At 42.4% G+C, this 57,867-nt stretch overlaps 1 protein-coding gene and 1 non-coding gene across 4 annotated transcripts; both read left to right on the top strand.

Annotated features, from left to right (window-relative positions):
* The first annotated feature begins 11,785 nt into the window (after positions 1 to 11,785).
* TRNAT-AGU lies at positions 11,786 to 11,859 on the top strand. Its single transcript has one exon. It is a non-coding gene; the product is annotated as a tRNA-Thr (tRNA).
* Positions 11,860 to 28,819: 16,960 nt separating this feature from the next.
* LRP3 (LDL receptor related protein 3) lies at positions 28,820 to 52,629 on the top strand. Of its 3 annotated transcripts, XM_017826939.1 has the most exons (8): positions 28,879 to 28,907; positions 30,304 to 30,366; positions 33,780 to 33,827; positions 39,466 to 39,604; positions 48,011 to 48,219; positions 48,502 to 49,588; positions 50,732 to 50,864; positions 51,799 to 52,629. In XM_017826939.1, exons 2-8 carry the CDS (start codon positions 30,360 to 30,362, stop codon positions 52,600 to 52,602), a joined length of 2,427 nt encoding a protein of 808 aa, XP_017682428.1. In that variant the 5' UTR covers positions 28,879 to 28,907; positions 30,304 to 30,359; the 3' UTR covers positions 52,603 to 52,629. The 3 variants fall into 3 exon arrangements, with proteins under 3 accessions (XP_017682426.1, XP_017682428.1, XP_017682429.1); XM_017826937.1 differs by lacking the exon at positions 30,304 to 30,366 and having other exon boundaries at positions 28,820 to 28,907; XM_017826940.1 differs by lacking the exon at positions 28,879 to 28,907 and having other exon boundaries at positions 30,304 to 30,382.
* Positions 52,630 to 57,867: the final 5,238 nt, after the last annotated feature.

Here is a 57,867-nt window from a genome sequence, read left to right as displayed (position 1 = left end):
GATCCTCGAGGATCCCTTCCGACTCAGCACATTCTGGGATTCTGTGAACTCAGAACTGGAACTTTAATTTTTCTGCCTTTAGCAAAATGCCATTCAGCTTGTCTTGCATGTAAGTGAGCTGAAATCAAGACCTGAAAATAAGAAGATAATCCATTAATTTTTTTTTTTAAGTACAATAAATCCATGAATGTTCATTTTGCTGGAAAGGCTATAGTGTACCACTTGCCTGAAGTGTCTAATTTCTGTTTAAGGAATTTTTGTAATCTTCATCTAAGAAAGGTTTCTTCAACACTTGTTGAGCAATGCTTATTTTTCAGAATCTATCTAAAAGTATTTGCCTGAGTATTGGGGACTTTATGATAGCAAGAATTATGTAAGATGTATTAAGACATTAATTTCCTCCCCTGCAGAAAGAGCTGAAGTCATTTTAGAATTCTGGAGAGTATGGTGGCCTTGATCTCAGGTGGCTGGGCCAGCCCTGAGAATTTCACTTTGGGGTTCTCTTTTTTCCCCTTTGAAAGAGTGGATATCAAATGACTGAGTGCACTGAGAAAGTATTTGAAGTTCCTCTTGACAACAAACAGCATCTCTGTGGACTGACAGTCCACATATCTTTGGGAAAACAAAGATTAATAGCACATGCAGCAGACAAAGCCTGGGTAAGTCTAGAAGGGCAGTTTTGACTGCAAGACTTTTTTGACTCATAAAATATAGAACAAGAACACACAGTAGCTTTGATCTGTTGGTTTTTTTTTTTCTTTTATCTTAGAGTCATTCCTAATGATTCTGGTGTCAGTTAGTGCATTGATACACACTGAGAAAATAAGTGAAAAAGTGAAAAATGAATTTACTTTCAAGTTTTGTCTGTTATTAGAAGCTACCAAGTGAGCAGGAGAACTTGCAATGAAAGTCCTGGTGAGGAAGCAGCTCTAGATCTGAGCCTTGATGTCGAGAAGGGCAGTAGTGGTCAGAAGTACAAGGTTTTATTCTCATATTGAAGACACATGAAAGAACACATAATAAAGGGAGTTTAAGCTTTCAGACAGATTCTGAAACCTCTTGGTACTTACACAAACAAAAATCTGATTGAAATAATTGGGTTAATCATGGAAATAGAAGATGGTTTATCTAGAGGAAGGTAGGATGACTGATCTCGTGATACTTTGAGATGTGAGTTACTCTGATGAATTAAACAGGAATCTTTCTGGCATCTTAAATGCATGTTGGAATACTTGGATAGATTATAGCCTCTTTTAGGGCAAAGGACTTTTTAAATTCTGCTTCTGAGTTACACAGGCCTGGAAGTCTCTCTTTGCCATATGTTCTAAAGGAGATATATAAATATATATCACTTGTATAAAAGAACAACATTGAATTAGCCAAAGTTCGGGGGTTGGTTTGTCAGTGAGATTTATGCCTTCAGAAAAGTTCTCTTCTGTCTGTGTTTCAGTATTCTGTGGCCTTTCCACTGAGCCTCTCTCATCAAATAAAAAGAAATGCATCTTGATCCAGTGTCAATCTGTGGACACAATAATTAAAATAACTGCAGCATATATTAACATTCGGTTAAGTGGGTCATGCAGTGCCTCCAGGGATACTATTTCTTCCATATTTTGTCACTAAGTCATAGATTAAATCAATTTTCATCAGACTGTAGTCTCAACTGATTCATTTTTTGATCACTGAGTAGTACACATGCTACACTGCCCATTGCAACTGTGTTTATTTTGAAAAATTGCTGAACAGCAAGTAAAATACCTTTGTCAACAGCCCTGGAAACAACTTTCCAATCAAAAATGCTGCCAGTTCATAAACTTTGTGTGGTCTTTTGCTTTAAGCGTTTCTGTTCAGGAGCAGAGATTGTGTTGGTTACAGAATTTACACGCATATGGAGAAAATAAGAAGTTTTTAGTAATATAGTTGTGTTTTTAGTTGTTAGAATGTTAAGGCATCAAATTTCTCAGATGAAATATATAAAAGTGATGGTTCATGAACTTCCTAAAAGTAAGAAGCCAAAATGCCACTAAAATGTTTCTCACATCTAGTGACTTTCAGTATAAATATTACTTTAGATATTTGGGAATATTTTAATAAAACCACGGGAGGGAAAAAATTTTGAGCCCCCATTTAGTGGAAACCTGCCAGTTTTAGTAAACTTTATTGAATAGCTTTGATGTCTAATGGAGCTTTGTGTTTGTGCAGAGCAGGGTTTGTGGTAGAGGGTTACCCAGCAACATAACCACTAAAAATCAAAAAGAACCCACTGACAAGAGCCCATTCATTAAAGAAAAGACATCATAAAGGCTTTAGATTTATTCTAATGTTAGAAGTAATTAAATGTATTGTGATGATGTAATTGACTGCTTGCACTGCAAGTTGTGTACATGACATTTTTATTATTACTTTCTCACTGAAACATAAATAATCCCTTTTTCAGCTAAGCTGTGCAGTAATTTTTGCTGTAGCCCCTAAGAATCTGTTCTTAATTAGGGGGTGTGAGAATGTCAAATCATCGTCAGAATTAGATGTTGTCGTTTATTTTTTAAATATCTTCTTGTAAGTGAAAACATCGATTTGCTGCTTTCATTCATGTAATTTTTAGAGTGGCAACATCAACCCCTGATAACACTGTCAGGGCCTGGGGTATGGCAACGGGAAAAATACTTGTATGTATCCTTTTGAATGCGTCTTGCAGAAGGTACAACTGCAAAGTTCTTATTTATTGCTTTGTTATTGGTAAACAAGAAAACACAACCTTCTTTGTTAGCACAGTAAAATATAATTAGGGTAAGTTGGTTTGATTTTAGTCCTAGTTTTGCTGCTGCTAATTGCTTGAGCTCAGGTGAGTCTGAACATATCACCCTTTTTTTTGGGTACAAATGGGTATGATAATAATAACCAGTCTCAGAAGAGACATTTAAGATTGATTAAATTAAGATTATAAGATTTGAACAGGGTGGCCTTATCTAATTCTAAGTTTATTACTAACACAAAAATAGAAAAATTGTGTATAAAGACATCCATCAGCTTTTACCAAAACGAAGGACTGAGGCATTCTTTCTGAATCTGCTTATAGGTTATAGAAAATCTGCTGTAAAACTCTCTCAAACCCTCAAGCATGTTTTTAAAACCTTTTATTTTCTCTTCAGTGGACAGTAAAACATGGATGCATTGTAACTTCACGTAACATTTCTTGTGATGGGAGGTGTGGGGTATCTGGTTCAGACAAAGAGAATAGCAGGAATGTTTTTGATGCAATCTGTGCAACAATAGTGGCACATCTCCAAGGTAAGACTTACGACTTTTGCATCTTGTTCATGCAGCTCTTATTATTATTTTTTTTTTAATTTCTTACAAAAAATTTGAGGAAATTAATTAATTCAGCTTGAATATCCTTACCTGAGGAAGGCAAAAGGGACTCATCTGTAAGACATTACACCCAGTGTTCCTCAGCAGAGGCTTACAAAAAAGAGATAATGGGCCTAAATTAGACCAAGAGTGATATTTTTTTTTTAACAATGATTTCCCTTTTAAGGTAATTTTGCTACCGAGACCTCAGTTTTGTGAAGCTTCCACTCAGGTCAGGGAGTTTGGCATTCCTTAAGAACTGGCCTCCAAATATTTGAGCAGTCCTATAAATGTCAAGTTAGCTACAGCCAGTCAGAGCCTGGTGATCAAGTCAGTTAGATTTAAAAATAAGAAGAGCAACAAATGGATTGCAATGATTAGAACTGTCTCTGTCAGGTGACGCCATCCGGAGATCAGAGAGTGTTTTTCCAGCTCCTTTTTCCTAGAGAAGGTCATGTCCAGTGCCAGAAGCTTTGCTCAGTACCATCTCCTGAGCCTTCACCTGATAAACTCTCTCTGAAGTCAGCAGTTCAGGAAGAGCAGTATGTCAGTTCAGGGCATTGGTACCATTTGAAGTTTGCAACAGCAGAGATGTCAAATGTTAAAGGTAAACTCCACCAATTCAGCTCTGCATTCTTAAAGCAGAGAGAGTCTGCCTTTAGACACTGGAGTGAAATTGTCTTTGAGGAATCAGGAATTACTTTGGAGGGGAAATTCAATCTGGAACATTGTAATGTTTCCTGTAAGAGATGCTCATAATCTTTCCCTCTCTCTAGATTTCAGGAAGCACTGGAGTCCTCACCCAGATTTCTTTTCTGACTGCTTCCAAATTTAGACTTTGATCTAGAAATGTTTAATCATTTTCCTCTGAACCTTTGAGTTGAAATTTATGCACAGAGATAGGTGGATGCTTTTTATTTAATGAAAAAACGGCTGCCTTTTGTTTATTTGTAATTTATTAAAATGTGAGAGTTTGTTGTAGCTGCTGAACAATTTCTTATTTAAGCTAAATTCAACAAAAAAAAACCCCACCTGGTCATTTATCCCATAACAGCTTGGATTCAGTCCTGTGAAATTACCTCATCCAATAAGGGATTTAATCCTGTGCTGGCTGTGAGGTTTTAAGCAGCTCCAGGCAGTTCACAGAATCGTTAGTGTGGTTAAAATTCAGAATATGCTCGTGATGCTTTGCTGGCTGGAGACAGGGATCTCTAAGTCGCAGGTTTTGTAACCATTAGGTTACCAAAGCTCACTCTCCCCGTGTTCCTCATCCGTGTTTCAGGGGCAGCAGTGACATCTCAGGGTGCTGCTTTGTTGCTGATGGTCATTACTTGTGCACAGCATCCTTAAGATCAAGCTTAAAATATGGGATATAAAGACAGGAGAACTTCAGCATCATGAACCTGCTCCCTTGAACCAAGGACATGAGGATTCTGTTGGTTCCTGTCTTTTTAGCCAAGAAGGTGAGTTATCTTAATATTAGAGGCTTCCCTCAGCAGAGCCTGAGATGCCCCGTCCCACAAAGTCATTTATCCACGGCACAGTAAAACAAAACCACCTCAGGCGGTGCCTCCGCGGAGGGACCCAAACAAAGGGCCCCTGGGCTTTTACAGCCTGTGAGTCTCAGCTCTTCTCCCCAGCCCCGGGCTCCGGTTGTGTCCCAGGGTCCCTCACCCGGCTGTGCCACCGCTCTTCGTGCCCTTTGTCATGCAAAGGTTTTGTCATGCAAAGGTTCCCGGGCTCTCGTGTCTCTGGGGTCCCACCCAGGGCTCAGCCTGCACCAGATGTGTTCCTCAGCCTGCACCAGATGTGTTCCTCAGCCTGCACCAGATGTGTTCCTCAGCATTAATGGAGCTTTTTTTGCTTTCTGCATGTGCTAGTCAAGGCTTAGTTAAACACTCATGGACATTGCCACCTGGAAGAGCTCAGAAAAGACCACTTTCCTTCGAAACCTTGGGCTTAAAACCAGCTTTCAACTGCTGTCACGTGTAAAATCTCATTTTTATGTAGGAGAGCCGATAAGCCTGTGCCTCACACCTTAAAGGTAAGCTCACCTACCCTCCAGAGTCTAATACTGCTACTCCAAATTTCCATCCACAGCAATCCTTGTAGCTAACTTGAGTTCCCATAAAAAAAGAAGGCATCTGTTTAAATGTTGATATCTTTGTAACTATGGAGAATTCCAGTTTAGTATCTGTGCTTTGGTATAATTATATTCTGGGCTCCTAACTAAATTTAAAAACATGTTTTAAAGATTCTGCTGCAAAACCCATGTCATATGTGTGCGTGTTTGATTACTCTGTGCTGGAAAAATATATGTTCCTCTTGTTATTGTATTTCTCAGGTGTGGCATTTGCCTATCAAAATGACACTGTGCCTTCCTAAACTGCAGGAATTTTATCTGTTAATACCATTCACATTTGGGTAGCCTCCCAGTTGGAGTAAATAATTAATTTTGTATTTTAACTTGTTCCTGTTCTTAAGCCAACTGAATGCTGTTAACCTCAAACCAGCTGTGCTGCTGTTGTCAGAATGAGGGTATCCAGCACAGTTGCTTGGCTTGGTCTGCTTCCAGAATGGGGTTCTTTCCCTTAAAATGGGGGGAAGCCACTGTCTGTTCCCACAGCTCTTCCCTCCATTCTCACACAATCGACAGCCCCAAGATTTTTTTTTTCAGGTACCGATCCAACTCTCTCTTAACATTTCCTCATTAAATTGTTAAAAAGGTAGAAAATACCTATGTTTAAATGGAGCTTAAACCCAGAGGAGGTGTGTGGCTGTTGTTCTGTGTGCTGCTTACCAGGGATGGGAACAGCTGATCCTTTCAGGGAAGTATGAACTTCACAGCAGCAATTTAACTTGAGTGGATATGAAGCAGTCAGGTAAGAATTTTCTGACTGCTTTTCATGATGGATGTATGGTACAAATAGTTGCTTTTATTATACTAAAAATAATAAAGGTCTTTTTCCTGGTGATAAAGTTAAGTTTTGCTTTAATGTAGGGTCAGTGGGGCTGGGTGACAGATGCTGTGATGAGGAAAAACAAGAAATGGAGAGAAACAATTTATGAGAGCATGTGGGACAGGAGAAGGGGGAATGCCTTCAAATGAAAGAGAGTAGGTTTAGATTAGATATTAGGAAGAAAAATTGTTCCCTGTGAGGGTGGTGAGGCCCTGGCACAGGTTGCCCAGAGAAGCTGTGGCTGCCCCATCCCTGGGAGTGTCCAAGGCCAGGTTGGAGGGAGCTCTGAGCAACCTGAGCTGGTGGAAGGTGACCCTGCCCATGGCAGGGTCGTGGAATTCAATGGTCTTTAAGGTCCCTTTCAATGATTTCTAGGACTCTATGAAGATAATCATGAATTCCTGATGTGGTTTCAGGATCCAACTTCTAAATGGAAGTGAAAATGTCATCCCTAATTTTCAGCTTTTTTTTTTTTTTTAATGAAATTAAACAATGGTCAAGTTGCTCATAAAAGTGCTAAGTTGTAATCAGCATTTACCTCCAATAAATACAGAAAACTTTTAAAAGAATTTTCTAAGTACGTTTATTTGTTTCTTTTAAAACATGTGGGCAGTTTCAGATTGCTACAGATTGTTTCCAAAGACGTGATATGTAATTGTGAGAGAGTTTAGCTCTCATATTGGAGGTGCTCATCTGAGATAAGATTTCATCCTTATGGAAATAATGTCAATCCCTCTTCTGGTAACATGCAGTATGACACCTTTTTCTCAGGATTCTACTTTAAGATTGTGGAATGTTGAAAAGATGGATCATATTCCTTCAGTGACAGAAACCAGAAAAGCAAGAGGCTCAAAAATTGCTCAGTTCTATCACTTTGTTGTTTAATCACACGTCATAGTTTATGCAGAAAGGGAACATCAGTGTTAAAGGAAAGCTGGCAGGTTTCTAGTCTCAAAACACAGATTGGTGGTGTTTTTCTCTCTGCAAAAATTGTCAAATACTTTTTTGGAAGTGGAATGTAGTAGCAACAGTTCTTTTTAAACAGTGCTTTTGGCAAGGACATCAGTTTTCATGTGCAGGTGCATTTTTGTTTTCAGGAAGCACAGCCACCTGTGTACTTCTAAAAATACACATATTTTGGTTTTCTACACCTGATGCTCCTGCAGAGTAACAGGCCACTTCTACAGGAGCATTACTAAACCAGGGCAGGTAATTGTCATGTTCTCCTGGACAGAAATCAGCTTATAAGAATTCTGAGGAGTGTTTTGAAGCTGAGATTATGTATTCTGATTTTTAAAACACAAATTCTGAAGAGGTGTCAGGAAGGAAAGAATATTAAGCTTAATGCTATTGAAACATGCTTTTCATTACAGTCCCTCAATTTGTTTGGGTATGGGATTTCAGAGATCTTTTGTCTATTTTCCTCCTTGTCAGTAACCATTAAGTGAAACTGCAGGAAAAAGAACTTATTTTTCTTATATTTCTCTAATATTTTTATCAGACTTTCTTGTTGAATAGCAGGTATTAAAAGCAGTGAGCAGCTTTTTAAGTTTTTAGATAAGTCTTATAAATGTGTCAGCAGTGAAAATGTGTACATTCCTGAAAGCATCAATAAACAGAAATTTGAGAATATGTTTAAAATTGGTACAGGAGTTGTTTGGTTGCATTTTGGTAATTCTTAAAGTATAGCAATTAGAAAAATGTCTAATTGTTTTCTGTAAATAATTTCATGAATAGTAAATTACAAATCAAATTATGTTGACTCTGATAGAAGTGGGTTAATATTTAATCTAATATTATTTTTATGTATCCTTCTGAGGGTTTTTTTTTTTGTTTTGGTTTTTTTTGTTGGTTTTTTGTTGTTGTTGTTTTGTTTTGTTTGTGTGGAGGGGGGGTTGTTTTTTTTTTTTTTAATTTTTCTTTCTGTGTGCCTCCTTTAGTCAGATAATGGTCAGGTAAAAAAGAGTAAACATGAAAAGCCCCAAACCACCAAGACAGAACAGCTCAAAACTGGACACCAATCAAGCCATCCAAAAAGTAAAGTACGATACTGTACTGGTTGAAAAAATAAAATCAGAATTCACACAAAATATGGTTTTATTCAGGAAAAAGACTGAACCATTCACCACAGAAATTAATTTATTATTAATTAAATATCAGGTGATGTGTGTGAGTGCACAAAGCTGTGCCTGCACGAGTGAAATAATGCACATCAGGTACAGTGACTGACTGACAGGCCATTCTTTGTTACATTTACACCAGAGTGTAAGAAACATTTCTTATGCCTGCAATAAAGTGACTCTGAAGCAGTATCCAACTGCTCCTTCTGTCATCTGGCTTCTCCAGTGAGAAAAAATTTGCCATTTCCACCTTCTGTTTCTCCTGATCTTTGAATTAATCTGGTAGTCTTGGGACTGCACAGCTGTATATAATAGACACAGAAAGCTAAAACTTTGCCCTAACCTTGCTCTACCCACAGTGTTCTGCATGAAGAATAATAAAACACATTGCACTAATCCATTTAATAGCTGTGATGTATCAGGTGAAGAATAAAATCCCCAGGAGTAGAAATATTACTTATGCTGCATGGTGCTAAGGAATTGAATTGCTTACTTGTCCTTTGGGAAACTTTGAACAATCTTAAATGAATACACTATTTCAATCTTGCCAAAGAAAATACATTTCTATGCAAATGATTGACAGGTTTCCTTTTGTTCTTTGGATGACCCATTCCTCTCTACAACACAAACAAGAATCTTTGCTGTCAGTGGACACCAGGAGGAGTTTTTTTTGAGTAAAACAGTGAATAAGACCATGAACTTTTGCCCAACTTGTTGTCATACCCCTTACAAAAATCTGGTAAAGGAGCTTTCAGGCACTGAGGGTAAGTTCATGTCTGGCATTCATTCACAAATGAATTCTGTGTAATAAAGGCTCCCTCCAACAAGGAGTGTGAGCAGAAGTCCTTTAGTAGGATCAGCCCTATTCAGTACACATGCCAATTAATAAAAAATTTAATGTCTCAAAATATTTGGAAGCCTTATTCCTAAAAGTAGGGGTTTCAACCTTTTCATATTTTCTTTCTAAAAGGAACTTAAACTGGAGAAAATATTTGGGACTGGGCATGTGACAGCCTGGAATGCAGTTAAGCTGTGGAATACAAAGAAATCTTAGTAGCTAGGTTTTTTTTTTCCACCCTTGTTTAAATTATGTGAAGGTTAAATGAAAATTATTTCTGGGGCATACTATTTTTGTACAGATTTATGGCTTTGAATAAGTATTAGGTGGTAAATTGTGTTATTTTCCAGCAATCTTTCCCCTCTTTGCTGCTTAATTAATTTTTTTTTTTACAGAGGCTAAAAGAAAATGCTTTGTCTGCGCTCCTCATGTTTTGGTTTTTTTTAAACAGATCTCATAAAATATGCATATTTTATAGATGAATTAATTTGGCTTTAATGTAGTTAGTAATACAGAAGTAACTTCTGTATTCTAGAAAAGATTAGTCCTAGAATAATTAATCTTCTATTAGAATTGAAAATGTTCTTTCTTTCTTTCTTTCTTTCTTTCTCCTTTCAGCTGGAAAATCAAAGCTCCAATTTTTCCCACTGAAACAGGAAAAGAAAAGCAGTAGCTTTGTAGAGGCTTGCTTCATTTCACATCAGTGGTGTGAGCAGGTAGAGAGTTTTCTTTTGAATTAATACTTTATTTCCCAAATTGAGAAAAATAAGGAAAAATTAATTCCTACATTCTGGTTTTAATAAAAGCAGCAAGTTTTGCTTATTGCTGGTTTCTGTCCATTACCTGTTTAGTGCCATGTGAGTCAGCTTGTTTCCAGCCCTGCACTGCTCTCACCTGCAGCAGTAGGTTCACATCTGTGTGCAGGGTAGGTTTGGGGGAGAGTGTGGTAATTATGGACAATTCATAAGCAGGAGATTTATCTGCCTTTTTTTCTGGCTTTTGTGCCACTGTAGTTTGAGTAATTATCCCAGTCCCCATTCTTAGGTAGCTGATGAGAAAGCTGAAAGGCTATTTTGGACTAAGCCAAGGGTGTCTGCTCTCCTCTGGGAGTTATTTGGAGACTAACACCTGTAATTTGGCTGTAAATATGCCTTGGGTGCCTGTAAAATTGCCACAGCAATTTCTCTGCTTTGCAGGTTCTGATTACACTCCAGGTGAGTAATTACAGAATCACAGAATGGCCTGTGTTGGAAGGGACTCTAAAGCCCATCTCGTTCCACCCCCTGCCATGGGCAGGGACACCTTCCACTATCTCAGGTTGCTCCAAGCCCCGTCCAAGCTGGCCTTGGACACTTCCAGGGCTGGGGCAGCCACAGCTTCTCTGGGCAACCTGTGCCAGGGCCTCACCTCCCTCAGAGTAAAGAATTTCTTCCTGATATCTAATCTAAACCTACTCTCTTTCATTTTGAAGCCATTCCCCCTTGTCCTATCACTCTTGTAAATACTCTCTCCATTTTTATTGAAGGCTCCCTTCAAGTGCTGGAAGGCCCCTGCTGGGGGACCTGATGGGATCCTTCCCAATGACCTTGGGTTAGGGGCTGGCTCTAAGGTTGGGGGTTTAGAAATGTAACAAGAACTGATGGTATTTACAACATAGAAACTAGAGAAAACTAGAGATAGCTGTAAGTGATTTAAAGATAAAACAGTGAGGAGGGAACTGAGGCAGCCAGCCAGGAAACACCCAGTTACTTGTTAACCAGGGGCATTGTCCTGAAGAAGTTCACAAGAGGTTACTTAGAACTTTGGGGGAGCTTCAGACAGAAGGACCACTGAAGACCCCTGATGAAGACCCTCAGAGACCTTATAAGGACGTGCATATATGTTGGGAAATATCAGGAATATGTAACAGCAATGTGGGGAACGAAAAATGAATAATCATGTGATGTGACACACGAGCTGTAGCAAAAACACCCCGGCGTGCACCTTGGTGAAACGATAGCCAGTGCTCAGGTGCTGATTAAAGAGTGCCTGACTTCTAAACCTCACAAACTCAGCCTCCGAGGTTTAAGTGCCGCTTCCAGGCAGCATCTCGTGTGCGGTGCTGACCCGACCTCCCCGCACTGCTCGGTGCGGGCTGTCCCGTTCGCCCGGCGGGGCTTCACTGGGAGCAGCATCGCTTCCGCGAGGTGTGAACCGTTCTCACCAGCTCCCTAAAAACCACCCAAACCGCTTTTCCCGGTTATTTAGCCCGTACGAACACGCGCTCGTCCCGACCCTGCGGCCGGGAGTGTGTGTGTGTGCGGATCACAGAGCACGCAGCAGGGCGGGGCGTGTGCGCACTGCGGCTCCATTTCCGCAGCCCAAAGGCCGACATTTATGTATCTTTTCCCTGCGGTCGTTACGCGTTTTGTGCCGCACCAAAGGCGGGCGGTCGCTCCGTCCCGGGCCGTTCTTCCCCCGCTCGCAGAGGGCGGCGGCGGAGCCGTGTTGGGGCTGCGCCGGCGCCTCGTTCACCGCCCGGCGCCGTGGCTTAGTTGGTTAAAGCGCCTGTCTAGTAAACAGGAGATCCTGGGTTCGAATCCCAGCGGTGCCTGCGCGGTGGTAGCCGCTGTTTTTTTTTCTTCCACCCTGCACTTGTTTTACCCGGGCGGGAAGGGGCTGTCCCACAGTTTCAGAGCTGTGATGAATCTCTGGAATCGCGTCAAGGCGGAACCAAACAAAAATTTAATTGCCGGTAGCGAGTGCGTTGTTGTTTGCTTCTGAAAATTCGCGATAAAGTCAACGGTATAAGATCTTGAGCAGTAACTGTTTGGGTTCTCTGTATGGATATTACACGTAGGTAATTCAACCATGATTTTCTTGAATGGTTCCTAAAATGCACGGTGTTTTTCAATCGTTATTCGTATTTCCCTTAATTTTCCAGCTCATGTGGGCAAGGAGGAAATACATGAGACATGAATTCCCAAAGAATTCAGGAGGCTCTGGATTGTTCATGCATAGTCTGCAACCGGATCCCCAGGTCAGTCATACAGTGCGGTCTCGAGCTCAGCAAAAAGAGTTTCAGCTTAGAAAAGCAGAGTTTTTATAACTGAACATGTTGCATTTAGTATGTTGTACATGAATACATGTTGTATTCAGTGGCTGTTCTTATGATACCTACCTTTGACTTGCTCTTGTGTGGTCTAAATGCAAAACATGGAAAATACAAGCCAAGAGAACTTGCTCAGGCGACTCCAGCTCTGGCCAGAACATGCTTACTGGTTCTCATGTGACATTCTCAGTTGTTATGAGTTGAAAGTGAAGTCTTGTCTTGAATTAGTCTAATAAAACACTTTCCATCTGGAATAGAAAAGATCATAGTACCGGGCTTTTATGAAAGACTTAAAAATTAACTTGGGATGAACAAGTAACATATTTTTTATGTATGTAATTGGAAGAGAGATTTGTGTTCTAGCAGCTTTTCATGCTTTATCCTAATAATAGTGAATTTATTGACGTGAAAAAGAGAGAAACAACGAATCTGCCTGCCTGTATATTCAAAAATAAAATATGTTTCCTCTTGTTGACTAACAGCAGTTGCATCAGTGGAAAATATGTTCTAATGGGAATATTCATTTTTTCATTAGGAGACAAAATTGTTGAAATAACACTGTTTTATAGAACCCTGATTGAGCGAAGTGACTTTTAAAGACCAGAAATTAAATTTTGAGAGGTGTCAGCTTAGATTTTAGCTTTGTTCTCAGCTGCTGCTGCTGCTACAGCTTTTCTCTTTTGCTGTCTAACTGACATGCTGTGAACATTTAATAAATGAGTTGCATGTGTAAGGTGGTCAAAAAAGATGATATATTGCCACACTTTATTTGACTTAATCACAGCAGACACAATACCTCTGAGGAGCTGTAGGGTAATAAATTTAAGTTGTCCTAGTAGGTATATTTTTAATAAGCTTTTACCCTAGACAGTTGCCAAAACTCCAGGATCTGTACCTGTTATTGATTTATAGCTGAATTAGGAGCACAAAACTAACCTGTTCTTGAGAATCAGCTGCTGAGATTCTATCAAGGTGCTACGGAAGAACAGCATGTGAAGCAATATCTCAACAGCTTAGCATTTATAGAAATATAAATGGTGAAATAAAAAGTGGTGAAATATAAGTGGTGAAATAAAAAGCCGATGTCTGGCATTTTAAGAAATTCTCAAAGTGCCACAATTGCTCCAGAGGATCTTTAACTCCTGTGCCAGTGTGACTAATAATTTTCTCAGGAGTTTCATTATCATGAAATTGGATCCAGAGCTTATCACAATAATGGCTAAATATTACTTAACTTAAGAAAGTACCTAGAGTCAAAGTGAATCAGACTGAAGCCGTATGTGGCCCAGTGTGCTCTCTGTAACCATGGCCAACAGCACACACCCAGGGCAGAACGTGAACACGGGGCAACTGTGGGGTGATGTTTTGCCAGAATATCCCACTGGCCTCTGGGGATTTCCAGCTCGGGGTCTGCAACTCTCACGTGCACACCTGATCGAGTTTGATTTTTCATCTCTCCGTGTCTGTGAAGAGGAAAAAGCGAAGTGACTCCTGCAGGCAGATCGTGCATATTGGAGACATCTTTTATCACAAGGGCAGTCGCCTGAAGAAGGGAAGTATTAGAGGCTGTCAAATATTTAGTAGCTCTTTATTGCGACAGTGGCTACAGGCTCAGGGGGAGACATCTCCAGTTTGCCTGGGAGCTGGCATTGCTGCCTGCATGTTATTCACAAGGATCTGGGTGAAATCATTTGATAAAAACATCAAGTGAAGCCACACCGCCTGTTAACCCCAGTTTGTAGGGCTGCTCTCCCCACACGCTCTCCTGTGATGTCTCATGCTTCGACAGGCATGTCCAGCTACATGTGTCATGCCTGTATAATGTGATGGATGTGTCATGAAAGGATTTGCCAGAGTGTGACATGTCAGCTCTGAACTTTGAGGAGTAGGGGAACTGTTTGGGATACTGCAGTCAGCAGTAAACAAAGACATTTCCCAGTTATTCCTTTGCTGCTTGTAGAAAATACTGATAGGAGTGGTTTAATTTGTAAGTAATTTGCAGAAATGATACCTGCTGCTTGCAGGCTTGTTGGAAGGTTTTCATTATCTGTTCTTACAAAGTAAGCAGTGACATCAGAGTGTCTGACTGAGAAGACAGTGACTTGCAGAGAAGTCCCTTGTACATTCTGCTGTTGATATTTGCAGCCTGGACTTCTACAGAAGTAAAACTGGCCTGTGAACTTGGAGACAGATATCTCATAGTGTCATTTAAAAGGCAGAAACCACAACAGAGGGCAGCAGCAGAGAGAGGAAGAGAGGGACACTAAGCAATTTAGATTCCTCTTGCTTAGGGCCTGTGCTGCTCCATTCTCCAGGCAGCCCAGCTCATAAGTACACCTGAACAGAAAAAAAACTTGTTGAAAGCTTGACTGTATTTTAGGTCAGAATGAAACCCCAGTTTCTTCAAGCAGGGAGATAGTTGGTTAGAAAATTGCAGGCAGTGTGCCTTCCTGCAGGAAAAGGGAGAATTTTTTGCCTAAAAGGCTGAAATCCACAGCGACAAAACACGGGGTTCTGTGGGACTGATAGGAGAAGTGGGGCAGTTTTGGAGGTGTTCTTTGAGCACTCTCAAAAATGTTGTTTCATTAGCTATGCTTGGCTCATGTGTAGAATTTTACCTTTGTACGAGTGTTTTCACTTCTCGTGTTTTAAATGTACAGCAGCCTGTCTTGGCAATCTGTGTCTGGTTGTTTTAGCCATTACAATTCAGTTTATTTTCAGTTTACCCTTCTACTTTTGTTCCAGTAGGGAAGTACTCTTTAAAGATTCAAAAAACAATCAGTCCCCTCTAGATCCAGATGAGGGCCAGTGTACACAACCCATGGGGTGAAAGTTTCTACAGAGCATGCCATTGTCGTACACCAACTCATTGGCAGTGATGTCATGGAAAAAAGGAGAGCAAAGAGTGGATAACTGGGTTCCCCAACTCAGGCAAGATCAAGAAAGTCTCTCTTCCTTCCTACATGCCCGTGTCTCAGCCATGAAAAGCCTGTCTAAGGATTTCCAGCAATCTAAAGAGGAAAAGTCCCATGTCCCGCCAGTACAAACCAAAGTGTCCCCCTGCTCAAGAGAGAGGGGACACACCACGAGGTAACCTGTGGTTTTACCTGCATGACCAAGGAGAGGACACGAGGAAATGGGATGGAAAACACACCTCTGTCCCAGCAGCCTGGGTACATGAGTTGAGAAGAGGAAGAACCACCACTGGAAATTCTTCAGGGCTAAATGTGGCTCTGGTTTCCAGTGGGCAAGTCCTTGGGCAGAATAGGAGGGCTGATGGTACTTCCTGTCCTCTTGAAAGGACCTTCAGTTCATATTTACAAGAAGTGAGCAACGAGTACTATGAGCAGGACTAGAGGGGCCCTGCCTCCAGCCCGGTGGGGGAAAGGGACGTTCGGGGTCCTTGAAGTTCGTGAATCCGATGGCACAACAGACCCACGAGAGAACAAGACTTTAGCTGACACCAGCACACAGTGTACCCTGATGCCATCAAGGTATGTAGGGGCAGAATCCACCTCTATTTCTGGGATGACAGGGGGATCCCAACAGCTGACTGTACTGGAAGCTGAAGTGAGCCTGCCTGGGAACAAATGGCAAAGCCACGCCACTGTGACTGGCCCAGAGGCCCTGCGTATCCCTGCCATGGTTACCTCAGGAGAGGGTGTTTCAGGGATTCAAAACGGTTGGGCTTTTGGGATAGCTGCTGTGGAGACATAAGAAAGCAGACAGTTTAATACCTTGCCTGGTCTCTCAGAGGACCCCTCTGCTGTGAGGCTGCTGAGGGTTGAAGAACAACGGGTACCACAGCAGTGCAACGTCGGCAACAGCGCACGGACCAGGAGGGACGCCGTGACCCCCAGCCAGGAGATGATCCGTGGATGATTCAGCAAGACTCACTCCCACCTTAATGGCCCTATATGGCCAGAGTGTAAGTTCAATGGAGAGGAGAGACTGACAGTGGATTCTCGTGGCCTGAATGAAGACACCCCACCCCTGATGCCCCTGATGCAGGGACTGAGCCGGAGCTGGAGTCCAAGGCAGCCCAGTGGTGCCACCATCGGCACTGCGACTGAGTTCTGCTCCATCCCTTCGGCAGCAGAGTGCAGGCCACAGTCTGCTTGCACCTGGAGGGGCATCCAGTACACCTGGAACCAACACACCAGGGCTGGAAACACAGCCCTACGGTTTGCCATGGACTGACCCAGACTGCACTGGAAACGGGTGAGGCTCCAGAACACTTGGAATGCATTGATGGCATCATTGTGTCGGGCAACACAGCAGGGGACGTTTTTGAGAGAAGGGAGAAGATAATCCAGATCCTCCTGAAGGCTGGTTTTGACATAAAGCAAAGTAAGGTCAAAGGACCTGCCCAGGAAATTCAGTTTTCAGGAATAAAATGGCAGGATAAAATAGCTGCTCTGTCCTCACCAATCTGCAAGAAGGAAACACAGGCTTTCCTAGGTGCTGTGGGTTTTTGGAGGGTGAATATGCCAGATTACAGTCAGATTGTGAGCCCTCTGTCACATAACAGACATTTTGGAGGGACAGCCATGGACTAAGGGAATCATACCTGTGCTTGTGTGTGTGTGTGTATATACTATATATATATACACATCTATTTATCTATCTATCTATCTATCTGTCTGTCTGTCTGTCTGTCTGTCTGTCTATCTATACTGTCTCTATATATAACACTATATATAACTGTATATATAAAAAACTATATATATATATAAAACTATATATAAAAAACCCTATATATATATAAAGCTGTATAGATATATATATATATATATATATATATATAAAACTCTCTCTCTCTAAAAAACATACCATTCCTAAACCACAACATGAGGCCTCCTACATGTAGAATTCCTTTTTGGCCAAAGAACCTTTCAATCCTCAAATGAGTTGAAACTTAGTATATTTTGAAGATATTTGTTAATGGCTGTGGTGTCTCTGCAGTCTCTGTACATCTCTCATTGTGATTTAAGTTGTGAGGTGCAGATGTTGCACCTGCAGCATAATTCCTGCAGGTAACTGCTTTTTTTTCTAATTCTGGAGATGTTAGATTGCACAGGTTCAAATGCACGAGGATATTTTCAATATTACTTGGTGAGGTAATCAAGCCGTGACCTCACTGATGTCAAAACTCCCACTGACTGTGCCGTAGTGAGCTTTTCATTCAAAAAAAGGTAATAAAGAATCTGACTCATAACAAAGGGAGGAAGGGATGAATCAGCCCAAGCTGTGTGGGTAGAGTTTTTCCTGTGTCATTAACTGTGCAGTGCCATCAAAACAACAAGGTCTGTCCTTATCTGCTGCAGTATTTATGGTTATTCTTTACTTACAAATGACTAATCACAATTAGTCCTTACATTATTCTTGCCACTGTGTGTGTTGGGCTCTTTGTTGTCAATGGAAACTGTTGAGTGATGACTTTTTCTGAAAATCTCTTGGTAATATTTTAACACAAGAAATATTTTGAAACTGTCTGAATTACAGCATTTTTAATGATGTAAATGTTGACCTGCTATTGTTTTCAGATGATTTGTTTTTTAAAACAAAGTTTCAGAAATCTTTCTCTCTTTTTCTCCTCTGAGAAAATGTAATAATTAAAACTATCAAAAATACAAAGAATATGACCATTCCTATCTATTATTTAGTTTGACATATCTCACTGAAGGAACATGCTACAACCTCACAGCCTAGAATTTATTACAGTGTCCCTAATTATTATGAATATGGCTTAATATTTGAAAAAAAGTCTGATATAAACTATTCTTTTAACTCTGCATATTTATTTCTGATGAATTATATTACAACTAGTACTTTTCTGTTAGAATAAATATTTCCTGTCAGTAGCAGAAATTGTCAAATAAGATGCTAAGTCAGGTCTCCTTGGCCAGCCCTAAGTGGCTATTATTTTCAGTACTAGAGTCTAATTTTTTTTTTTAAATTAACATTTTATTTTGCATGCCATTTTCAGGCAAAACAGAACCACTCAGTTTTTTCCCTGTTATGGGTTATGCTCTTTTATTATGTGTTTCTCAAGGCAATTTATCTTTGTATAATAAATATGTATTGATGCCATTTCTTAATTGAGCAGGGTACCAATATCCCACTATTTCCCTACCTTTAAAGCAAATCAAACCCAACCCCTGTACAGTATTATCTATACTGCCTTGGTTGCCATGGCCAAAAGCTGCCCCTGTTCCAGGATGGCAAGAACAGGGTGAACTTCATGTGCTCCTAAACATTGTTTCCCATGAGGTTAATTGTGATTTCTTCTGGTGTTCTCTCTGGCTGTGGTCTGTGGAAACAGAACCTGGAAGATGAGGGGAGAATTAATGATTTAGCAGTTGCAAACACAAGTTTGGAATTGTTAGAGGCCAAGGCTGTTATGAGGTACCACATTTCCCCAAAAAAGGTGCTGGTAAGACCCTTAACACTGTCATTTACATACTGCAATCCAAATTTAGTGTTTCATGACTAGAAATAAGAGAAGCATTCAGTCAGTTCTTTTGATACCATTTTGTTGAATCTCTGACAATAATTTCAAAACAATTTCACATAAATTGATTATGCAGCTGCTGCTGGCTTCTGTATTTCAGCAGTTCTGAATGCAGGGCCCTCAGGAGAGCATGAAAATAGATTTGGGGCTGTCTTGGCACCACTGGCTTTGGGCCTGCCTGGCAGTGATCATAAGTAATGTGGCCACAGAGCTCTTGGTTGGTACTGTGTAATCTGAAATTCATCCAGATCTTTGCTCTGCATCTGTTCTTCCCCGTGAAGAACTTCAGGAAGAACATTCCTGACCGCTGGAGTGAAAATTGCCTGTGAGGAAGAAGAGCATACTTCATGCAGCAAACACAAATATTTTTGAAACAAAGGTATATTTTGGTAATATTAAAACTGTGAATGCCTGCACGTCCAGATTTACGTGTCACTGATGTGTTTTGAGTTAACCTTTTGTTTTGAATTAGCCCAGGAGTGTGTGTGGAGCTTTGCAGGGATCTCTCCAAGCCCTTCTGTGGCGGGATGCAGGGAGTGAAGTGCCAGCAAACACAGCGGGAGTGGAGCCGAGCTGAAGGTGGGCACTGCGGGGAGTGAGGCAGCTGTTTCCAGCTGGGATCACTGTGCTTTCAGTAAACCTGCAGACAGGGGAGGAAACATTAAAAATTGCTTGGCAGTTAAACGTTTGCCAGCGGGCCTTGCTTTTGAGAGCTTGGCAGCCTCTGTGACTCCTCCCTCTGTGCCACTGCCGTCCACGGGCACTGCCGTGAAGTTCAGAGAATGTAGCAGGTTAACTCAGCAGAACACAACAGTTCCCTGCAATAGCAGAGACAAGGAGAGCTGAATTTGTGATTCTTAGTCCCGTGCCTGTGGAAATGGATCAATGAAAAAATGGTATTAACTATCTCTTTGAATCGTTATCTTTGTTCAAGCTAGTACAAAATCATTTTTATGGGCATACCTACCACAGTTTTTTGGCAGTTAGAGCAGAAGAGCATGGCATAGGTAAGATTAAAAAATAACAATTGTTGTAATTATTGCCATTTATGAAAGCTGACAAGTTACAAGTGACTATAGTAAAGGGATATTTTAAAAGGTATAGGTTTTCCTAAGTTACATGATAATTGTATGTGAGCTGCCATATTTTTAGTACTCGGCAATGCAAATGAATACAAATACTTTTGTTCATTTGTACCAAGATGGTCTGTGAATAATTACAGATTCATAAAAGCTAATTACAGCAAACTCCCAAAACAACTGGTTGGGTGAGTTAGTAACTGAAAAATCTATAAATGTCTGAAGAGTCTGTAAGTGATTCTGACACTCTGCATACAAATTTAAGTACAAATAAATCTTGTTCTTTTATTCAAATAGGTTTTAAAGCTGTTTTAATCTTTCCAGCACCTCCCTTGACATGGAAAAACCAAATAATGTACTGCCATGGGACAAAAGTGCTCTAATGAAGGATATTTGAACACCGATAGCTGTGGATGCACATGCCAGTATGGGGATCACGGGAATTTCTGTGCTATGTATGTTGCATTACCCTGGACTCCCCTCAATTCTGTACAAGATCAAAGAACTTTTCTATTAGCTACTTCTAATTTAGAACCTGTGACCCTGCTGGTTCTGTCTACCAGCTTGATTGCTTTCTGTTTATAAGAATTCATAAACGTGTAATGAATATACATGTATAAATTGGGGTTTTTTTATTATTGTTGCAGGATTCTCCCCTAGGTCCTCGGGAATATCTGATTGATCTGAGATTTCCCAGAGTGAGAACTCTGTACAGAAATTATTTATTCAGGAAGGTTGAAGTTACCTTCATGTAATTCTGATTTTAAGTAGGTACCATTTTGTAACACTCCCGTTCATCTGCCTCCTACTCCGGATACTGGTGGAGATTATCTTAAGTGGTTCTATTGCAGGTTTTTTTTTTTTTCAATTTTATTTCCTTTAAAATAATATTTTTCATTAATTTAGTTGGCTTCTCTATCTGGCACCTTCATCTGCCACTCAGCCGAGGGAATCAGTGGGCTGTTCCCAGTGGCACAAACGCCCTGGGAAGGGCTGCCCTCTCGGGGCAGCAGCGCGAGCAGCACCGATGCCCTCGAGGATAAATAACCCTCCCAGGGGAACGCCATCCATCCCCTGTGAGGGCTTGATGCCCAGGAAAGAGGAGCTCAGACGACTCAACCTTCAAAAAAAAAGGGGAGGTGCAAGGGCAGAAATTGTCTCACATTTTTCTTGGCTTTGTCTGTCGGTTTTTGACAAACCTCTTGCTGCCTGTCAGGCATCGTATTTCCACGGGACGTTGTGTCATAACAATATGAACGGTCAAAGCTTTGGAAAACAAGTACCAGTGCTCTCCTAGAACAGTTTTGATCCTCTAAATCACTGGAGATCCTCATGCTCACTGTCTTTTTTTCCTTTTTGTCTTCTCTCTAGACACACAGCCTACGTGTGTACGAATCCACGGGGCTGCTGCTCTGGCTCATTCATTGTTCAGTTGTTGCAATGATTTTCCCTTCACCTTCCTCAGCCCACTTACCACAGACTGTCCTTTTATTTTCATGCTTTGGTTAGAACACACAACTAGGATCTGCCCTGCTGCTCAGACTGTGTCATAATTACAGGGTACATCAGATCAGGGGCTTTTCTTTATGCAAAAGAAAATCTGACTATTCATGGTTTTAAGCTCTACTGAAGGTTGAAACAGCTTTGATTCTTCTGCAAATCTCTCACAGTCATTTTGTTCCACGGTCTATGCTTATCCTCTTTTTTTTTGTTTATTTATTTGTTTGTTTTCTTCATCTCTTTCAGTAATATGGTCTGAATTAGCACGCTCATCTGTCGAACTGGGTTTCATATCAATCAGAGTTCACTTGCATCCTTCCGACAACTTTTACTTTTTAGAAATTTTATACACTATATAATAATAAAAACATTCTAAGCAGCAAGGAACAGAGATGAAAACATTACACCTTCAGGGCAGGGATAATTTCTTATCCCTAGTTGCCAGACCACCATCCCTGATGACATGCTACCAGATTTTGGTTGGGACACTGTTTACACAAAAAATACCCATTATTGTGTGAGCCCAAAAATAACTGTACTATGAATTTGTATTGAGAACTTTGAGAAAAAAAAAATTTGGAAGAATTGTAAGTAATAATGATTTTAACTGATTTCAAGGATACTCTCATACTACTGTAAAACCATGAGGACTTTTAAAACTATTTAGGGTATTGCAGTGAATAAGAAGTGCAATGCTTTGTGCAGAATGGGTTTAATGGGCATTTATACTCACAGACATACCACTAGAACTTTAAAAACATAACTGTAGTAAACAAACAAGGGAAACAAAGGCATAAATCAGTCTTAGTGACAACCCCTGGGACAGATGGAACACAAGCTGCATTCTCTAGGACCAAATAAAACCTTTGAGGAAGGTTTTTTGGGCCTAATTTTTATGAAGAATGGCCATGGAGGCTATGTTTTAGGTATTGGTAACACAGCAAGTAGCAGGAAAAGAAGGAAAAAATATTGAGAGAAGCCTGGTTATTCTTACTCTCTGTTGTGCTTTTCCTGCTGAACTGGTAATTGGATGCAAGTAAAATGCAGTCTATAATAAATATACTGGATAATAGTCTATAATAAATATACTGGATAGTACAGGCTATAACTGTTATTCAGTTTATGGTGGAATTGTTGCAGTGCTCAGAGTCTAGTTCAGAACTGGACTAAACTGAACTCATTTCAAGGTGTCTGTTCAGTCCTAATTATATGTTTTGCTTTTCCATGCATGTTCAATTTTAGATAAGCTTGATTGCATGCAACGTCTCAACTAATTTCTATTTGTTTCTCTTTTTTTCTTTTTTTTTTTTTTTTTTTTTAACAGGATTGAAGGCTGGAAACACATTGCTGAGCAACCTCAGGTGGCTATTTTCATCTGCTCTGATAACAACGTGCGTTCTGAGCAAGGAAAATGTTTGTTCTTTCCCTAGGAGATAGTTTTAATGCACATTCCCTGTGTTCATCCTGTGACTTAGAGGAGCTTTCATGGTTCTAATTACAATCTGTTTGATCTTCTACTTCAGTCCTAAAATAAGTCTGTAGTAATTCATGCAGCTAGTGTATGTTGACTGAGAATGTATTGATAGCTTGTTCCATTTTCTTCTGTTAGAAAAAAAGTAAAGTAATAAAGACAGCAAAGCCTATTATTTCCCATGATTTCTGTATGTGAAGGGGAATCTGCAAACACATTAATTCACCTGACATGCAATCCAGCCATATTTTGGCATTGCTCTTCTATCATTCACAAGCACAAGAGACTTATTTCTGAGTTACTTTAGTCCTTATTTACCAAAGATCTTGTATGTCAAGGAGAATAGTAAATCCTTTATGACTCCAGCTACCAGAGTGAGTAAGCCCCTAATACAACCAAGGCACAAAAGGATTTACCATAAACTAAATTAAATCATCCAGACTCATCTCATTAATAGATATGAAGGAATGGGCAGAAGAGAGAAATCAGTTTAGCATCTTGGTAGATCAGAACCAGAGTTGAGGGACGTCCTGCAGGTAACAAGGTGTGTGTGTGTGGGCCTGGGATGGAGCAGAGCCTCCTGAAACAGGTGACATAACTGCTGACACAAAGCAGATTATACTTTGAAAACCAAATCATGCTGAAAATATTTATAGGCAAAAAGAGAAGAAAAATAAAACAGTGCTGCTCTCGGTCTGGCTTTTTCTTTCAGGTGTCTAGAAGGACTTGCTGTCCAGTGGGGCTTATTGATAAAGTGCAGCTTAACGACTTTGATAAGGAACCCTGATAAACTTCCTCCAATTATTTCTGTGAGGATTTGAAATGAAAGACAATTCTAATCCTATTCTGTAATTATGATGCATGTTTCAAAACCCCGATCTCAATAACACCATTAAATAAAAACAAGACACAATTTACTTAATGGAGAAGGTTGTGTGGACCTTCAGTTTTGTTGAGAGAGCTAAGTTACAAGTATAAAAAAATTAATATGCAATTAATGCTGCCTCGATAGTAGTTACAAAGACAACTAAACCCTTTCAACAGAGAATGACTTTTTTTTTATTTTTCAAGCAGTTACTCTAATGTAATTGCTACTTGTAGTCTGGTCTGCTTGATACAAATTCAGGATTTCATTGAACCTTCAAAGTGTCACAGAGGAATATCACAGCTTTGCACTCTCTTTGGAAAAATGCCTATACATCAGTGATCTTATTATAGTATTTCTCCATCAAACAATTTGGATTCACCTTCCTGTAATACCAAATTGCTTATATTTATTCCCATCACATTTCATAAAATGAATTAAACTACAACAGGTTTTTTTTTCAGCTCTACATAGAATTCATGAACAAAAAATAAAAAAATAGGAAGGAAAATCACTGTGAGGTTTAGTAATGATCTATAATGGATCAAGGCAGGAATAGTGTTCAAGCTGATGCAGCAAAGTACTCTGAGAATTTTCTTCCCTTTAGGGGAGAGTGTAGTTGTCATTAAATGTAAACCTTATCCAGCAGTGGTGCAATAAAACTAGAGGTAAACAATGTGAGGCTGAGACAAATAACGCATGTTCCCACACTTAATATTTTCTAACCAACTTTAATGCCAAGTTTCAAAAGAGAACAATAGTGATTAAAATACATGTGACTGCAGGCTTGGTTATCTGCACAACTCTGTACAGGTACTGAAAGTGATACACAGTGAAAAAGAGATAAATGCACAGAAAGAACTTGTGCAACCAGTAAAATTATAGTCTTAGTTTAAAGAAATCTCAACGAAATTAATCCATAGATAGAGATGCTCATAGAAGAAACATAAGTTTTTCTGAGTTACAAAAACTAGATGCAGGGGGAAGTGACGTAGAAAACATAATAAAATTACATGTAATCTGACTAAGGTGTTATACACACGGACAGGATAAGGTTCCAAGCTATTTTAAAATTTTTAGCCGTATTATTTTATGTCTTCATCTCTTTACTACATATTTAAAAAAATTAATTGTGACATCCTTAGATTACACTCGGTAAAACTTTATCAGAACTTTATTTTGGTGGTGTTACATCATTATTTTGTGATCTGGTTCTGTCAAAAGCATCACAATGAATGAACACGCCTATAGTTCCAGCATATATATAGTTTTCTAATATGCACATATATTTCTGTGAAAAAAACCCCTTGTGTGACTGAAAATCAGGTCTCAGAATTTTAAGTTAGTCCTACATGAACACAAAAGTATAATTCTAAACTGAGTGGGCTTTATCTTACAAACAAGTTAGTGGCATGGACAGAGTCTGCTAAAAAGAATGTGCACTTTGCTTTCAGTCCTATACAGTCTACTGTTTCAGTGAGATGCAAGTGTGTTATTTAATGGAAATGAAAGATGCACTTTATTCATAATGATAATAAAAAGGGTGAATGTACAGTGTAGAGGTGACTAGATACATTTGTTTTTATTACAGCGATAGACTCATTGAGGAAAACCTCTTTTATGACACATTCCATTATTGCTGTTACAGACCCATAATTTGAAGATTACTGTTCAAAACCCCAGATGCAATGACTTTGCAATCACGGGCCCGTTAAAGGTTTAAGAATTGTCTGGCTAGATTAGGAAGAACTTAGTTGTGAAAAATGCTGTGTGGTTTATTGTGCTACTTAAAATTGCACAGACACATGGCAGGCAGGCTGTGTCTGCAGAACAGTCAGGTCACCACTGTGCTGAGTGTGGGGTCTTCTCACCTACGGGCAAACTTTGTTTCTATCGACCCACTTATTATTTCTGCATCTTTAGCATAGCAGAAGTATTTATTTTAACACCTGGTTCTCTCACCCCATGTAGACAGGACGTGATACTATTGATCCTCAGGCCAATCATCCATTAGGCATCCATTAAGATCCAGAGTGATAGGCAAATGTGAATTACAATTATAATAATTCCATCAAAGGGCTGCTAAGATAAGGCACAAGTCTGTAGCTCAGTGAGGGTAAGGATCTCCTGAACCCCTGACATCCCACTGTAGCCACACTTTATATATATTGTTGGAATAAAAAGGCGCAAAGCAGTATCTCTGTGAGCTGTGAGATGTCCTTTGATGAACTGTGGTGTTTCCAGGCATCCAGTAAAGCCCTCAGCCCTCTGTTTCACCACTCTGCCAGACATTCTTGCTATCAAGTAAGAATCAGCAAAAGGGAACCCGAGTCTGCTTTAATGCACCTTCTACATCCAACATGATCTGCTTCCCGTAGGTGCTCCAGAAAGCATCTGTCATCACTGCTGCCCTAAAATAGTTTCAGCCTGGCCTGGTATTTTCTTATCCATTTCTGCCTTTTCTTTCTTATCTGGTGTTTCCTTTCCCACATTATAATTTGGTCTTTTTCTCCATTTCCCTGGCTGAATCTGACTCTGAAACTGTCTGCTGATTTCTGCTAATTTTAAACAATATGATGCCACGAGCACAGGTGTGTGGTTTTATTGTAGACATGTCTGAAAGTATTTAACTGAGCTGTGTGTTTAGTATTACACTCATGAGCTTATGGACACATGAGGATCATAGTTTAATTAGTATTTTCAAATTGCATGGCACCCCAGGCAAATGAAGTGTGCTTTGCTCAATATTTTTAAGTGCACGAACTGACGCTTAGAATTGCACAGCTGTTTTCCTTGATGGGGCACACAGAACTAACAAATATATGAAATATATCTGCCCCAATGTGCACCTGGGTGTGCCTCAAATGGACCTTTGGCATGAGAGGCCTAATGATGTACACAGCTGATGTACCTGTCATGGGCTTGAGAAACGAGCTCCCTTCACAGCCACTCACTTCCCTTCCTGCACCCACTTCTGCTACTACACCAGGGTATGAGCATTCTTGCTCTCGCTTATTTAACCTTGCTTATTTAAATTAGCTCTTGCTAATTTATTTGGGCAGCACCTGATCTAAACCTGACTCTCAGATGACAATCCAAAGTTTGAAACAGCACAAAGCTTTCAAAATAGTATAGAAACTGTAATTTATGCTGCTGCATCTCTTTAGTGAGAATCGTAACTCATGGTGTGTGTGCTGCTTAAAGGTCAGCAAACGCCTCAGCTTTACCTCAGCATCCCAATTCCTCTTACTGCTGTCTCTTGCTTTTCTCATTCTTCCCCAGGAATGCTGCCCTTTCAATACAGATCACTCCACCAGGCCCAGCCAGAGCTGAACCTGGGCCTGCTGATGACAGAGTAACTGTTCTCATAACTGAATCACACCTCGCCCTGCAGGCCGTGCCAGTGTCTGTGAGTCTGTGTGTGTGTCACTGGCACAGCCAGACCTTAATGTCAGATGGAAGCCCCTTACATACGAATTCTACTTGGGAACTGCATCTCTTTAATGAGAAACTGAGTACAGTAATGTGATTTTTTTATGATGTTCATTTTACTAATTAATGTTTAATCCGGTGATCCAACAAGTTCAGTTGTAAATACCCACAGACTGCATGTCTCTGCGATACAGCCACAGAATGTAAAGATGCAATTTTTTTAGAGCACGTAGGGAAGATTTTCTGTGTTCACAGTGAAATGCGTAAGACCTCATCTTTGCCCTGGAGGATTAAACGATGCCCAGTAGCACAGGCCTCATTTGTGTGGTTTAAGAACTGGTGCTGTCACCGAGTTTTCCATCGCTGTTGGTATCCAAATGAAAGAGCTGGTCAGTGGGCTGCAGCACTCCTGCCAGAGCCGTGCAGCAGTGCCATCGGGGGCTGCTCCTCGACGGACAGCTGTGCCAACCACAGCAGAGCCGACACTGGTTCTCGGGGGAGGATGTGAGCACCTGCAAACGGAAAACAAGGAAAAGTTCAGAAACATGTGAGGCAGAGCTGGTTCATTGTAGCTGTTCATTACCTGAACAGGGGTACCCGTCATCTCCCGCTGCTTTGAGATTCTGCTCATGAAGTTCCCACTTAACTTTTGCAGTCCTGCTGCTTGTAAACACACGAGGCTTTGTCCATTTTCAGCGGGACAGGATGGGTTTAGGTCATTTATATTGTTCCAACTTGAATTGCCTTGCTATGGGTACGTCACCCTGCTCGGTGACCTGTTTCACGCTCGGCAGGGCCCGGAACGGTCCCGGTCCCCATCCTTAGGCCGGGTGAAGGGAGCGGGGGAGCTCCGGGCGCAGCCGGGTTGCTGGGGAGGCTCATCCCCGGTGACAGCCGATCACCGCCTTCACTCCCACGAGCCGCAGCGGAGCCAACTCCGGCAGCCGCCTCCCGCAGCTCCGGGGGGAGCTCTGAGGGAAGGGGCCCCCCGGCAGGGGGGGCCGGCGGGCCCGGGCGGCGCTGGGCGCGGCCTCCCGCCATGGGCCCGCGGCTCCCGCAGCGCCCGGCCCCGCTGGGCCCGCGGGGCTCTGCTGCTGCTGCTGCTTCTGCTCGTCCTGTCCCGTCCCGTCCCGTCCCGCCCCGCCCGGTGCGGGGCCGGGCCCGCCATGGCCGCGGGGCGCCCGGAGCCTCACAGGAAGCCCGGGCAGGGCTCGGCCCTCGCCTTCCTTCCCGCCCCGGGCCGCGCTCCGCCCGCCCGCTGGCGGCGGCCCCGCAGGTTTGCGGTGCGCGGAGCTCCAGAGCGGGGCGGCGCTGCCTCCCCTCGCCGCCTCCCGCGCCCTCCGGCCCGGCCGCCGCAGCCGCTCGGCGGGGCTGTCACGTGGGGAGCGGCGGCGCTGGCGCTGCGCTCCGTCCTCTGCCACCTGCCCCGGAGCGGCGGCGCGGCCATGGGGCCGGGGCTGGGGCTGGGGCTGCTGCCGCGCCGGGCACCGCCGGCCGCGCTGCCGGCCCCGCTCCCGGCGCGGGCTCCGGGGGCCGCCCGCGGCTCGGCGTGATCCCGGCCCGGCGGGCGCGGAGCCGCCGCGCTCCCCCCCGCGCTGAAGGGCAGGCGGCGGCGACCCGCCATGGAGAAGGCAGCGGCCGCGGAGCTCCGGCAGGGCGCGCTGGCGCCGCTCACCGCCATCTGCCTGGGTGAGTGAGGGACGGAGGGAGGGAGGCAGCGCGGCCCGGCCGCTCCCGCCGCCGGGGCAGGTCCGGGCACCCCGGGGGGCTGCGGGGCCCCTCCTGCCCTCGGGCAGTGCCCGGCGCGGGGTCACGGCACGGCGGAGCCCCCTCCCCGCTCCGCTCCGGGTCCCCGGGGCAGCCCCGGCGCTGCGGAGCCCAGCGCCCTGCCCTTGGCTCCGGAGCCGCTGCCGTAACCCCGCACGGCGCTGAAAAAAACCCCAACAAAGTTGATGCCTGTGGCTCCCCGGGCCGTGAGTCCCCGCGGGACTCGCCGAGGGACTGCCCGGCGCTGCTCTGGAGAAACACTTTCTCCCCTTCCGTCTCCCTGCCATGTTCTGCTCGCCCCCCTCCTCCTGCTCGGAGCGATGCTCTCCGCGCTGCCTCGCAGCAGGTGTTAAGTTATGGCAGCGCGATGGAGCGCGATGCTGGTTCCCAGTCTGTCAGCCCGGTCTGTCGGGGGATGTTTTTTGTCGGGGAGGAGCGCTGGCACCTCTGACTGCAACGAGACAGGCCCCGCGTGTGTTGACAGGGACACGGAGAAATTAGGAGTTATTAAAGCTGCCCCCTTCCTGAGCCCTGCCCAAGGGTTCTGGTGGGTCAGCTGGGGCTGCACCGAGCCCTCTCACACTTACAGGGCAAGCTGGCATAGCTCCTTCATCCAGAACGTGCTAAACCCACATCTACTTGCTAATAACGTGGATTAGAGTTCATTTTTAATAATCCTCAGAGGCAGTTACTATTTGTTACATAAACGATCAGAAGTGGGTATGTCCGTGGCCAGGCTGCTTCTTCTCTTTTTGTAGAAGTGTTTCCGTAACATCAGTGCTTGCCTAGAGAAATGTAGGAAGTTGAAGTTTAAAAGTTGCTCTGGTTACTTCAAATCTATCTATTTTAATTAGCATAAGTACGATGTTAAAAGCTAGCAAAATTCCAAAACAGTTTCAACATCCTTTGTAGCTAGTACTTTTTTTTTTTTTGAAGAGTCTTAAAGGGATTTCAGAGATGTGCACAGCGTGAGGATAACGTCTGCTGCATTGTTTATTTAAAATTAGAAAAAGATACAAATTTTCACCAAATTTCCACCAAATTTCTTGGGGTTTTTCTGGGTCTTGTTTTGTGGGGTTTTGTTTTGTTTTGGTTTTTTTTGTTGCTCAGTCAGACCTTCGTTAAAGCTTTCGTTATTTAACAGAAATAGCACAGTTCTTACTAAAATGACTAATAAGATAATAAAAGATTATGTAAACTCCAGAGTTGAAATGAGAACACTTCTTGTAGTTAGAGGTGGGTGATGCCAGGTTGAAAGTTTAGTAGATTTCTGCTTTCTATGACTTCTAGAATTTCACTGTCTGGCTCTTCTTTTCAGCTGGAATGTTTTATTCCTATTCCTTGCACAACTGACAGTAGTGGAAGTTGAGAAACATGAGAGGTGGGAAGCTTGTAAGGTATTCTGCTTCAGTGAACCCATAAGAATATAATGCCGCTACTTTAACTATTTTTGTGTTTTACTTCCTACTTGTGTGTCCTTTCCTTTCATGTTTGCTTTTGGTTCTTGCTTTTTGCCGTTCTTTTCTTTTACTTTTTGTTTCCCCATGGCCTGTGTGTGTGTGTTTGGTGTCTGTATCAACGCACTGCCACTGACCATTGCTGCGTGACCTTGTCTGGAAACTGCTGCTCCCAAGGCTGGAGTTGGGCTTGTTTCAGCTCTTCTGTTGTGAAGCCATTTTGTTTATCATTCTTGAGAAATTCTGGAGGACATAGAAAGTTTCCTTCACAGGAAGGAATCCGATCAGCAAAGCTGATGTCTGTCCTTCTGGCTGTGGGAAAAGCCTGGTAGCTGTCATTTGGTTCAGAGGTGCCAAGATGTAAATTTTCCCTTTTGATCCAAATAAACCTCTTTCCCAGCTGAAAACCTCACCCTGAGAATTACTTAGCAATCCAAATGATTGGCACAGGAAGTTTCCTACAGGGAATTCAAGCCAACTGAACCACTTCTGGGTTTTTTTCTGACTTTCCCATAGCTTCCCAACAGTTAAGAAAAAAAGCATTTATGAAACTTTCTAATAGACCTTAGTCTCTCACCTGTTTTTATTTTGACAGGGTCTTGTTTTGACAAGAGACAAGAAAACCAGCAGGGAATGGCTGTTCTTTCTTTTGAGCCTCTGACAGTTTTGAGAGCTGAGTGCTTCAGAAAACGCTGGTTTACAGTGCTCTTGTGGTTTGATTTGATGGTCTAGAGTGACTGAGAGTGAGCAAAACACATACTGCAAACTGTAAGCTTATTCAGTAGCTGGGGAAGGTACCTGATTTAAAATGTAGAGAACTGTTCTTGACTGCTGACTTCTTAGTATGAAAGGGTTTGAAAATGAGAGCAAAGAACTTGCAACTCAGCCAATAGAAGTTTTGTGTTTGCAGAGGTAAAAGAGTATTTTTTTGGGCTTGTCCTTCGTAGGTATCTGCCAGGTCTGGTGTACAAAGCTGCCTATAACTGTATTTCTGGTAGTAAACTAGGGCTCTCTGTTTCCCAGTTCCCAGGAACATAGCTCTGAGTTGGGTAACTCCACTTTGTCATGTCCCATGTCTTTATCCTACATATTTCCATTTAAAGGGCATAAGGGCCCCTCATCAGCTGTGCCAGGGAACCTCTGCTTCAGAGCCCATGTCCTCTTATGGTTTTTGGGAGGATTCAGGTATAAAACATGAAGAAAGACTGTAGGATGGTAGTACAGACCCGGACTTTTCTATACAATGTACCTTCAGACACTCCTTTCACTTGTGGTGATAATGGTTATGCAGAGTATATTCGTGTACTTTCTTTGGAGCAAGACAAAATATTTTAATTCTCATGAATATAATTTTGTGTCTTAATCACTGATTAATTTCTTCTCAGTCCTTATGACTGTATTACTATGGTTACCCGAATAGCCCTGCTTTAAAACCACGTGAGGAAATGTTGTGCTGCTGTTGTTGCTGTGATCCAGGGCTTGTCACAAACGGATGTGCTGCTCCACAGAGCAGGAGTTAGCAGAGCCCTGCTGTTTCCTGGGGCAGGATGGCAGTGCTGCTCCTAGGTAGGCTTCCTGACCTGAGGGAGCAAACTAGTGCTGTGAAACACAGGAAATAATTACATGGTCATTATCAGAGAACAAATGTTATGGGCATTAATTATGTCATAAAATCAGGGCTGTTAAGGTCCTCTGAACGTCACCTTAATGCTTTAAACACAAATCCCTGGCTCAGGTGTGTTTCTTCTCAGGCCATAGCATATGTGTGCTGCCATTTAGTTGCCCTCCTCTGTGTGTTCCTGAAAGCTCTTAGGACCACGACCACTTAGAAGGAGGGAGAGGTTGCTGTCCTTGCCCCTGTGGCAGAGCCCCGAAGACTTCTGTGGCAAGTAACACCAGTCATTCTCTCTTTCTGCTGGGCCTGGCCTCAGCCTGAGGTCCGTAGCAGTTTGTGCACCTCCCAGAATCGCTGTCTGCAAAAAGCTCTGGCTTCAGGAAGGAGAAAATCCAGGCTGTGGACAGCCAGGTGTAAGTCAGGGGAGGACAGCTGTGGGCACCTGGACTGCTGCAGTGTGGTGGTAGTTCAAATCCACCACAAACTGAAAACCAGAACTGGCAAGCTAAGGGATCGTTTTTAGCTTTTTTATTTCCACTTCTTTAGAGGTCCGTACTTTTCTTCCTCTTGTGCTGGTGTAAGTTACTCCAGAAGGTGGTGGGGCAAGGCTCATTGTTTTGTGATGTGTTTGGACAGTGGAGCAGACAATGGGGGCCCACTCTGAGGCGTAAATAGTGTTAATTGTCATCTGCTTCCGAAGTGACTGTTGGGAACACAGACAGCTTCTCTTCCTCTCTTCTGTTGTTGATTTTTACTAAATGCTTGCAAACAGATCGACTGTTAAAATATTTAGGACTTAACACATACAAAATAAAGCCAGAGTGAGTGCTTGGACTGGGATGTTGTCAATTAAGTCTTCTGGTAACCTTTTAAACCTTTCTAATTCTTTTAAACATTTGTTACTTTATTAATAGGCTCTCTTTGTAGAGCATAGATTACTATTGAAATGGGAGCAATTAGTGGAACACGCTGTAATTGTTAGAGAATTAAAGAATGTATGGGGAAGCTAATATGGAACTACATGTTAATGCTGACCTCTGGAGTAAGAATCACACAGGACAAATTTTTTTTTTGGCTATAACTACTCTTACCAGATCACTCTAATGGTATACAACGTGGAGGGAGACTTTTGAGTAAGTGAAGAGTCTTTGGAAATTAATTTGCAAGTCGGGTGTGTATTGCAAGTACTGCCTCATCCTGTTTTGATTGTACCAGTAGAGCTTTTTGAAAGCTTCATTGCTTTAGCTTAATCAAGGCAATCATGTTAGCTTTAGCAGTTGATTTTTAAGGTGACATTTACCTGAGAGGAACAAACTTCGCTTTATTCAGGGGAGATGGATTTGAAGATAATAATGGCATTAGTTATTTTCCAGCAGTTAAGCAGGTAAAGTCACTAGCTGTGATGATGAATGTTTCAGTGGAATTGTTCTTGTCTCCCTCAATGAAAAAAAATCCCACAGAAGACGATTTAGAAGAGATTGGCAGTTTTTGGTAGCATGTTTGACAGATACTAAACTAACATCGTGTGTTGACTTTGTTTTAGCTACAATGAAAGATAGTGGTTGATTACATGATTTGCTTGTGTAGATGAGCAGAATTTTGTTGGAAAACTGCTATGCATTTCTGTTAACACCCCAGCAAACAGCTAGGAATGGTTAACTGCTGACTGCCACCCTGTGCCACTGGAACCTGTCTGAACATTCTTTTTCTGTCTTTACACAGTGAATCTCTTCCTGACTGGGAAAATTGAAAGTGCTGTTACCTCCCTAGGTAAGACATACCTTTCCTGTTTGTATTTACTGTTCTTTTGAGCTGTTACTGTCCCTTCCCACACAAAGAGATCTTTCAGTGAAACAGTATGACCTTTGCTTGAGAGAGACTAACAATGACAATTTAGGAAGTTTAGGACTTTTAGGTCTTCCTGGGGTTGTAGACTCCAGCAGTGTCACTGTGCTAGAAAAGAATGGTACATGCTGATATGTTCAGAGGAAAACTATGTTTAGAACATGTGTCTGGGAATATCAAGCCAGGGATAGTGGCCCATTCCTGGGGGAGCTAAAACAAGAATATTAAAAAAGTCTTATGAATGTTGACTTGGAAATTCAACCAGAATTGCAGCACCTGGTGTAATTTCCTTCTCTGTGACAGTTCTGTGACTTACTGACATTATGGGAACACTGCAATCAGGGTCCCCTTAGTGATAAGGGCCCTCTTCTGCCTGTCAATCCACAATCACGTGTGTAGGCTCACTTTGTGCCCAAAGAGGCTGCAACTTAAATTGAAAAAGCCAAATAAGGGGAATAGTAGGAAAGGATATGGGGAAACATAAAAATAATTCTAGGGAGGTAGATCAATTAAGAAGGTTTAAATCAGAAGGTAATGATTTTATGATTAGGTAACTTCCTTAAATTTAGCTTAGAGGAAGTGTGGATGAGCCATGTAGGACATGTGTTGTTTGCCACACAGTATTTTCCAGTCTTGCATTGGAAAAAATGCAGAGTGTCATCTGTGTCATAGTCTGTTCTGTCTGAATGGTTCTTTGGCTTTTGATGGAGTTTGGCATCTGCTGGCTGTGTGATGTATGAGTTTACAAAGTGTAAACTAAGTAATTATACAGTGGCTGGCCTGGACTGGTGATGCTGCCTTGGCCTGAAATATGTAATACTTCATCCAGTTGGCTCTGCTGCTTTCTAATGCTGATTTTTTTGCTAGAAACAGAGCTGTAACATCTGGCTTTTATTCTTTCCAGTATGCTGAAAACCTCAGAGTACTGTAGCCTTTGTACTTTCTTGTCTTCATCCAGTTTGGAGTTACCTTGTCTCCTGCCAGTTTAACTGGAGCTGGGGACAAAAATGATCATGAAAGGTCACTGCAATGGTGTGACCCACGTGTAGCTTCTCTCACCTGTGCACTGGAGGATGGCAGGTTAGGATGGTACAGCTGTAAGTTGCCAGGGATTGTCTCGCCAGGAGATGTTCCTGAGGAGCCCAGATAAAAGTTGGGAGGAATGTTTGCTGACCTAAACACGTCCTGACAAAGCAGCTTGTTGCAGAGTTGGGCTCTGTGATAGGCTGTCATGCAGTTTCTTCTCAGAAAGCAAATAACAGCAGAAATGGTGAGTTCTGGAGAAGGCAGGTGGAGGCACCATCTTGGCTGTGTTTAGAGGTTGTAAGTACTCAGTGCCTCTGAGCCAGGCAAGCTGCTGCTCCCTGGGAGCAGTGCTGTCCCAGAGCCCCCATGCCCTGGCTCACAGGAAGCTGGTTCAGCCTGTTGATCCAGCAGTGTGAGCTCAGACTTTGGCAGCTCAGTGAGGCAAACCCTTGGACTGTGCCTTCACTGGTTCTGATCAGGGGCAGGAGCAGCCAGCTGGAGACTGGGCAATGTACAGTGGAGCCTGAAGTCCTCCTTTTCCACAGGAATAAGGGACCTGCATTAAGCCATGTGTGCAAGCCCTCCTTAGGAGAGCCTTTTGAGAACTTGGGGAGTTTCCTGCTGACTCCAAGGCAGCTACTTGAGGAAATGTATATTGCCAAGCATTTGCTTTCCTTGTGGCAGGTGCAAACCATCTTTTATCCCGGAGCAGATGGTTGGGATGTGTCCCCTGAGACTGGGACAGACCCTGGGGCACGGCAGAAGTGTGAAGCTGCAGGATTTGTTTTCTGCTGGGATTATCTGAAAATTTATTCCTGCGCAGCACTGTCCTTCGGTGAAGATCAGTGTCTGTTTTGTTACAGGTGCTCTTGCAAAAATAGGAGTAGTATTATTAATATAAAACTTTTGGAAACTTTATTGCATGTATTTGTGCCATATTTAACTGGCAGAGGGAACCTACTGCTGTTCACAGTGGAAGAAATCCATTTGATTATTACAGAAAGAGCCTCAATAAGATTTATGCCTGCTTGACAGAAACTCTCTGAACTCAAATCTCTTCTGGCATTTATTTCAAGTTTGGGATTTTTTTGGTTGGTTGGTTGGTTTTTGGTTTGTTTGTGTTTTTTTTAATTTATAAAAGATTTATTATTGTCTGTCCCCAGAATTTATCTTTTCTCTGAAAACACCATCTCAGTAAGATTTTTAGTGGGTTGGTTTGCCAATCCAGGGATTGGTATTATTTTCTGTTTCTCCAATAATGCTAAGTGTGGAAAACTTGGCAGTTTGGAGCTTTTAGTAAATTGGGGGTTCACTTTTCTTCCAGTTTTTTGCAGAGAGGCTGCAGAAGGACACAGAACAATGGCTGAAAGTGTGTTATCGCTGCTATTCTTGTGTGTTGTCACTGATGATAAGACCTTCAGAATCCAGGACTGTGCCTTTCTATTTAGGAACTTCCCTTTCCTTTGGATGTCTTGGCAATTTGAACAGGATTTTGTTTGTTTTCTTTAAGGAATCACACTGTCATGCTTAAGCCCAGCTTAATAACACAGTACTTGGGCTTGTGTGTGATTCTGCAGACTTCATGGCCAGGGGCTGAGGAGGGAAGTGGGGCCCTTTTATTGATACTGAAGCTCCAAGAGTATAAAATTGTGCCCTGGTGTGGTTTTACCGTTTTGTTGCCAGCACTGAAGGCCGTGTTTAGTACATAAATATCTTACAAAATTTATGTAGGTGAAAGAAGAGCCTCTGAAAGCAGCACTTGGGTACTTCACCTTGTCGGTGCACAAGGAATAGGGAGGCAGGTGACTGGTTAGGAAGGAGATCAACTGATATTTGCAAATCCCATAGTAATGAGCACTGATGGGAAAAGAAAGGCATCAAAAGCAAGGCAATTAAGTAAGGTTTGGGTAAACGCTGTACTGGTTTTGGGAGGTGTGGGGGGGTTGTCCCCAGTTTGCTCCAACAGGTTTAGGGGACTGTGGACGTATCCTTAAAATAGTGTAATTAAATGTTAGCAATATGAATTCAGATTAGTGGTCCATTCAAATCAGGACCCTTTGCAAGAGCAAAGCAGTTGTCCTTTTGATTTGGAGTGGGGCAAGTTTGAAATGCTTGTTGTGCATCAGAGGGGTAAAGCCTTGGGCAACAATAGCCATTGTCAGATGACCTGCCCAAAATGGCATATAGTGTCAGAGCAGCCCTCACCGTGCTGTGTCTGGAGATTTTCACAGCCACAGTTCTTCTGTTGGAAGGAAGAATCTGTTTCTCTTCGTGCTGGTTCTTTCCACGCCCCACATTTGTGTCAGATGTGCAGTGCTATGTAAGAAAAAGTGTTCTTTGCTGAAAACCTGAAGTGGGATGTTACAGCAGTGCCTCTGCTGACACATTAGGAAACTGGACATTATTGCAAAAGAAAAAATGCTACTTCAGTGTTACTTCAAAAAAACCTGGGATACTTCAGATAACTATTGCTCACGATCTTTGTAATTACTTCCTAAAGAAACAAGTGTTTGGGAGAACAATAGCTGTGCTTAACTGCACTGACAGTGCATCAATGGAGGTGCTCATGTGGAACCACCAGTCAATGGCACCTCCTCAGAATGGAACTAAAATAGGCTTTGTGCAATTGTGATTCTGTTCTAGTGCATTTACTATGGATAAGGGATATTAATTCAGAACAGTATTTGGTCCAAGGGCAACAGAAATATTTGCAGAGCTGTTGCTGGAAGCTCTGGCTAGTGCTGTCTGGTGTATTTGCTATTTTGCTTTGTGCATCCTGTTTCCTTCCCATTTTGGAGTTTTAGTAACCTGGCAGTGAGGAAATGCGGCCCTTTCAAGCTCCTTTATGTGGTTCTCTAGGTCCTCTTTTGCTGCTGTGATATGTTGATGCAGTAACAAGTATTCGGAGGAGCACATTTCTAGACCTAAACACACTGAGAACTACAGTCGAAAAATCTTGTGGATCTTACATTTGCTTTTGTAATTCTGTACTTGCATCTGCATCTTAGTGTTTTCCTGCACCTAGAGTGGAGCCTCTCTGTGACAACAAAAATGTTCTTGTTTTTGTAACTGCGTTACTGCAAAATGTTTCTTTGGAAAATAGATGCTTTTGTGTATTTATGTAGTCTGTATGCTTTCGTGGCCTTTGAAACTAGTAGGAATTACACGCATATATATTTCAGTGGAATGCCCTACTCGGAGAATAAAAATAATGGCTTTTTTTTAAAAATGTTTTGCCTCAGGTAAGTTACCTCATGCTTTTTCTATTCCTGTGGTTCTCACTTCCCAAGCGCTTGCTGTGAACAAACAGGGCAGAGGCAGGCCCGTGTTTCCTGGGGGGGCCGTGCTGCAGCCCAGCCCCAGCGCCAGCCAGGAGCTCTGCAGGCAGCCCTGCCACCTGACTTGACTGCAGCCAGGCAGCTTTGCAGGCACTCCTTCCCTCCGTCCCTCCAGTGCAGCTAAATCTGACCCCAGCTGGGAATTGAAAATGATGTCTTTATGTGGCTGGATTTCAAGCAGTGCTGCAAACCTGTCATTTATAAGGCAGTTTATTTGGTGTGTGTGTATGAGGAACCTGAAAGTGCAGGCAACCTTTTTTTTGCCTTTCTACCTTTTTCAGCTGCAAGAATGTAAGCTTCTGTCAAAAACTGGAATATTTGGCTGCAGTCCACAAGTCATGCTCTAGATAGTAATTTGTTTTAAAAATAGTCTAAAAAATAGTTTTGGAGAATGTTAAGAATAGCTATTGCATTACAGAGAATTTCCCCTCTTGTAGCCTGCTAAGAGTATGTTTTCCCATCAGAACAGCTTTCCAAATTTTCCTTAGAACGTTTCCCTTTCATTTTTGAATTGCTTAATTACAAATTATAAGTATTTGATGTAACCTGCTGTTTTCCATAGGAAGAACTAAAAGTGCTTTGAAAATGCTGAGCTTTATTTAGCCCTGTTTGCTCCTCTCCCTGTCTGGAAAATTTCTCCCATCTATGTGAGTTCAGAAGGAATTTAAAGTACTTTAGTAATGTTCAATATAAACATTTGACATCAGAGTCCAGTTTACTTTTTTGGGGGTGGTGGTGGTGGTATTTTTTTAACCATTACAAACTCTTCAGGTCTGTCATATGGATAGAAGAATAAACAACATGTCCAGGAACATGTTACAACAAAATGAGCTTCTAGCTACTTTACAATGAATATGAATCTCCTTCAGCTGCTGGGTGACCTGCCCAGGCTTTGGGGAGCTGGTAAGAAGGCTTTCTGTATTACAGCCTCTTGGCAGATCGTGCAGTGATATTGATTGTAGCCTTTGGTAGATTCACACAGGGTTATTGATTAGTCCTGCATTGAAGTGCAGGTTGTGTTGCCTACACTTGCTGTGGGTGTCTTAATTAAAAACCAGGGCAGGGAAGAAAGCAGTGAGAGGATAAAAGTGTTGACTCTCATTTGCCTGCAATCCCCCAAAACTGATGAAAGCTCTTGTAGCTGATGTGAGTTGTTGATTAGGCAAAGCATTAACAATATTATTTTTCCCCCTTAACAGCTGCTTGCAGTGGAGAACTGGAACAGCACACAGAGAGACGAGGAGTCATCTATAGCCCTTCTTGGCCACTGAACTATCCTCCAGCCATAAACTGCAGCTGGTACATTCAAGGAGATCATGGAGACATGATAACAATTAGGTATGGCTTGATATTCTGTGGAGGTAAAGAGTTGCTTTGCTGAAATGAAAGAAAATGCAAGTTCTTACCTGATATACCAGTGTGAGGTTGTCTGTCAGAGCTGCTGGGTGGTCAAAGTTGATAACACTGGAACATGATTACAGGTTGGGCACCTCTCTCATTTAGAAATGTTTCACTGTGTCCTGTTTCTGTAGGCTACTCCTGACATCCATTATTATACAAGTCACCTGTAGGCTTTTAATATATTTATCTTCACAATGCCCGTGTGAGACTTCATGTACCTCTGATAGATGAGGGGGTGGGAAACAGTGATATATTTACTCACATTAAATAGCCCCCTTTCTCTTCATCACTTATAAATAGGAATAGGTGAAGGCTATAAAACCTAGAACAGCCCCAGTGGGATATGTAAAATTCTTACAGCAAAAATGGCTTTTTCTCTTAACATCTTTAAATGGTGCTATATTTAATAAATAGTCGAAGATACTTATTGTTTATTGTTACTTGTTAACCAAAAGACACTTGCTTTTGTGCTTAATATTTATTTCTAACAAATTAAATAATAGCATTTGTGGCACAAGTTTAGCTCAATTCTGGAAAAATACTATTCAATAAAGACTAAAATATACTACAGATGGTTTGTTAAGAATGTTCAGGCTATAATATGAGCATACTGTGAATTTACTTAATTTCTCTGGGCTAATTGTTGAATCCTCAAACCAAGAATTTCTTGCTTAAAAAAAACCCCAAACCCTAGGAGAGGGTTTTTTTTTGTTTTTAGTACTGTTGTATTTGACACCATCTGCTCATTCTTTGCTCAGCTGCTTAAAAGGACTGCAAACCTCTTCAACTGCAGATGCTCAGCAATTAAAAACAAATCTGCCACAGATGGAATAATAGGAGGGCTCCACCATCCGTAGTTCAAAATAGGAACTACTCATCAAAAGTAATGAAGTAGGTACCTGCCAGCATTTGAGATCCATAAATAGAAACAGGCTTTTAAACCCCATTACATTGTATTGGACTTGGGGAATTTGTTTCAAAGCAGAGATTGTGGGAAACTCTGAGAAAGCATACAAATGAGACACAGGACTTGGCTCTGGAGAATGATACTGAAGTTTGTGCTGTGAAAGCATCTCAGAGCTCCCAGTTAGAATTAGGGCTCTCTTCTGCAAGCGTGAGTGTAGCAGAGGCTAAGGAAATAAAGGAAAGTGAGGTGCAGAAACTGCTAGTGATGTGTGTACAGTTGAGATGTGTGCACAGCAATATGATTTGAAAGATTTCTCCTTAATGGGTTTGTTTTCTGTCACTGAACACACATCCATATCCTGCCCTCCTCTGCACATGCAAACAATGGGAGCTGTGTGTTTACATCCCAGGGAGTAGTGTTGTGGTGTTTCTGACTATAAATGTACTTGGGATGACTCACTGCAGCGTCTGAAATTCAAAATGTTGCAGCATCTGAGGGTTTCTTTACAAGGCTGTAGCCCTTGTGGTGCCAAGGACATGAAAGAAGCAGCTGACTTGCCCAGGCTAACGTGACATAGGCAAGCTGAGAGGGTTCAGATACAAACATTCTTTCCTCTGAGTAGCTGGGTGTGCTTCTTGTCCTAACAGGGTGTTGGTAAGGCCATGCATAAGAGCAGCTTTTTGAATTTTCCTAGGAAAATCAAACACAGTTCCTACGTTAACATATGGATTTTGAAAGGTTCCAAAAAACCCCATCCCCTTTGTCTTGTATTAGGCTGAATGCATTTCCTTTGATCTTGAGTTCTTACTGACAGTAAGACAGCAGTGTTATATAAGGGATATATATATATAATGAGATACAGCAGGAGTCATTAAGGGATAAAATTGCAATTGAAAGTATTTTTAATTTCTAAACCATTTGCAGTCGGTGGTCATTTTTTATAAACCTGTTTATTCAACAGCTTTCAGTAGAACAGTGCCCAGATCTCTCTGTGGATGTAAGGTGCTGCTGGCTCCTGTGGGCATGTCCTTTAGCAGCTTTGTCTTAATGCCTGCCTTTCATGTGGGTGTATTGATTTTCTTCCTATCCTCTCATTTCCATGCTTATTGTTTTGGTTTATAGTTTACTTTTTAGAAGTCCTTGAGGGAGATTTCCCATGAACAGGAAATCTATGTTCTTTACGCTTATACCTCTCTATTAGTTACACCCATTTCAGTCCTTTCTTCCAAGTTTGTGTGTCTGATGGAATGGTTCTGTTGGCACCTGGGAACAAGTCTGTAGCCACTGTTTTCCAGGGCTATGTTGTGTCTCTTTAAATTCAGGTAATCAGTCTTTTAGTTATTGTTTTGGAAACGACTTGATTTTTCCCACCTATTTTCTCTGGTTTTATGCTTGTTTTCATGGAGGACTACATAAAATCCTGTAAGATCAGATAAAGATGTCATATGCAGTAACTGCCTTTGTAGCATCCGTTACAGGCTTTATAGGTGTATGTTTCCTCATATCTGGGAAAAAGATCAAAATAATTTTTGTTTGTTTGACAGTTGCTGTTACCTGATGGTTGTAATAAACCCTGATGCAGGCAGAGTATAAGTTTGTTATTTTATTACTGGAATTTATGGGACTGAGAGTAAAATCTTCCCCATGCTCAGAATTCCAGATGAGAGTATTGAAAAGCAATCTGCTTGGCGAACCACTCAAGTTGTCTCTTATTAATTGAGGTGGGGGAATCACCTTCATTGGCTTTCTCTTCAGTGATTCATGACATTGGTTTTGGAAGAAGGAATTGTCAGGTACCTGACAGGAGGGGGGAGCCAGGTGGGGGTTGGTCTCTTCTCCCAGGCAACCAGCAGTTGGACAAGAGGGCACAGGCTCAAGCTGCACCAGGGCAGGTTTAGGTTGGACATTGGGAAGAAGTTCTTTACAGAGAGAGTGATCAGACACTGGAAGGGGCTGCCCAGGGAGGGGGTACAGTCACCATCCCTGGAGGTGTTTAAGGACAGACTGGATGTGGCATCAGTGCCATGGGCTGGGTTGGGTCACACGTTGGACTCAATGATCTCAGAGGTCTTTTCCAACCTCTGATTCTGTGATTTGTGTCTCAATTTCTGAGTAAAACCAAGACCTGTTCGTGTGAAGGCTTGCTGGTCTGTAATTGTGTGGATGGTTAAAGGGGCTGTTTCAGAGCCTATTTACCAAACTCACAGGGTTTCAGAACTTGACGTTAATTTGAAAAAAACCTTATAATAGCCACTTCAGTTGCATGTGCTCAGCTTTTGAAGAAGCAGGCCCAGTGTCTCCTGCCTGAGGTTATGCAGTTAGCTTGGTGCTTGGGAGCTGGGAGCAGAATAGAGCTTTCCTGACTTTCAGATCCTTGTGCTTCAGTGGTTAAGCAGAGATTTTTAATGAGCCAATTAAGTCATCAGTTGTTCACAGTCTGCACTTGCTCTGAGAAGTTGGCAAATAGAAGTAACTTTTCTTGCTTAATTGGCTAGTTCTGTTTTATTTTGGGACTGTGCTCTACTACATAATGTTTTTTCTCCAATTTTTAAAAGGAGTTTAGAGGGCCAAATTGGACATTTACTTTTTCGTTTATTTACTAATTACTTTCATTCAGATTTTGCGTCCCATGTTTGCCCTTTTCCAGTTATTAAGAATGGGGTTCTTTCTTTTTGCTTTAATCTCTAGTCACTCATGCTTAAACTGCCATAAGGGGTGTAGAGAATTCCCTACATTATTTACGGAAGTACTTTTTTTTTCCTAGCTGCCACCACTCCTTTTAGTGCAATGGGTAAAAAGCTTAGCTCTGCTAAGCAGTAAGTTTTGCAGGTGGCACATTTTTCTTGTATGTACAGACTGTTAATGTGTGTTTATGATAATCTGGTTTAATGATGTTCTTTTCAAGCAACATAAAACACTTGTCAGTTAATAGGACTTTGTAGGCTACTGTTACTTCATTTGAGTACATAGGCAAGAACTGATATATATGACTGACCCTGTAATTTTCTGTAAGCTCCTGGAGTTCTGCTCCCTGTTGGAGGTAACTCTTTTTTCAGTATCATACCACTGAAAGAAAAATCAGATGAATTTACTGATTTCTGCAGAATTCAGTAAAAAGAAGATTTAGTGCTGCGTTTGTCAGTTCACACTGAGTTGTTTTGATCCTCAAAGTCTGAATACTGACGGTGTTTACTAGACAATTCTTGTACTTTTATATAAAAGTAGGGGATTTTTAAAGGAATTAGCTGTGGAAGAGACATTCCAAGAGCAAGATAACTAGAGTAAGTGCTTTTGAATAGAATCTTTCAGAAGAGGCAAAAGCTGCAAAACTTGGTCCAGTAATTTTGGTCATGTATACCAACCTCCTTCCCTCTTCCTGTATTGTTTTGGAGATCCACAGGCAGCAGTGAGAACAGCCTGAGGGCCAAAGCATTTTGAAGGATGTTCTGTGGTGGGTGTTGTGTCTTGTTCGTGGTGCAGTTCCAGTGCTGGAAATACCAATGCTGGAGAGCTTTTGCTCTCCCTGCCCTGTGAGCTGGGGCTGTGTGCTCTGGGCACGGAGCAGAGCCAGCTTCTCCTTCCCTTCATCATCCAGGTGGGATGCTAAAGCAGAGAAGTGAAGCTCTTGAGTGGAGGGGGATGTCTGGAGCAGGTGGGGAAGGCTGTAGTTGAGGAGTGCAAGGGCTGGAGTTCAGTGCACGACATATGGGTGACATTATGCATTAGTGCTCTGTTTCACTGTGGCTCGATCCTCTTTCTTGTTTTAGTCACAAAAAATAATGCAGCTTTTGGATGCAAAGGGCCTTCCCTCAACAACAACAACCACAGACTTAACTCAGTACTTTTCCAAAGACTGTTTGTATAGTCCTACAAGCACGAGACTTTGTCCCTTATTTCCACTGCATACCATCATTCATTCAACCACTGGGTTAATCCTTTTGATAGAAAAAATTTGCATTCCAGTTTGAGAAAGTTCAACTGAATAAATAAATGTCCCTTAGCTCTATTTTGTGGGTAGCGGAATTAAATTATTCTTCAGAAGACTGTAACAGCAGCAGCACTAGATCTAATTACAGATGATGAAAGAAGTGGAGTAGCAGAGGTTGAGCACAGTATTCAGGACTCTTAGCTAAAATAAATCAGTTATATACTTAATGTCAGGAGCAGTATGGCAGAAACTTGTGACACAAAACCTCGTCACGAATGCACAAAGTGAAAAATTTCACAGAAGTGAAAAGTAACTGTATGTATTTATAAGTGCCCACATGTATTCATGTTGTTTTGTATTTTTTTGCAAAGGAGTGCTTTTTTGGTGAGGGCTCATTCAAATATATCATGCTTTTGGTCTTGGGTAAAATCACCATCAATTTAAATGAGGAAAAATTTCCTTCTGGTGGGGACAGTGTAACTTAAAAAGATGCTGGAGTGAATTGACAGTGCCTTAATCAAAGGAAAATTTGTTCAAAATACATCTGTTGATTAGTTTGCATGAGGTGGAACATAATTCCTTTGACTTTGCTTTTGCCCTTAGAAGAAGAAATTTTATAACTGCTATGGTATCTATTTGCACTGGATCTAGAATGTATTTCAGAGAAATTGTGTTTATTCAGTGGTGTTTGAAACTCCTGGGCACTTGGGATTAAGATATACTTGGTTTTGTAAAAGAGCTTGTTCTTGTGAATATTCTGTATTGACCCTTTTCAAATACCAAGGTATTTTGTTTCAGTAGCTCGTGCATCTCTGAGAAGCATGAATCTGTTAAACATGGTGTTTCCTTGCAAGTCTGTTCTGCCTCATCACCCTTCTACTCTGTTGGCTTTGTGGCTAAAGTTTGGATTTTTTAGTGGAGAACTGTGGGATTCTGCTCTGAATCTATTTGAGACCCACAGCTGGCACTCAGGAAAATCACTTATCCTCTATATACCTGGTCTTCTGCTTTGGAAAAGCGGGACTAAAGGTTCTTCCCTTTCCACACCTTTTATAATAAACCAAAAAAAGATGTTTATTAGTAATGTACAATACTAAATTTTCAAGGTGCAAGTAAAAGATATTAATTATACTCGACAGCTATTGCTGTCATCTGCAGAAGAGTTTGTAAGCAAGGCATGTGCTTGTAGCTGACTTTTCTATATTCTTTGTGAATCTTAAAAGTGTTAAACCAATTGTTTTGTTTTTTCCTAGAAAGAAATGCATTTTATTGCAAGGTATAGGCAGCTTATTATATAGGCAAATTCTGCCCTGGGTGAATTATTTACTTGATAGACAAAAGTAGCTCTTTTCGGCAGAGTGGGGAAAACAGTGGCTGTGGGACCCAGCTGAAGTGCTGGGAACTGGGTAGGATAGGAGGAAAATTTGTTTATATTTTTAAGGTTGATCCTGGTACATCTAAAATAATTGCAGAAGTAAGAGATCAAAAGACTTAGTAAATGATCTTGTTTGTATTGCAGAAGCAGAAGTTTTTCTACTCATTCTCACCCCCCTCTCCTTCCAAGTTTTGAATTTCCATTTCTTTAGTGACTGTTCCCTATTCTTAAAAACTTTTGTTCTTGGGCAGATAGGTATTTCTAACACTTTTTCAAAATGTCTTTATGACAAGAAATCCCTACAAACAGTCCTTCAAGTAGAAACCCTAGGTGATGTCTGGTGCCAAAATGAATTTCAGAGTGCAAAGCCAACATGGTAGCTCAGTGATGCTGCCTCACATCTCCTGTAACGGACTTGATGTGGGTGCCTGTAGTTTCCCTGATGCTCTGTATAATTCCAGTTCATGCTGCAGTGCTTTTCATACACTTTCTTGGTCATTAAAAACGTTTTTTGCTGAACACCTGTGACAGAAATACTCTTTAGTTTATCTTTGCATGGCTGAGTACTTCAGTCTTTTCATTCTGACTGCACAGTCATCTAAAACTTCCTTGCAAAATATGCTGGTTTCAGGAGCTTGATGAGATTGCTTATAGCAAAGAATTGAGTGCTGTAGGAATATTTCTTCCCAGCTGGGAAGGCACATAGAGCATTGTGGGAGAAAAAGAGTTAGAAAAGAGAAAAGACATATTTCTGGGTGGATTGTCCTTGCCTGCACTTATGTTGTTGGACGTCTCTTAGTTTCCATATTAACTTAACACTTTCAGTGCTCCCTCACTTCTTATGCTCCTGCTGATAATTTTTTTTGAGGGTTATTAAGCTGGAGTGCTTGGCAGAACCTACAGCTGCTGTAGGCTGGGTCTCCTGCTTAAATAAATTGGGTAGTTTATATAGTTGCTGTTCTTTCCCTTTCACCTTCAAAGGGCAGGATCTGGCAGGTGCTGACAGCCTTTTATAAATACACACTGATATCAGAAAATTACCTTTCCATTTATCTTTTTCAAAGACTTTGTCTTTTATGTTTGTGAAAAGTCCTTTGTGGAGGGAGGTCTGTATTTCACAGCAGCTCTTCAGCCTTTCTGAAACTTCTGTCCAGGTGTTTGCGTGGGGCAGGCACAAACTTCCACCAAGTAAATTTTGTGTAGCTGAAAGGGGACATGAAAGAGGACCAAAATTCATTTCTAAGTGTTCTGAGCAGTGTGCCCTTTCCTACTGAGTGTGATTTGCTGTGCAATCTGCTGTTGCCTTTGCAGATTACTGAATGCAAATTCAATCTGTTTCATCAGAGGACAAATACCACGTGTGGTTCCTGAGCCACAAGTTAAGGGAGTATTATCTGGTTGTGTTCAGCGTTCTGCAAACAACCAGGGCACCTCTTTGCACTAGATAAGCTACTACTGAAAAATCACTGGGCTTTGGTCAGCAGAAGGGCTGGAAGTTTGACTGTTAAAAGGTTATAGTCTTGTTTGCTCTGCATTTGCATTCCCAGAAAAGGAATATTTTAGTCTTTGAATTAAAAAATAATGGTGTTAGATTTTAGATTCCATCTCCACCCCTGTTCTCTTCTTGCTCTCTCCCTGCCTGTCCATAGCTTGAAGAGTGGGTTTGTGTCTCTAATACTTAACCCTTTAGGGTTCTTTGTACTGCTTCCTACTGTTCTTTTTCCAAGGCAGCAGTGACCCCTGTCATCCCTAGCTGTTAAAGTTGGAAACAACTGCTGAAATTAATCTATCTTCTGTATAATGTATTCTGGAATTTTGCTTTTCCTCATATCTGTGTTTTACGAAGCAGTTTTATTTAAGGACTGAGTAAAAAAGGGATCACTCTTTCAGCTTTTGCAGCTACTTGGGCTGATGTTTATGCCTGGGAGATGGGTGCTTTTCCAGATAGGGGGATGTGCTTTGTTTCTATATACTCAAGGTACTGTAGATGTTTCGTTGTCTTTGCATGTGATGTCTTTATGTCAGCACTGCTTGGCACAGGAAGTCAACTGTTAGAGTTGGTTTTTTCTCTGTTTTGCTTTGTTCCAGATGCGTGGCCTGTCTGTGACTTGTATTTTTCTTTGTTTCTAACAGTTTTAAGAACTTTGACTTGGAAGAGTCTCAGAAGTGTGCAGTAGACTGGTTGATGATCGGCCCGTCTTCCAAGAGGGAGGAGTACAAAGTGTGTGGATCTTCCATTCCTCCGTCTTTCATCTCTGCGAGGGACCATGTTTGGATATTTTTTCACTCAGATGCATCAAGCTCAGGACAGGCTCAGGGATTTCGCCTTTCTTACATTAGAGGTAAAATCTTACAGTTTTTTTGCTTTCTCCTGTACTCCCTCTGGCAAAACTTGAAGATGGTAGTATTATTTTTTTTGGCAGGAGTCTTGGGCCAGTCTTGATGACTATAAAGTGTTAGCATGGTAACACTAATAATATTTGCACTGGGCTTTTAAGCAGTGTTCCTGAAGTGTGCTGGCCTGACTGATTGACTTGTGACATGCAGGACAGCAGACATTAAAAAATTCCATCAGATAGCTCCAAAAGTTTTGATCCTGACTTCTTTCTTGTCCTCTTTCACAGGAAAGATAGGTCAGGCTGTGTGCCAGTCGGATGAATTCCGCTGTGCAAACGGGAAGTGTATTCCCAGTACTTGGAAATGTAATTCCATGGATGAGTGTGGTGATAACTCGGACGAGAGGAACTGCACTGTCCCTCCAACAGACCCTCCCTCCAGCATCTGCCCCTCAGGAACGTTCCAGTGCAGCGCTGCCCACTCCACTAAATGCCTGGTGAACGAGCTGAGGTGTAACTCGGTCAAGGACTGCAGCGATGGCTCGGACGAAGACAATTGTCCTGATCTTTCCTGTGGCAAAAGGCTGGGGAATTTTTATGGGTCTTTTGCTTCCCCGGACTTCTTCCGTGCCGACCACAGCAGGTCGGACCTTCGCTGCACGTGGTACGTGGACACGCAGGACAACCGGCACGTCCTGCTGCAGCTGGATTTGCAGCTGGGCTACAACGACTACGTGAAGGTGTACGATGGCATCGGGGAGAGGGGGGATAAACTCATGCAGACGTTTTCCCACCACAACAACAGGCACTCGGTGAGCGTGGAGTCGTCCAAGGGCCAGCTCACTGTCTCGTACCATGCCCGCTCCAAGAGCACTGGCCACGGATTCAATGCCACCTATCAGGTGAAAGGCTATTGCCTCCCCTGGGAGCACCCCTGTGGGAGCGACGAGGAATGTTTCACGGATAAGCAGCACTGTGATGGCTGGTGGCACTGCCCAAATGGCAAGGATGAGGAGAACTGCCCTGCCTGCCAGAAGAACGAATACCCTTGTGAGGGAAACAGTGGGCTTTGTTACTCCATACTTGACCGCTGTAATAACCAGAAGAACTGTCCAGATGGCTCAGATGAAAAAAACTGCTTTACTTGCCAACCAGGAAACTTCCACTGTGGGACAAACCTGTGCATCTTTGAGACTTGGCGCTGTGATGGCCAAGAGGACTGCCAGGATGGAAGTGATGAACACAACTGCCTGGTGATTGTTCCCAGGAAGGTCATCACAGCTGCTCTGATTGGGAGTCTCGTGTGTGGCTTGCTGCTGGTGATAGCGCTGGGTTGTGCATTTAAATTGTATTCTCTGAGGACCAGGGAATACAGGTAAGCATCTTGCTTTGGTGATGCTTCCATAGCTGTGGTGGTTTTTTCCATTTTTTAAAAAGAGAAAAAAATTGATTGCTAACCAGAGAATTTGCAAAATACTGTGAAATCAAATCCAAGGACTTGCTGACAGCTAAATAGCAGTCACTGCATTAGGCTTAGAGAAGAGTATTAAGATTCTCAGAAGTAGTGAGGGAAATGTCAGCTCTTCTGTGATCGATGAGAAATACACATTTATTGTGCAGCATGGCAGAATCTGTATCTAACTTAATCTGTCTTGAGTAATTTCCTCTTCTTCCTCTCCTTGCAACAAACTCCTTACCCCTACTAAAATCTGAATGTTGAACTGCTACAGTGAAGTCTTCACTGAATCTGAACTGAACAACCTCTAACCCCTCCCCTCCTTAGTTCTTAGTTCTGCTAAAAGTGATGTCTGCAGTGTTGGGACCTGTTCTGGGCAGCAGTCTGTGGTGCAAGCTGTGCCCCTTTCCCTGGTCTATGTGCCTTGTTGTATGTGCAGTGTGTGTTTCTTTGCCTGTGTTAGATGTTTGTGTAGGTGTAGTTCTGCCCTCTGGGAGAGAGTCATAAGGGACTTTCTGGTTCCCACCTCTTGTCGTGAGCACCAGCTCTGTGCCCTGCTGCTGGCACTGTGTGTGTTAAGCAGTGTGCTTTACATTCTCTCCTGATCAAATGTGCATGATGAAGGAGCTGGAAAACAGCCACTGTGCTATGTTGGGAGGATGTCCCCTCTCCTCAGTGCCTCTGTTCTGACAGGACAGCCAAAGCTCACTGTGGCTGCAAACTGCCCCTGTTGTGTGACTGTTCCCAGGTCTTTTGCACAAATAACCTTTGGGCCCTTGCTGGACAAGTTACTGACCAGTTGAAGAAACTTTCACTGCCACGCAGTGCAACCTGAGGCTGCACCAGACAGTTTGCTGGTTTGATTCACAGGTGCTTACACCCTGTACTCTGAGTTCTCTTGTTTATTTTCACATCCTGATGAGGTTTTCATGGAGCTTGGTCAAAGGTCTGTGGTTTTGCTGCTAGCACCCTTTGGCAGTGCTTTTACACATTAACGTGAGGGAGGCAGGACAAACTGACTGTTCCTTCTCTTCCATGTTTTCTCTCTGGTTCTGTTTCCAGAGCATTCGAGACCCAGATGACACGGCTGGAGGCAGAGTTCGTGCGGCGGGAAGCTCCACCTTCCTATGGACAGCTGATTGCACAAGGACTCATCCCCCCAGTCGAAGATTTCCCTGTGTACAATGCATCACAAGTATGCAGACACAAGTGCCAATGAGCATTTCAGCAGCCAAACTACTGTATAAATGGCACAGAATCAATCTGGAGCTGTGTTTCAGTTGTGGCTGTGCCAATTATACGGAAGTAATATGAAAATGTGTGTGTGTGTTACATGGAGCTGAAGGACCACAGATACGCAGCTTGGTGCTGTGGGTAGTTTTGAACATATTAAATGTGTTTGCTGGGGAACAGCAGTGAGATAAACACATGCTGTTTTGCTGCACATCAAGATAGAATGAACTAGAGAGAAAGGTCAGAAAGTAAATAGGAAAAAAGGCTTTTCAAGCTGAAGTTGTGAATGTACTTGAAGTGATAAGAATAGCAGTATTTTTGGGAAATTCTGGGATTATTTTCCATTTACAGATACATTACAGTGGCAAGCCATTAAATCATTCTTCTCTCTAATTGCTGAGTTCTCAAAAAACTCCTGTACCCTGTCAGAATTATCCAACTGTGATACAGTTCCTAGTGTGATAAAGCACTTGTAGTTTGTTACTCCAGTGGAAAGGTACCTTCCTGGGCAGACAGGTAGAGCTTAAACTCATACAGGAAACACTGTAAGGGAGAGAAGTTTTGGATGTCCCATCCCTGGAGGTGTCCAAGGCCAGGCTGGATGGGGCATTGACCAACCTGGGGTAGTGGGAGGTGTCCCTGCCCACAGCAGGGACGTTGGAATGAGATTATCTTTAAGGTCCGTTCCAACCCAAACCAGTCTGTGGTTCTTTGAGAGTCTTTTGGTACAGGCAGATCTGTCTTTGGTTTTTGTTAGAAAATACGCATTTTCCAAGGAAGCGTAGGGATCGAGCCTGAGAATTCTGGTCAAGTGGAGATATTAGTGGGGGGAAGGGGATTTGGGGGAAGTCTTTGGAGTATGTGTGAAATGATGTTTTGTTCCAACTGCGTTACAGGCCTCCGTGCTGCAGAACATCCGAACAGCCATGAGGAGGCAGATGAGGCGCCACTCGTCCCGACGCAGCTCGTCCCGGCGGCGCCTGGGCAGGCTCTGGAACAGACTGTTCCACAGACCTCGGGGCAGGGGACAGATCCCCCTCCTCACGCCCGCCCGCACCTCACAGACTACACTGGGGGATGGCATCATCAACCGTGCTGATGGCGCTACTCAGAGTCCCCCAGCTTCCCCAGAAGGACCTGGTCAAGAGGCAAATGGCCAAGCCAGGGGCCCACAAGAAGCTGGATGTAGCAACCTGCAGCCAGAGACTGAAATCACAGAGCCATCGCCTGCCAGCGTCTCACCCAGCACTTGCACAGCAGCACATGCAGAGCCCGAGGCTGGACGTGCCAATAAACCTCTAAGTGCTGACTCTGACAGAGAGCTTAAGCAGCCCAGTAAAGTGGATTCAGGAAAGGCTTTCAGAGATCCTTTGTCTGAAAGTGTTACAGAAACGATCCATGGAGGGTCAGCATCCAGGAGGACTGGCCCAGAGGACAGTAGTTTAAGTGGAAGTCATCCGCTGAGTGAAGAGCCATGTAGGTTACCCTTAAAAAAGTGGGAGTCTGGTTATCCAGACAGCCCTGTGAATGTTCATATCCATGTGGATGGACAAAGCCAATGTTGCCCTAACTCATACCGGGAGGAGCCTTTGGGTGTTCACGCGGCTTGTTGCCATTCTGTGGAAGTGCCAATGTCAGAGCCCTCTGCTCCCCTCCCTGAAATCAATACCAGTGATGATGAGTCTTTACTCGTTTGCTAATAAAAATTTTTGGTTTGGCCCTGTAAATTTTGTAACTTGGTTGTTTCTGTGCCAGTGCACTCTGGTGATGGTGGTGTGGCCGCGCTCTCCACTTTGTCTCTTCAAACCGCCGGGTTTGATCCCACAGGGAGTGCAGCACGAGGCTAAATGGGACAACTTTATGTCTTGGTTGCTATTCCTGAAACTCCAGTGGGGCAGAAGTAGGCCAGTGTGTGATGTCAGGGGCTAGGAGAGCAGGGATGTGTCACTGTCGTTTGGAGGCATCTCCATCCTCTGCTATTTTTTCTGTACTTTTATTCACTCTGCATTCAGGGAATTAGTGTTTCTTTGCTTTTCTACTGAACTAGAGAGAACTCTGCTGGAACCTGGGGCACACACCAGTCATTGTAACGCTGAGGACTAAGCCAGAAATAACACTGTTGTCTTTTCAGACATAATTTAGTTAAAATTTAATAATTTTAATTACAAATACTTAGAAGGAAGTGAAATCCTTTGCAGCTTCCACTTTATAGAAATTGCTCACTTTCTTTGCTCCCTTCAGAAATGTTTTGATGGCCATATGGACCTTGAAGCATCCACTAGACCCAAAGTTTCTGTATAGAATACCCAGAATGAAACCAGGTGTCTTACCTGCTGAAGCTTTGTGATGAGAGTTTAGCAGTGTTCAGTGTCAGTGGAGTGCACTGAACCCCAGTTGCAGCAATGTTTCTCTTCTGTGTTGCATTCTCTTCATAGTGATGTTGTGAAGGTTGCAGAGTTGTTTGCTCTTTCCCTACCCTCTTTTTCCCCCTCCTCCCTTGTTCTTTTCAGGGACTTTATGCTGATGCCACTTTGAGTGTGCCCTGAAGGACACTGAGGCTTTACAGCTCCTGGCAACTGTAGTGGGAAGCACCGAGCACTTGGTAACTGTCAGGATCAGACTTTTGTTTTAGTTTGAAATAAAATCTGTCTCACGAGTTTGTTTGTAAATCTGCTATGCAGGTGCAGATGTGTAAACCAGTGATTTTATTTATTTTTTATTTTTTAGAGGATGCTATTTTGCTCATTTTTTTTTTCCTTTTAAGAACTGAAGTGGATCGGTGCCATTTTCAAAGCTGACACTGTGTGGATTGTACAACCCTTAAATGTAAACTGGTGCCTTTTTGGTTTTTTAAAGTGTAATTAAAAGCAAGCAAGTTTGGAAGAGGGGTGGCATTGCTTAAGCAGGGGTCAGTGTGGGTTGGCAGAACACTGCTGTGGGGTGGCTTGGTCCTGTTGGGGTGGTTGGGCTGGTGGCTGGACTCCCCCTGCTCTAACAAGAGCTCTTCAATTCCCCTGTGACTCAGTGACAAACTTATATAGGATTAACAAGGAACTTGACACTGCTCTAAGCACCTGGGTCCTCCAAAGCCTGATTGTTGTAGGAATTGAAGTTGCCCAGAGTTATTAACTTGTAAACTTGGGGTGGCCTTTGGCGTCTGTGGGCCTGGGCTCTGCTGCCCACAGGACCCTGCTGGCTGTAAAGGCAAACAGTGGTGGAACAGTTGAGTTTACATCAAAGATTTTTTCCTTTGAATGGGCTGTATTTTGCCCTGGATCTTTTACTGGGACTGTCTTTGGGGGAGTGCCTTAAAAAAGAACAAGGAATAGGACTTTGGCTTTACTGAATGTAACACAGAAGAATTAAATAGAAATTAAATAGAACTGGCTATTTTTTTTAATCTCTTCAGTGGCAAATTGGTTTCGTACTGTGCATTCCAGAGGCAGAAGATTCAAATTCATTAAGGGCATTAATAGCAGGAAGGGCTTGTGACAAAATGTGTGATAAGCAAGAGTCATAGTTGCAATAAATAGATACTGCTCACTCACTTTTTCCAAGGGCTTCTGTGATCAGAATTCATTTCATCAAAGAAAATGTAGTTTTGAAGGAGATCTTGCTTTCAAAGCATTTGTAAACATTTTGGGTACATTCCACCTTTGCAAGGCTATGTACTGTAGTCATTGCACTGCCAGGGTGGTTGGTTGCATCAAAAGCTACAGGTTTTAGTATCTCTCTTTTTTTAATTGTCTAAAGGTAATTTTAAATAGATAGACTTGTATGTGTAAGGTTGTAAACTACAGCTGGGAGAAAGATTAAATTTCAAGGCTTATATTGTGTAGATATGAAGGATCTTAGAAATAAGTGCATACTTAATTCTGTTACGGAAAAGTATTTCTATAATAAAATAATGTTAATCATGCCATGCCTTAAACCATCACCACCATAAGGCTCATAAAGTTGAGATATGTAATTCATATAATTCATGTAATTCATATAATTCATGTAATTCAGAATGCTGTGTTTTGGGAACAACACTGAACAGCTAACACAAAGAGTCTCAAATTTACTGTTAATTTTGCACAAACAGGTGTGTTGCAGTGCCCTGGAATGTCAATACCTGGGTAAATCCCAAAGTCTGCCTTAGCACGTGTCTGCCCTTCCTCCAGCTCTTGTAAAACAGGGAAACAACTGTCCTTGAAGGCACCTCTGTTCTGTTTCATACAAACTGCCTCCTTGTATTCAGAACTTCTTAAAATTATAAAAAAAGCTTGTAGAAAAAAAGGTGCAAATATAACACTTTAACTACTATACAACCTAAAGTTAACTAGCTAGTAAACTTGTTAACGTTTTTATTTTAATAATGCTTTTCTGCACTCTGATAAGATTTTTGTAGACGGATGGGGAGCAAAGTTGGTTTTGTTCGGTTTTGGTTTTCTTAAGACACAAAACTCCCCTGTCCAACCAGCCAAAAAAAGTCCTCCCTAAAAAACCCCTCTGACTAGAGCAGAATACCTACTGGTTTAAAAAGAATGCAAGCTCAGAGGCAGCATAAAGGGAAAAGTGACCCCCTTATGTTTTCTCTGCTATTAAAACAAAGGGAATATTTCTGTTAGAAAGTCTGGCACCTTTCAGCTTGTCTATGACTCTGTAACATGCCTTGGACTTGTTTTCACTTTCTGTTCTCTGTGGCTGTTTTGTTTGTTTGTTTTTAATTCACGTGTTCTGTATCTTAATTTGGTTATAAGATTTTACCACTCCGTGTACAGGTTCAGGTTTGGCCTCGTGTTTGCCAATGTCTGCTGCTGCTTCCTGGACTGAGCAAGATGCTAAGCAAGGAAGATGCTGGGCATCATCATACTTTGCTCTTGCTTTGGATCCCTTAATTTTTAATAAAATTTCACGTGCCCAGAGCCTGTGGGTTTCTGACTATCACTCCAACACCAGAGCTTGGGGATTCCTGAACTGTATTCCCACAGTCTTTGGCCAGCTCGTGGCTCCCTGTGTTCACATGAATGTGAAGGGGAATGGGTGTGTTTTGATTTGGTTTTGTACCTTTGGGTTTTGGTTTTTTTTTTCTTAATCATCTGCTTTTTCTTGTAGCTGAATCTGGTGGAGGGGATGTCACTGTTTTCAATAACAGATGTGAAATCTTAGCACTAGCAATTCCCTGTTGTATTTACTGCCCTTAAAATGTGTCTATGCATATACCCCAGGTAACAAAAAGAAGCCCTGAAGTGGTATGACTTTTAGGGTGGTTAAAAAAAATAATTTCTGTAAGTGCAGCCTCTCCTTCCTGTTCCTAAGGGCAGTGCTTGTTTTGCTGATGCTCCTCCTTCCCCACCTCCTTGGAGGTACTGCTCTTTTTCGGGAGAAGGTGGAGGCTGACAGAGATTTTATGTTGACAGAGATTTACCCTACAGACTTGGAAATCTTCATCTGCATTGAAGAGAACTGGACAGACTTCACGGCTACAGATAAATCTGGGATGACCCTAAAGTGTGGAAGGACACAGCTGGGTGCAGAGGGGTGATACCTTCTATCCTGGCTGCAGTGCTCGTTCAGCTACAACAGTGGCAAAGCACTAAAGCTTCAGGCCACACCACCATGCCCTGACGTAATGAGGCTGAAATGGGAATAACCCATAAAATGGAAATGGAGTAATAAATGATACCTGTGTGTTTGCAGGTTTGTTGACAACCTGTGCAGTGCAATAGATGTGTCTTACAACAAACCAAGGGGCAAACACGAGAAGCCAGGAGGGAATTAAGTACTTTTTAATCAGACGTTTCTCTGAGAGGAAAAACTGCTTTGGTTATTTAAGATCTGTGGTCTTGGCAGGAAATTGATTTTTAATCTCCAAGTAGGTGCTGGGATTTAAAATCCAATTATTACAAACAGCTGTCTGAACCTGGCAGGCAGCACACCTTGTGTCCTGTCCTTTGTCAGTCTGTCACCCTTGCAAACTCTTCAGTGGGCCATCCTTCCCTTTTCAGAGTCTGGCTCTTGTGTTCTTGGCTACAGGAACTGAATGGTAATCAAGGCTGAGGTGAGTGGTGGAGGTTGGTTTTATTCCCTCTTCATTTTATGTTTCCTGCTTTATGATGCCTTCTAGATCCCTTTTATCACTGTCTTACTGTAGGATGTTAGGGCAGGTTTGGTTTTGTCCTCTCAGCATCTCTGGTTCGCTTCCCAATCCTTTTCCTTGGATTTTCCTCTTCTGTTTGTCCAAGTGCAGAAGTTCCTCGTTGAAGACAGAGCACAGGTGAGAGGTGTCAAGGACCAAGGAGAGGAGGTTTCGAAACCAAAGAGTTTGGTTTGCCTGTGCTCACAGCTGGAGTTGGAGACAGGACACAACTGCCTGAACTCTAAAGCCTTAGGAAAAGACAAATTCCAAGCAACATTTACCCTTTGTTTTTCTTTCAATTTTCTCTTAAGACATGTACTTCAATATCTGTCTTAAAACTCCTCAGCAGCAGCATGACTGCTAACAACTCATTCGGTCCTTGGCACCAAGGGGCTGGAAAGGAAACGTGCTTGGTTTTCAAAGTTTTGAGAACTCACAGTAAGGGAGTGAAAGAGTGTCCAAAGGAGGGACATGGGGATGGGGAAGGGCCTTGATTGGAAGCCATGTGAGGACACTGAGGGCACTTGGTGTGTTCAGCTGGAGCAGAGGAGACTGAGGGGAGACCTCAGTGCAGTTCCAATTCCTGGGCAGGGGCAGAGGAGGGGCAGGGACTGAGCTCTGCTCTGGGGGACCAGGGACAGCAGCCAGGGAAGGGCTGGAGCTGTGTCAGGGCAGGCTCAGGTTGGATCTCAGCAAAAGGTTCTTCCCCAGGGCAGTGGGCACAGCCCCAAGGCTGCCAGAGCTCCAGGAGGGTTTGGCTGATCCTCTGGGGCACAGGGGGTGACTCTTGGGGATGGGCCTGTGCAGGGCCAGGGGTTGGACTCGATGATCCTCGAGGATC

Source organism: Lepidothrix coronata, unplaced genomic scaffold (assembly GCF_001604755.1).
Source record: "Lepidothrix coronata isolate B3197 unplaced genomic scaffold, Lepidothrix_coronata-1.0 Scaffold132, whole genome shotgun sequence".
Taxonomy (NCBI): Eukaryota; Metazoa; Chordata; class Aves; order Passeriformes; family Pipridae; genus Lepidothrix; species Lepidothrix coronata.
The sequence above is the reverse complement of the archived record's forward strand: the minus strand, read 5'-3'. Positions and strand labels throughout refer to the sequence as shown.

Coding starts and splice junctions, on each gene's coding strand:
- LRP3 (XM_017826937.1), top strand. CDS start 28,841: ATGGAGAAGGCAGCGGCCGCGGAGCTCCGGCAGGGCGCGCTGGCGCCG. Junction 33,828..39,465: donor AAGTGCTGTTACCTCCCTAG/GTAAGACATACC, acceptor CCCCCTTAACAG/CTGCTTGCAGTGGAGAACTG. Junction 39,605..48,010: donor GGAGACATGATAACAATTAG/GTATGGCTTGAT, acceptor TGTTTCTAACAG/TTTTAAGAACTTTGACTTGG.